The sequence below is a fragment of the Schistocerca serialis genome, chromosome 1 (assembly GCF_023864345.2).
Source record: "Schistocerca serialis cubense isolate TAMUIC-IGC-003099 chromosome 1, iqSchSeri2.2, whole genome shotgun sequence".
Classification (NCBI taxonomy): domain Eukaryota; kingdom Metazoa; phylum Arthropoda; class Insecta; order Orthoptera; family Acrididae; genus Schistocerca; species Schistocerca serialis.
The window spans coordinates 631,189,770-631,261,858 of NC_064638.1; positions in this window are offsets into that span (position 1 = coordinate 631,189,770).

The window sequence follows — 72,089 nt, forward strand, 5'->3', positions numbered from 1 at the left end:
GCAGCACTGTACCCATTGGTGTTAAACTCGTTTTCAACCAATGATTCCCACAGCTACAGGGATACTACTTGTGATACCTCTTAGACAAAATACTTAAGCAGTGTTATCAGACGAAAAGATCAACCTGACACAAACTGTGGGAAGTTAGTTTTACAACCTTCGTACCTGGATATTCAGCTTTTTCCTATTTGAGATATCTGTGAACGTTACTGCTTAAGACGATTTAAGCAGAAACTAAATTCCCTCAGCTTCGACAATGTTTAAAGAAATCGTCTTATTGGCACTAAATCGTGGTTTGTGAATTGTTTACCGGCCGTACTCTGCCGTATTTTGCCGGTTTGAAGGCAAAAGCTTACTGACAAATTTCACACAGAAATTACTGTTACGGTGTACTTATGGAGCCAAATGAGTGAATTGCGTATTTTCCGGTGAGAAAGAGCACTGGCAAACAGTCTTCGCTACATTAGGTTATTTAAACTGGTGTCACTCTGAGCTAGAATTTATGGTCAGCGACTAAGTGTAAGGGCAACGTTTCGGATGCGAGTTTTGCGACTGGGAAATACTTTCCTACATTATAGAAGCGAATATTAAATTTGAACTAATATTGCGAAAATTTTGTACTTGGACAGCTTAGAATGACAATACTTCTGTTTATTTCAAAGGGAAACAACAGATTTTCTAAAACACTGTCTGTCATACACAACTTGAAACAGGTCATGTCGACCAAATCATGTGGACGAACTAACAGCAACGTATATCGGAAGGCAGTAAGATCTCTTGCCTTTTGGTTTGTCAGTACTCGATAGCCATTTCTAGGCGAAAGTAAATGAAGAAAGGCAGTGCGTTTTTGTTACCAAGTAACGTCTTCGTCAATTACTTTAGTTTTAAAGTAATCTACGAGTAATTGCTGGTGTTTGATATTAACATGAAAAGGATTCCGTAGACAGGGAAAGAACCTGTTCTTGGGAAACTACATCTATAGTGACCAAAAGGCATTAAATGATGTTCAAGCACTTGTGTTCCAGCAGCGGTATGAATAAAATGATATTAATAATAACAGTAATAATCGAATTATCCGGCAACTTCACACTTCACAGTGGATTTTCTCGAACTAAGAAATTTGCTGAATTTGTGAAAAATCAAAATGGCTTCACATCCAGCCTATGATGCCTAGAAGAGTCTTTACATCCTGCTGACACGAGAATAGCATAATCTCTGCGTCAGAAGCTTGCTTCTACTAGACCATTTAATAGACTCGCATTTTTTCCACCGTGACTAATTTTGTAAGCTAAGCACATCATCCGTTACAGCACACTCTTGGGGCTGGGTAATGTGGCCACAATGGTATGGTGGAACGAGCTATCACAGGTGCAACGCGTGGGTTCAGGCATTTACTTTTAAGAGGCACAAACAGATTTATTTTACCTCTGGTAACCTCAAGAGAAAGACGTTATAATCCAGAATCCGCATTAAACATCACGTTCCTTCATTACCAACTGGGCAGAGCCGGTTTACGTTGGGAAATGACACAGCGGAAGTCATGGTAAACAGAAATACAGTCGCCAGTAAGCTTACTTACATTAGAAAATTTTATTTTATTTGATGAACCGATAGCCATTTAAAGGGACAGGGCTCTTATTTTACTTGTACTTGATTGAACTAGAGACGTTTAAAAATTTGGTGCTGGACTGTGATTCGAATTCGTATCTCCTCTTTCGAGGATCTGAATCTCTCGGAACAGTATAGTTCAGTCATTTCGTTCCTTTTCCCAAGACTGCAATCTTCTCTAGGTCTCCTCCAAAGGTAAGTACGTGGGTCTGAAACCTGATCCAGTACAAAAATATTCATAATTTCATTTCTAGCTTTATCAAGTGCACACCCACCTGCTAGTGAAAATTAACGCGCAATTTCAATGTCTGTTCATGTGTTTCCAACAATCGCAACAGGTGTCGTTATTTCTGGTCAAACACGCACACATCTTACTGCTCATGAGTAAGCAACTGATACTTAAGCTATATTCGTGGATGCACGGTAGGTGTGCAGTTCGATTGTCGCTTAGGCACAAAAGTTTTTATCCTTATTTTAGATTCAGCCACCTAGCGGCTCGTAAGAAAAACCGAAACGTAACATTTGATTTTTCTTAGTTAACAATCGGATTACGTGTTGGGTTCGTATCTCCGTCACAGAACTTCACATCATGCACTTCATCTTTAAATGCATGCACACTTCGTTACTTCATAATGGAGGTATATCAGACATCTTTCGTGGTTCGATAACAGGGACGAAAGGGTCTTGATAGGAGTCACGGTTTATTACAAAAATTGTCGTCTTTTATTTTCAAGTTTAGATTTGGTTACTGGTATTGGCCAAAATTTCGGTAATTCATGACTCTTCATGGTCAATCATCAATATGATGTGATTAGATTAGATTAGATTACATTAGATTAACTCTTGTTCCATAGATCATGAATACGACATTTCGTAATGATGTGGAACGTGTCATTTTAATGAAAGATTTCTTTAAATACCATGATTCAATTTCTTTACAACAATTTTTTACACTCTCTCTCATTGCTTTTTATTTATCTCTCTCTCTCACAAACACACACACACACACACACATTCTTTTTTATTTTTATTTGTATGTTGTGCTCGACTATCGGCGAGGCACTAAAACGCCTGTGAATGACTTTCTTAGTTTTGAGTACACTTACGAAAGAAATATAAAAACAACAATGAGAGTTACTGATTTGTGATGCTCAGTTTGCAGTCAGTTCTGAGTATTATTAGTAACTACGCTCCAGTCCCTAAACCTAGTTACAGAAAGCGAATCAGACGCATTACGTATTCCAGGCCGTAGCAGCCGTGACTTGGAGACACCAGCTATGGTCACTTCCCAGACCGCTGTAGGATCACATCGGTTCGTCTTCTTCCTGCTGGTACTGTAACTGAGATTTGGCAACAAGGCAACGTATGTTTGGCAACTCTGTGATCGACGAGTTACTTCCTGGTGTGCACGGAATTAAGCCTCAAAGTTCACTTGATTTTACCTGTCATTTCCATTGAATAATCTGAGTTATTATCGCTTGAAGGGTAACAAAAGATTGAAAATTTACGGTTTTCAGCCCAGGAAAGTCGTTGCAGGTGGAAACTGCAACTAATCTCGACCTTCAAATAGCGGTTTACGAGTTCTAGTTACTATTGCCCTCGTAATAGGAAGATAAGACCCGTACCTCCTCGCCAGCTCTGTGGTAACATGCTGACCTGTGAAAAAGCGTCCGTTACGGTTCGCAGTTCCAGTCTCACTGACTGTAACGTTTTTATCCCTTCTGTGAAAGAGCTACAAGCAGTCAGATCAAACATCAATAAGGAAATCGCAACAAAATGATTTCAGCTCATAGTGCAATGTGGAAAAACTTACAATGCTGCACAACAGGTAAGGCCTCTTTCCGCTGCTGACAAGCGAATTTTGGGTTTCTAGGAATACGTAACTATATTTATGAAATGCCACATTTGCATACCTCTTGAGTATGACACAGCATACCAATTAAACACAGACCCAATCAAAATCTAAGTGAGTAGTATTTTACTAATTCGTGTCGATAGAGGCATGCTTGTGTACAGATACTTTCGTCGTAAGGTTATCATGGTTAGTTTTATTTCATTTCTTATAATACAGTGCACAATTTTCGTAAGGTTTCCTTTAGTGTTGTTAAAACAATAGTAAACATGATAGAGAAATTAATCATCAACGATATATGCGAATTCTCAGATGTTACCTATGACAGTCTGACAATGCACATGCAGTTTATTGATTACATGCATGTAGAAAACTTGTTCTGAGTTAAAGCTGTCAAACAAGAAGAATAAAATATCACTACCACACGACGGCTAATGTAGAAAATACTTTTCTGACATATTATGGCACGATGCGCTCTCCCTGCACATCTTCGAGATGCATCTGCTGCCTGGTGTCTATTAAACCTGAATAGAACAAAATGTCACAGTAGTTAGCCCTTTTTCCACATGCGACTACTTTGGGTTGAGAAGTGAAGGGAATTATGTTCAAAGTTCCATTAGATTGATACCTTCAGCAGAGAGCAGAATTGCGTTTTAAAAAATGTAGCACTGAATGTATTCGAACTCACGACATCTTATCTATGCTAGAAGCTGACACGTAGCTACAGCAGCTCCAGAGCTCGGCAACTATTCCTCCAGAACTTTTGGATTCCACAGCACTGTGAGATTATGCATATGGCCAGGTCTTGACTTCTGAGAGACAAACAGTTACAGCTTTTCTTTTGGACTGAACGACGTTTTCTAGTAACAGATAGCGCAATAGAATAGCTCAAGTGGAAAGGAACACTTCCTATTTAAACTTCTGCATCCTACACTGTTGGCAGTTGTGTGTAGGTGGTAGTTACGTGATTTTATTTCTGTGATTACAAAATAGTCGAATGTATGCACTGGGTAGCCGAGGCAGCTAGTTCATGGTGATTCGCTCAACCAAGTAAATGAATTTACTGAACATGCTGCAAATTACTACAGGGAGCCTGTGTGTCAGAATTCTCATCCAGTGTGGCGCAACTGCGTTACGATAGAAAAATGACTCGCAGAGAAGAGGATTTCGTGGTCTGTTGGACGGATGGTAGGTTGTTATACCTATGGTCTGGGTTCGATTCCCACTTCCGTCGATGATTTTAGATAGGGAGAGACAGATTCCATTCTCTCCTGGCTACACCAAGTGAAGGAGGTATAATGGCTGCGTGGTCTGAAAATTCACATTAAAGATGATATTCCTTCTTTACCAAGTAGACGGTAGGTTGAACCACAATAAAGTCTGGAGTGGCGACATGTAGAAACTCTATCACCAGTAACCTTTCTTATACTAGTTATTTATTTCAAGTGACGACACAAACGCTATGTATGGTCACAGGACACTTATTCCATCTTTTATTTGAGCTTCTGTATGTCGATAAAATTGGTTCTAAACTGGGAATGCAACTCAGACCGCCCTTAACGCGGAATTTGATCCCTTCGTGGCAATACAGCTCGGCTAAAATTTGTTGTTTGTTCAAAACTGCAGATTCCTCAACACCTTCACATATTACGCGTGAATGGGATCGAATCCTGGCCCGGCACTAAAGATTTAATTATGTATTATCAAGCTCTATCATGAGAACACCTATCTGCTGGTGGATAATAATTTTGATTTTTAATGTATTTTCATTCGTTGTCAACACTAACGATATCTGACGTTTTTAACTCCCAGTGAGACACAGAACTATTTGCGAGATGACTGTAAGTTCAAGATGCTATTCTGAGCAGCTGATGGAGAAAAATTCGGTAGCTGACGTCTCTTTGTGTGTAGTCAACAACGATATGTGTGGGGCTCTATTCCCAGTGAGCGCTGAACTCTTCGTCATATTATTTCAGTTCGTCGTGTCATTTAATGTTCATACATATTCTCAACTAGCTGCTCGTGAATAACTTTAATTTTTAATGTCATTTTGTGTTAAATAGTTCAAATGGTTCAAATGGCTCTGAGCACTATGGGACTTAACTTCTAAGGTCATCAGTCCCCTTGAACTTAGAACTACTTAAACCTAACTAACCTAAGGACATCACTCACATCCATGCCCGAGGCAGGATTCGAACCTGCGACCGTAGCGGTCACGCGGTTCCAGACTGAAGCGCCTAGAACCGCACGGCCACACCGGCCGGCCCCCACCATCTGGTATCAATGCATTACCCTATCATCCATTATATATAATCATTTTCATAGTACACTTGATATTATAGATGAGTAGGACACAAGACAGGACATAGATAATGTCCGTTTGACGTCAACAGTGTGTAACATTTTACTTTTTTTGAATAGGACAATGTTCCTCTCCAATAATTTTTAGATTAGTTACAATAAGCTTACGCTGCAAGAGAATTCGCTTGTATTTTTCAATATGTGGTCTGTTGTCGGTTTGAAGGCCTTCCATAACATCGGCAACATAGTGCAACTCCACCGAGGGCTGTCTGGAGTAGGGTGGAGATAGCAATGTGAAAGTTGCGAGCTGTCGAAGACGATCTTCATATTCCTAATGCGATTAGGACATCGTATACTCTTGACGACGTTTAGCACCTGTGCAGTCAGTCACCCAATTTCAGAATTCATTTTGTGTAATCCTGCTAAATTCCCAAAATATTGTCTTTTTATATTGATGAGTAATATGGATAGTCGTCACGTTCATGTGCCGTCTACAACGCAAATTTCATGTTACTATCCTAGAAACTAACCTGCAATACGTTTTGTATTTCATAATCGGAACTATCTGCATTAACCGTCATCAGAGCAATGTCAGGGAACAGAATGCAGCAGTGCCTTGCTACCTACTTGAGGACGTGTTCTAAGGAAAGGGTAGTTGCTGGTTCACATTATATTACACTAGCGAGAAGTACCGACTTTTCCTTTTCTCTGCAAACATCCAGAACTAAATTCAGTAACTAAATGCTAAGAATATATTTGCATTGTCCCAACTCAAAGATCAATAGATATGGATACAGATATAGATACAGATTTTTATATTTAAAGCCATTCTCGTTCTGCGTTGGAATAAACATCATTCATTATTTGCTTGTTCTTGTTACGATTGTTATTGTCATTCTCTCACTCGCAAGAGTTTTCGCATTCCTATTTGGTATCGATGCACATGAAGAGTGGCTATGAAAGAAGGGAATACTGAATGTTACGTCATGCAGAATACACTCATTTACTTCGGTTCCTCGTGATCTACGCTACAGGAGAAGTGAGATACATAAAGTTGACAGTGTGAGGACAGACCTGGTAGCACAACTGTGCAACTACACAGTGTTACCAGATAAAATGGTGCTGCGGAATCGACAGTGTAGTACGGACTTTGCCACAGTAGCAGACAGCTGGTAATTTAGGACCATGACCGTGGATTACACTTTGGTCAGTGCTGGTTAGAGTGCTGCAACTGTAAATGGAAGGCTTTGTTTGATAGTCTTATGCTGATGCTGTCTGAATAAATTATGCCATTGGATACAAAGCGGTTTAGTTTTGAGACCTAACCCACGATGGGGGAAGGCACAGTGGTCTGCTTCAGGAATTCCAAGCAATAAAACACAAAAAACAACCCAGGAAGGGAGACATGCATTTGGAATCTGTTCATCGTTACGGGGTCAAACAAGAGGGTAACATTACTGAAACAATGATCGGGCTACTTAGTATATAATAGAGCATACAGATTTCAAGGAGGAAACGTATGAAGACGCAGACTTCCTCGTTATCAATATGTGCGGCATATCTTTCGTGTTAACGAAAGTAAATTCCCGCTTTACCTCTTCTTACGTGTCAAAAGAAATGAATGCCATGAGGAATAGAATATTTGTTGACTGCGTCTCTTCTTGCTTCCATCCTTACCAACATATTTCTTCATTCTCGTGGTAATCATGACATTCTATGTGTATGCTGCAAAAGATTGCAAGTGGACAAATTCGACATCGAGGTGCAAAGCGTTATATTCAATTTGAATAAGCTTCCGGTGTATTTTTACTTCGTTTGTATTTTTAGATGATTATGAACGTTACGGAAAATTATCTCACATGCTTTATGTTGAATGAGAAACATTGAATGATCCGTTTTGCTTTCCCTACGTTGAAATGATATAATGTCGGCGTCAACAGCCTTCTTCCACGCTGGAAGCTGAAACTTGTATCATTCTGGATTAATGATAATTGAATGTCTCATATGTATACATAGCCCACAAGGCGACGTCAGAAACCATCAGGGGAGAACGCCGCATAAAAAACAAACGTGCGCGCGCGTCTCCACTCTGAAGAACCGTATCGGAGAATCACGGCAAGCATTTCGCTGAAGAGCTGCCTCGTCAGAGAGCCTAGAAATGGCAGCGTCGTAGCAAGTATTTGTCAACACTCTGATAGTGCATTTACTTCCGGGTGTAGGTCGGCGTTACCTCGCTAAATTCACTTGACATTCGTTTTCCACATCGAAGACTCGTACGATATAATCCACTGCAAGATGACACAATTAGAAAGTATATTTAATTTCTGGACTCCAAGAACGGCGTTCTTCAAATAAGTAACACCTGTTTGTGCGTGCATTCGGGAGGACGACGGTGCAATCCCGCGCCCGGCCATCCTGACTTAGGTTTTCAATGATTTCCCTAAATCGCTTCAGGCAAATGCCGGGATGGTTCCTTAGGAAGGGCACGGCCGATTTCCTTCCCCATCCTTCCCTAATCCGAGCTTGTGCTCCGTCTCTAATGACATCGTTGTCGACGGGACGTTAAAACAGTAATCTCCACCTCCTCTGTTCGTGTGTTTAAGGTTGCGTTTTGAGGCTCAGGCAACATCGCAGTGACTATATTCCGCCTCTGGCCGCCAGTGTGTCGTTAGCTCAGAGGTTCCCTTGTGCGTTGCAGTGCTTGTACTATAAAACATAGCAGTTCGAATCACGGTAGAAGCCGCTGACTACAACCTTTTATTTTCCATTTTAATTAATGGAGTTGCAAACTGCTAGTAAAAATTTCTTATGCGAAATCTGAAGAATGCCTTTAAACATCAATCTTCGTCCGATTTCGACTTAGTAAATTAAGTTAATATCATGGATTTCTGCTTTGCAAATTCCAAGGTGCTTCACTGTAAAATAGACCCTGAAAAGATTCAAACCGACTGTCAACGACATAAATTTGAGCTTTGTTCGTCATATAGGTCTAACATGTCAGAAGGTTGTTTATGAAGTGCACATGTTCATTAATGTAGTTCCCTTGTTCTAAATTTTTGCAATAGCATTTAACTGTAGACGTTTTCTAACACCGGCGTTAGCAATTCCTTTCCGTTCTCTGAAACCTTCAAAACGACAAATCTTTCTGGTTTAAATCTGATGACCTTAACTATCACTTCCGATCAACAATAAATACTTCATGAACCCATACATGGAACTCCAAATGTGCAGTGTTCCTGCACTGCTACAGAGCATCATTGCAAGGTATTCACACAGTTTATCGCATAGACTTACCATAAGGAATGAAACAAGAACTGTAATACACTTTACACCACAGACGCTCACTCTGGCTTGACGAAAACATCCAAACATTGGCCAAAAGTTGCATAAATAATTGAGTTTGAAAGGAAAAGAAACGAGGTATGAAGCATTTATAAATTCATCGAATGTAGTGAGGTGGTTTAATTTCGTCCCAGTCTATAAAATTAATTTCGGGCCATACTCAGCTCTTGCCGATTAATGTAATATAATACCCGCCTACTACTCAGGGCGTCTGTCTCCGTTGCTTTTGAGCGTGAATGGAAATTGTAGAAATTTTCTGTGGAGCAACATTTAATAATAAAGCGTTTTAAATCATCAAAAGCGATGAGCGGTAGCAGGCGCTTTCGATAAAGAACGGGGGAGTGCAGCGCCGCTGCTGTCGCCACGGCCGCTGGCAGTAGCCAGCAAATGGATCCCGGAGCTTTGCCGCATACGGCGTCCAGAGGAGGATAGTCTGCAGGAAATCTGCCGCAAAATCGTTACTGGATAAAATTTTGATATCGGTGTGTCACAAAGCGAAATAGATTGAATCTGCGCTACCATTACATTCACGTCTTCAGCAATCAGACAGAAGAGGCTATAAAAATATTTTATGCCAGCTGCTCTCGATCCACTGACATTACGAACAGAAACAACGCACGCTACCGCTAGACCACAGGCGTAATCAGCCTAGAGTTTCTCTATCATGGGACAAGTTTTCCTCCAGGAAGTGCCGCAGTCTACAGTGTTGCCAGATTGTGCAGATAACCGGACTTAGAGAATTAGCGAGTTGGCCAGTTTTTTTGTCCCATGTCGCGATCGGCGCGGACTTAGCCTCTGAAGCGGCCGGCCGCCGGTCAAGTTTTATGTCAAAGAGTGTACATGCCAGCTATTGCTAACTCGGATCCATTTTTCTTCAATTCTGAGGACATGATCAGCTCGTTAACTCGTTGCCATTTCTTTGTGCTGCGCTTCAGTTTCTGGAGCACTGCGGTTGATAATCCTGTTTTTGTACTTTCACTTTTATTAACACTGCTATAAAAGTGAACATATGGACCAAATCTTTCATTTCCTGTCCACCCTGATAGGTGAGTGGTCAGCGCGGCGATCTGTCACGCCAATGGGCTCAGGTTCGATTCCCGGCGGGGTCGGAGATTTTCTCCACTCATGGACTGTGTGTTGAGTTGCAATCATTATCATTTCACCGTCATCAGTGGAAGGCAACGGGAAACCACCACTGCAATCACTTCCCTACACGCTCATGCAGTGGATCTCGCTGACGTGGCTTCCCCCATGACAAGACCTGCCGTAAGGCAGAACCCAGAACTTTTTTCATTACCTTTAGTTTTTGTTTCTATTGGAACACCAGTGTCTATTTCCATTCTTTCCAGTTCATCGAATACCTCTTTTATTTTGGGTGCAGACCTTGTGTGTTCCAAGACTTCCTTTTTGTCTGAGATCAATGTTGTCACACTAGCATTTTTGAATAAAACGACCAGTTTGCTGTTAACTGTCACCGTTTACTTATTTTTACAGTGCATTTCAGAGGTTTAAACGCTCATCACCAAGCCGGCCGAAGTGGCCGTGCGGTTAAAGGCGCTACAGTCTGGAACCGCAAGACCGCTACGGTCGCAGGTTCGAATCCTGCCTCGGGCATGGATGTTTGTGAAGTCCTTAGGTTAGTTAGGTTTAACTAGTTCTAAGTTCTAGGGGACTAATGACCTTAGCAGTTGAGTCCCATAGTGCTGAGAGCCATTTGAACCATTTTGAGCTCATCACCAAGTGGATCTATTTGGATTGACATGGCATGCGTACGGTGTGGTCATTCGCACATTTTGGCTGAGAGGAGCTAAACGAATGAGAATGGTGCTCTTTTACTCTTTCAGTATCACCAGTTAGAAAGAATGGTCTCCGGTGGCAAATCAAAGCGAACGTCTAGGATGATATTTCAACTGATGTCTCAGATACCTCCGCCAGCGCTGTACGAAATATTGGGTCACACAAGGATGACACACACTTCGCCAGATAGGCAAACTTTTGTCCACACTCGCCTCAACATCCAGGATTAGACCATTTGAGGGTCAGTAAAGTGGCATTAATTTTCTGGCAACGTTAACAGAAGAGAAAAAAAAGCATACCTAACGCTTTCACAATTCACTGCCCGGAGATGGAAAATAGCAGGTGTTTTTCAGACCATCTGGAAAATCTAAAATGAATGACTCACATGCAAAAACTAATTAGAGCCCGTGATCAAACTGGGCATCGTACCATCGTCGCTTACACCGAAAAAAACTGAGTTTGTAAGTTTTTTCTGAATGACATAATTTTATCATTTGCGCCGACGTCAGATGACTGCAGTATCTCAGTGCGGCGACACGCATCTCATTTTGTTACGATCTTTTATTTAAATATAAATTAGTCATGAAAGACCAATATTATACAATATAACATTTTAGTTTCAGTATTAAATACTAATTGTAATTTCCACGATATTTTATTAAGATGTATAGATGATTTACATGTGGTCGGAATTTCAAGAATTATATTTTATGAAATTTAAAAGCCACTATAACTACAAAGTAACGCTACTGATCCTATCTAAATTCGTTAAATACCTCATATACAAAAACTTGAACTGTTTCAAAATTTACACACCATAGTTACTTTCCAGCATCTTTCAAGTCTTATATCCAGCATTTGATGTAAATTAATGTTAACACAACCTATTTATATGTTAAGATTAATTTGTACATTAAAACTAATTATTGTTAATAATACTAAATAATTACGATTTAATTAATGTCATTAATTTCACATCACCAAAATTTATGTGTGATCAGCTTCGTATTAAGATTATCTGAATAAGAATACCATGGAAGCATATTAATGCTGTGTAAGTTATTTATTTAACTATTTAACAGACAACCAAATCTTCAAGAATGCATCCTTTTACGCCCATGCCATCTGCATATATGATGTACTAGTCGGTTTCTCGACTCTCACCGTGAGGAAGGCGTATTTGTCTGGTACTAGTTTTGTTCACTAACTCAGATACTCACTGGGCTCGGGGTAGAGTCTTTGATTAGTAATCAAAACGTCCTCAGTTCTGGGTTCAAAATCCACCACTATTTAAATTTCGGTTAATAATCAGCGTTGGTGGCCGAAGACTTCCGGCAAAAGAAGACATCTTCATTCTGCGAACGGCCTTGTCAAAGAGAGCGGAGGAGAACGCAGAGGCAATGTCGTTCTTGCGGTGGGAAATTGCCCCTGAAAGCGGAAGGATCAGCAATGATCAACAGCTTGAGGATGCAGAAGGCAATGAAAGCCACTGTATTAAAGTCACATGTGACCTGTAATTGGAAGTGTGTATTGATGATCTCTCCATTGGCAAAAGATTCTGCAATTGTCCGCCATTCGGATCTTAGGGAGTGGCCTGCCAAGGGGGAGGTGACCATGAGAAAAAGATTGCATAAGAAACGAAAGGATAACGTTCTACGAGCTGGGGCATGGAATGTCAGAAGCGTGAACGTAGTAAGGAAAGTAGAAAATCTGAAAAGGGAAATAAATCCACAAAGAGGGTGTACCACTACGACCCATTGTGAGCAATATTGGGGCAGCCACCTACCCAGCTGCAACATATCTCAAGAAAATGTTGGCACCATATGTGGGGAAGTGTGCACACCACATCCGCAACTCACGGGACTTTGTGGAACGTCTTAAAAACCTACGTTTCTCAGATGCAGACTTAATGGTCAGTTTTGACGTGGTGTTCCTGTTCACCAGAGTGCCCCTTAAGGACACGCTTGACGTTATCAGTGAGAAGTTTGATGGAGCTGTGCTGGATCTGTTTAAGCATATTCTAACATCGACTTACTTCCTATGTGGAGGTCAATTCTATGAACAGACTGAAGGGGTGGCGATGTGTAGCCCCTTGTCACCAGTAGGGGCCAATCTGTTCATGGAGAAGTTCGAGGACGAGGCTCTTACAACTGCCACTTACCAGCCAACATGCTTCCTGAGATACGTTGATGACACATTTGTCATTTGGCCCCACGGTCGTGAAAAACTGGAAGACATCCTGGACCACCTGAACTCAAGGCATCCGAATACAAATTCACCATGGAGCTAAAAAAGGATGGTCAGCTTCCGTTTCTGGATGTCCTGGTGAAGAAGAAGGCGGATGGCACCTTCAGCCACAGTGTGTACCGAAAGCCAACACACACAGACTTATACCTACAGGCCGACAGCTGCCACCACCCAGCACAAAAGACTGGGGTGCTTAGAACACTCGTACACCAAGCCAAGACACTGTCTGACTCTGACAGCCTGGCAGGGGAACTTGAACATCTCCAAAAAGTGTTTGCTAACAACGGATTCTCATCCAGGGACATCCGCAGAGCTCTACATCCCGCCAAACGTCAGGATACACCGGAGAACGAGCAAGAAGAAGAAATCAAGAAGCTGGCATTTTTACCGTATGCCTGGCCTGTTTCTGCCAAGATCAGCAGAATACTAATGAAACATAACATCAAGAGTGTCTTCTGCCCACCTAGCAAAATCAGGGCTTTACTTGGAACAGTCAAAGATAACCTGGGCTGAAGGAAGCCTGGCATTTACAATATTCCTTGTGAATGCGGTATGTCCTACATTGGCCAAACGACTAGAACGGTGGAAATCAGATGTAAGGAACACCAGGGACATACCAGGCTATGGCAGGCCACAAAATCAGCAATAGCAGAACACTGCCTAGAGTTGGAATATTCCACAGATTATGAGAAAACCAAGGTCATGGTCCAGACCCCCAGGTTCTGGGATAGCGTCATCGCTGAATCTACAGGGTGTTACAAAAAGGAAAGGCCAAACTTTCAGGAAACATTCTTCACACACAAAGAAAGAAAATATGTTATGTGGACATGTGTCCGGAAACACTTACTTTCCATGTTAGAGCTCATTTTATTACTTCTCTTCAAACCACATTAATCATGGATTGGAAACACACAGCAACAGAACGTACCAGCGTGACTTCAAACACTTTGTTACAGGAAATGTTTAACATGTCCTCCGTTAGCATGGAATCCCTGATGCGCTGATGCAGCCCTGGAGAATGGCGTATTGTATCACAGTCGTCCACAATACGAGCACGAAGAGTCTCTACATTCGGTACCGGGGTTACGTAGACAAGAGCTTTCAAATGCCCCCATAAATGAAAGTCAAGAGGGTTGAGGTCAGGAGGGCATGGAGGCCATGGAATTGGTCCGCCTCTACCAACCCATCAGTCACCGAATCTGTTGTTGAGAAGCGTACAAACACTTCGACTGAAATGTGCAGGAGCTCCATCGTGCATGAACCACATGTTGTGTCGTACTTGTAAAGGCACATGTTCTAGCAGCACAGGTAGAGTATCCCATATGAAATCATGATAACGTGCTCCATTAGGCGTAGGTGGAAGAACAAACTAAAAAGAGCTCTAACATGGAAATTAAGCGTTTTCGGACTCATATCACAATAACATCTTTTCTTTATTTGTGTGTGAGGAATGTTTCCTGAAAGTTTGGCCGTACCTTTTTGTAACACCCTATATAGAGATAAAGATGGCACAAAACCTGATTAACCGGGAAGCAGGATACCAGCTAAGCACTGCATGGAACCCGGCATTTGAACTGCTGAAGCAATACCAGAGAAAATATGTTTCCAACACCAACAACGAGCCTCAGACATCCGCACACTGCGGGCACGAACCAAAAAGGGAACACCAGGAAGCCTCAGCCGCAGTCGGAGGCGGCCAGAGCGGGCGCGGACGGAATAGGGAACGTCCAGAGTGGCAGGGGAGCGCCACTCGCGGGTGCGGACCGAGAAGGGAACACCAGGAGGCCACGACCGCAGTTGGAGGCGGCCAGAGCGGGCGCGAACGGAATAGGGAACGTCCAGAGCGGCAGGGGAGCGCCTCTCGCGGACGCGGTCCGAAAAAGGGAACACCAGGAGGCCACCACCGCAGATGGAGACGGCCAGAGCGGGCGCGGACGGAATAGGGAACGTTCAGAGTGGCAGGGGAGCGCCACTCACGGGCGCGGACCGAGAAGGCAACACCAGGAGGCCACGATCGCAGTTGGAGGCGGCCAGAGCGGGCGCGAACGGAATAGGGAACGTCCAGAGCGGCAGGGGAGCGCCTCTCGCGGACGCGGTCCGAAAAAGGGAACACCAGGAGGCCACCACCGCAGATGGAGACGGCCAGAGCGGGCGCGGACGGAATAGGGAACGTTCAGAGTGGCAGGGGAGCGCCACTCACGGGCGCGGACCGAGAAGGCAACACCAGGAGGCCACGACCGCAGTTGGAGGCGGCCAGAGTGGGCGCGGAGGGAATAGGGAACACCTAGAGCGGCAGGATAGCGCGACTCGCGGGTGCGGACCGACTAGGGAACGGCAAACAGAACACCAGGCACCAGGCAGGCATAATTATGCGACCCAGTCCAGCAAGCAGCCAGGCACCACGATTCGAGTGAGAGATGTCGAAGCGAGCGGAGCTACGTACTGCTAAGGGTGTGGCGGATCGCCGTCCGGCGGCGCTTCCTACGTCGGCTGCCCCATCCGGCCCCTCTCTTATGACGGACCACGCAACGAATGAGGACATGATGGATATCGCTCTGGAAGCGCTTGCAGTTCCACTTCCGGAGTCGGAAGAAGACAAGCCCTCTGCCATACCACCACCTCGTCGGCAGTCCGGCAAAAGCAGAAGAGTAGAAGATATGGCCCCTACCGGCGGGCGCAGCTCACTGACAGAGAAGCGATCGAAACAAACGCCTGCTGCTGATGCCGACGGATTCACTCGCCGGAAAAGACGCCACACAGTGCGAAGAAAGGTGCTGTCCACCTACGAGCCGGCATCCATCAACAACATTTTTGCTGCCCTTGAGAATGCCCCAGAGGAACCTCCGCGCCCTTCCACAGCGCCAAAGAGGGATCCACCACTACCGCCGATTGTTCTGCAATATGAAGGGACCTTCAAGCAGCTGCAACAGCTTCTCAATAGCTGGACGACGGCAGTCTACAATGTGAAGGTCGCCGGAAGAGACATGTACAAGGTTACACTGTGCTCAGCAGACGACTACCGACGTGTAACGCAGGAGGCGTCTGAAAGAGCAATCCCTTTCTTCACTCACGCCACCACACCGGACTACGTCCTGAACATAGTCATCCGACATCTGTCCTTCAACATGGAGCCGAATCACATTAGAGAAGAACTTGAAGAGCTGTACTTCAGTGTCAGAACAGTGGTCAAGATGAAGCAGCCCAAATCACGTGACTACATGCCCCTGTTCCTCGTCATCGCAACAGATACAATCGAGAACAGGAAGCTCTACCAGCTCACCCGACTCGCCAACGTCTCGGTGACCACAGAAGACTTGCGTGCCAAGAGATGCCCTGTCCAGTGCTACCGGTGCCAGGGCATCAACCATGTCGCACGGCACTGCTCCATGCCTGAAAATGAGTGAAATGCGCCGGTGCACACCCAGAAGAGAACTGCCCCACCCCCCGGAAGCAGCAGCCGACGTGCGCTCTCTGTGGAGGCGCTCACGTTGCCAGCTACCGCGGCTGCGATGTTTGGCGGCGCGCCATTGCTCGTCAGCGAGGCCAGCCAGTCGCCACGAGACAGAGGAAGTCTGCCAAGGTAGAACCTCCAGTATCCTCCGCAGCAGCTGTCGCCAGAGGACTGGCGCCCCACAGCCCCAATAGCGACGGCGCCGACCATGAAGACGCACAAGCACGTCGCCGCATTGAAGACTCACAAACCCAAGATCTTTTCGAATACGCAGAGGCACGACCTCCGCATCGAAACTGCGCCACTCCAACTGTTCAGAATTTGACGGATCCAGACCCGGGCCCCTCCCCTGTTGACCCACCCGCGGCGGCGCCCGAGAAGATGCGGCACCGGCCGCCTCCACCACGGACATTGCAAGTTTGATTGCTCAACTCACCGCGCTTGTGGCGAGCACAACAAAACTGCTTGATGTCCTCACGCAGCACCTGACAGCTGCACAGCAGATTGCCGCACCGGCAGCCACCAGACTCACCTCCACTCCCCATCATGGGAAGTGTTAGAGGGCTCATGGTAGTCGCGTGGAACACCCTATGTCTACGCACACAAGCTGGCGAATTTCGTCAATTCCTTCATGATGAAGCCGTGGACATCTGTCTGCTCAGCGAAACCCACCTTAAACCAGGCATTGCAGTCAAAGCGCCGAACTACTCCTGTTAACGTGCTGACAGGCCAACTGCCGGTGGGGGAATGGCCATCTACATACGGAACGGAATCCGTCACCACCAGATTAACCTGCCGCCGCTCGTGACGCTGGAGGCGATCGGAGTTGTAGCGCACACGTCAGCGGGAGCCATAACCTTCATTGCCATCTACAAACCGCCGTCCCATCCATGGGTCGATGCGGACTTGGAATCTCTTCTCTCCATCGGAGGCAAGCTGTTCGTCGCTGGAGACTATAACTCCAAGCACGTCGCTTGGCATTCAAGACTAACCAACACAGACGGACGCCGCGTCCTACGAATCGTGGATCGCAATGACGCCGTGGTAGTGGGTCCCTACGATCCCACCATCTTCCCCGTTAATGGACAACCGGACATCGTCGACTTCGCGGTCGTGAAAGGCATCCCGCACCGGATCCTTGCATTGACACGGAATATCCTCTCCTCTGACCATGTGCCAGTTGTTTTTGACGTCGACCTCGACCCACTGCAGTTACCCAGGCGTGGGGTGTCACTCTCTGGAGTCAACTGGGATCTCTTCTGCACCACCCTGACCGAGTCCCTAGCTGCGATGCCACCTGTGGACGACATAGATGCTGAGGATTCACTCCTCCACTTCACAGACGCCACCCTCGACGCAGTCAAAGAAGCGGCTCCTCCCAGACGCGAGCGCCAGGACCAATCTCGACAGCTGCCCCCCGATTTCCTTGCACAAATTGCGGAGAAGAACAGAGTGTACCGAGAATGGCAGCGTACACGGAACCCCGCCACTAAACGGCTACTCAACCGTCTGCGGCGCGACATCACGATGGCTGTGGACAATCACCGCAACCAGGAGTGGGCTAACCGTGTGGCGACTCTTTAGCTTGACGACGGGTCTGCCTGGAGGACCACGAAACACTTCCTACAGCGAATGCAGCGCATGCCGCCTCTCCGAACCGCACACGACATTATCTGTGAACCAAACGCGAAGGCTGACGTCCTCGCTGATGTTTTTGAAGAGAATTTCAAGCCTGTAGGGGATCCACTGGACGCAGAACAGAGGCCACAACCCCTGAAGAAGTCTCGACGGCTCTCAAGGCCCTCAATCCAAAGAAAACTGCAGGCCCCGACGACGTCTCCCCTGCCATGCTGAAACAACTGCCTGAGGAGGCCTCCACTCACCTTGCTGCAATCTTCAACAAGATCTTTCGCACAGGTCACTTTCCCCTGCAGTGGAAGCACACCGAGATTGTGGCTATTCCTACGATGGGAAAAGATCTCCGGCAGCCAAAGAGCTATCGCCCCATTAGTCTGCTGCCTGCCATCTCGAAAGTCTTCGAGCGCGTCTACCTGACGAGGCTACAGCAACACGTCACCGCCGAAGCTCTGCTCCCAGATGCCCAGTTCGGCTTCCGTAAGAGCCACTCGATGGAGCACCAACTTCTCCGACTAGTGGAAGAAGCCTATGATTCCCTGGAGAGGCGAGAATACTTCAGCGCAGTTTTCCTCGATGTCTCGCGCGCTTTTGATATCGTCTGGCACGATGGGCTGCTCTTCAAACTTCTTGAATTGGGGATCCTTGGATCACACATCCGTCTGCTGAAGTCCTACCTCGATGGACGGACTTTTCACGTCCGTGCAGAAACTGGCTTCTCAACAGTCCATCCCATCAGAGCAGGCGTGCCACAGGGGTCGGTTCTGGGGCCGATCCTGTACACGATCTATACGGCTGATACGCCAACTGTTCCTCGTGTGCACCTTGCACTTTACGCCGACGACACTGCGGTCTAATCACGCAGTATGAGCGCGGACATACTTCGCCAGAGGTCGCAGCACGCCGTCGACACCCTCGCCAATTGGGCCATCAAGTGGAAATTACAGTTCAATGGAGCCAAGACGCAATTCTTCATTGCTACCCGTCGTGCCATCCCAGCCGCTCTGCCGCCAATCATCGTCGGAGGCAGTCCTATCAACTGGCGACCGACAGCGCAGTATCTTGGGGTCACCATAGATCGCCGCCTCACCTGGGGCCCACACGTGAAGAGCGTCGTAAACAAAGCAAGGGGTCGACTTCTCCAGCTCTACCCCCTGCTCAACCCGACGTCGACCCTCCCTCCGCGACTAGGCATAACGCTGTACAGGGCGCTAATCCGCCCTGTCTTCGATTATGCGGCTGTCGTCTGGGGGAACGCAGCAGACCAACATCTGAAGAAACTCCAATCACTGCAGAACAGGGCTCTGCGCCTCGCGCTGCACTTACAGAGGGACTTCCCATCTGGACCACTGCACGACCTCGCTGAGGTCCGCAACGTAAAGGACCATATCCACACGGTTGCCCGCCGCTTCTATGAAACGGCGCGGCAGTCCGAGAACCGACACATACGTTCACTGGGGCAGAAGATCCAGCGTAATGCCAACACACGCTGGCCTCAGCTCCTTGCAGCATAGGCTGTAATTGAAGGAGTCAAACAAGTGGAATAAACATGAAGCCAATCACCACCAGAAGTCACACAGCCGAAATTGATTGGGAGGCAAAACATGCATATGTTGAGAACTCCACCACACTCGAAGACCGAAGAATCTTCGTGAAGAAGCCACGCAACGCAAGCAGCCAGCCTCAGGGAACACCTGATGAAGACGTGAAGTAATGACGTCGAAATATCGTGTTTGGAAGACGCTGATATCCGCAGAAAACCCGATTTCCACGAGATGTCAATAAACAGGTAGCCAAGATCGCAGGAATTATTTTTATTCCATGATTACCGGTCTCGGCAAAACCGCCACATACACCACAGAACAGGGTCTTTTACGACTACATAAGTATATAGTCGACATAGGTGGCATAACTTTTTGATATTGGATTTGTTAGATGACTGTGGTTCATTTACATGAGGGTGCCACATAGTTGTACTTCTTATATTAAGTGGTTCTGTTAAGACCAAAACCTATAGGCTCATACGTAATGTGTATTTTACTGGTATGTTTTTTAATATAAGACCAGACGGATATTCAGTTGTGTCACCCTGCAGTGTTTTTAAATTTATATGTGACTTTCAGTAGGTTTTATACACGACCAGACAGATGTGTACTTGTGTAACTCGGCAGTATCAGAATTATGTACAAGCCCTAATCACGTAGTGTTTCCACATAAGCAGAGTCTGTTATGACGTAAGCTGTGACAGTCAATGACGCCTCTTCTGCTAGTGCCATCGCGCGACGCTGCCTGCAGTGTAAGAACAGAGGCGGAGTTGCGGTAGTACCTAGCTTGCGCTTGTGTGTGATGGAGACACTTAACGTTTATAATGTCATCTCTCTTGGACGCCTATGTGCTACGTACTCGTATAACAATTTTGTAAAGCCTGCGTGTTATGGGCAACTATTAATATCACCATTGTCTGCCATGATGTTTAACCTGCATGTGTCCTAAGGTACATACCTAAATTTATATGTATACATGTAATGTAAGTGGAATCCAAGCCCACTTTTATAGTGTTTTCTGTCCTCCCTAGATCCGATGATGGCGGCTTTAGTTTCACAGAAACCGGTAATCATGGAATAAAATGAATTCCTGCGATCTTGGCTACCAGTTTATTGTTTTAAAACTTTTTTGATGTGTGTATTTTTAGAACTTTTAGTATGACAAAAGAGGTGATTAATGCGTATGAGTAGTGAAGGTAGTGCAACGCCAAGATACACAGCACACACCGCAGAACACCGACTCCAGCACATCACCAGACGGCACACCTACGTCCCAGGGTGCCAAAATGAGGCCCAACGTACCCATCACCAACAGCGCCATTGGAAAAATCACAACCTCTGTCCCAGAGATACTCCCTCCCTGCACCAGCCCGTTAGCATTTATCACCACAAACACAGTGCCCATCGCTGCCAACAACATCTTTACTAATAGTGACCACAACGTGATTACTTTCAGACTAAGGAGACAAAACAACACAACCAACTCAGTATACACCCGACACTTACTATTCCTTAAAGCTTACTGGGAGAGATTAAGGGGAATAGTTCAAGGCGGAAACCTAGAAATCATCGACGGAAGCATTGACTCCAAGACATACAGGCTTACCGATTTCATCACAAAAGCACAAAATACGTCCATACCTAAAACACAGAACACAAAATGGACACAAATACCATGGACAAACAAAATGACTAGAGGAAAACAGGAAACGCGAAGAGCGAGACGACTGTAAAAATGGTCAATAGCAGACAGAGATAGACAAAGAAGACTGGAAGCATAAAGGCTCGTGTAAGGCCAATGCAAAAACGAATTGTTCAAAACACGTCAACAACATCGGGACAAACATCTTGAGCCGTGAGTGGCTCATGCTCCTACCATAAGCTACTTAACATCCTGTTCTTAACGTACTTGCACCTCACTACGTTAATTTAAATTACTACTGTCACTGAATGCTGCTTTGCCTAACCGTGAGCGGCGTTAGCAGCGCGTATCGATATATCCACTCTCGTAGTATCTTTGCTCATCTGCTATTACTTCCCGGTCGCTGTCTGTCGGAGAGGAGTTCGTGTCACAAGTCCGGGCCTGCCAGTCAGTTGGAACGTGTCTGGAGCGCAGTCCGGACCTGGCAGTCGGAAGTGCAATGCGGCGCTAGTGCAGTCGGGCTGGAGCACCAGTGAGGCCTGCATCGACATGGCTCTCCCGACCATTGCCGCCAAGCATTACTTGAACCAGGCCACGGTCTTGGTGGATCTTCGGTCGGTAGTCCAAGCGGACGATGCGTTTTGGCTCTCTGATCGTTCATGAGTCGGCTGTATGTGTGTGCATCGACTCCCGATTTGTCTTCGGGTGTACTTAGTTACTGTTGCGTATCGTTCAGGTCTTCGTGTAAGTGTTTGTCAGATTGTGTGTATAGTTGGCGTTAGTTTTACTGACGACTATTTTTGATGTTGTCGGCATTCTGCGGGCAGTCTGTCGGTTGTTGTGGACGAGGGAAGTTATCTCCGCGTGGTGCAGTCGGCTGGGTCACTGGCAGCCGCTGCGCAGTGTCGGAGCATGTGTGGAGCTGTCAGATCGCTACTGACCGAGGACGTCAAAGTTGAGTAGTGGTTTCAACTACCCAAGCAACGTCCATTCATGTTGTGGTGGTTCGTTTCGGTGGTTGGGAAGGTTTTCCCGTGTGCAACACCGAGTGTTTCTACTGCTCAAATTTAGCCGCCATGCGGTGAAATTAACCATTTTGGTTGACTACAATTTGAGTGCACCAGTGGAATTTTATGCCTTGTGGCCGTTTGTGTTCTGGCTACCTGCCCTGGCCACTGACATAAATTCAGGAAGTGTTCCTTTTGGGTGAAGTTAACTATATTATCGTATTTAAAATTCAAGTGTACCAGCGGAATTTTCTGCCTTTTGGCCGTTAGCGTTCCGGTTACCTGCCCTGGCCAGTAACGTAATTTCAGGCAGCGTCCTTTCCTCACATGTTGTCTCTGTCTACCATGGGGTGTAATTTTGACAGCTAATACATACTCTATTGGGGATTATCACGTTTGTAACCTTTTCTGTTTGAGTTCTCATGTACTGATTGATGAGAAGCAAGTCGTTGTGTCGGTCGGTCTGTGGCTGTCCCCTGGTTGGGTTCCGATGGATCAAGTGTACTTGGCCTCACCACCTGTCTCGCCTAAGTGAACGAGGGCAGACTGACCTCCCTGGAGGCTTCTGAGTGCCACCAGTGTTTAATTATCTGTTTTCAGCTACTTAAAGTTTAAGGCTTATGTTTATTTCTCTTTTTTCTTAAAAATTTTTGCAAAATTAATTCTTAAATTTATTTTTCAAACTTAAACATTGCGGCCTTCTGCCTTTGAAAGATTATGGTACTATATTTTAAAATTTTGAAACTTAATTGTGGCCTTCAGCCATTGGTATTGCACCTTGCATATGTTTCATTTATCTGATTTGCCTTAACCGTGATATGTTTTTTTTATTTATTTTATTTGCCTCTTTAATTGTATTTTTATCTTGTTGATTCTTAAGATTTCTTGTTCTTAAACGTTCTAGCCTTCTGTCTTTAAAAGTCTATAGTAATATATTCTAAAATTTTGAAAATTAATTGTGGCCTTCAACCTTTGGTGATGTACCTTGCGTATTTTTGTTCTATCTACCTTACTGTGATGTTTTTTTAATTATTTTATTGCTATCATAATTGGATTTTTATCTTGTTGATTTGTTAAGATTTCTTGTTTGGAGGCCTTCAGCTGTGAAACAGTTGCATTCGGTAAAGGTTCGGCTATGTGCCGCTTTGGCTGTAAAAGTGTTATTAAATTACAATAAATTACAATTAGAATGCGAAACTGACCCCGTCTTTATTTGACCATTTCCACAATCCTAATTACCTTTTCTGCCCAGCGGGTTTAGCGGGAGTTTCACATCTGGCATCGCAAATACAGACGGACATATGGGGTGAAACATACAAAATAATTACTGAAAAAATAAAGAGCCCGCTAGATCTGGGAACGTTAAGACAGGATGACGGCGCGATGACAAAGGGATGGATACAAACAGCATAATTCTTGTTGCACAAGCTCCTATCTGATGACATCGTCGACATTGACACACACTAACTAGCAACATTGCGAGAGGAACTGAACGCACCGTACAATAGTCCAACAGTCACCTGTCCTTTTGCGCAAAAAATGGCTATAGTGATCTTAGGGCTGAAAAACAAGAAAGCACTGGACCAGACGGAATTCATTCAGAAGTATTAAAACAAATAATACCACAGATCACTCCATTCCTTACAACCCTGTTAAACGACGCTCTATGGCTGGACCGTGTGCCTACAGTTTGGAAGGTCTCCAAGGCAGTCGTAATAAAGAAGGCAGCTGACAAGGATTCATCAGATCCCAAGTCACGTCAGCCTATATGTTCTATAAACACACTTGCCAAGGTCCAGGAAAAGCTCTTGTGCAGGCATTTACAGGCGCACAGAGCTCTCCATGGCCTAATCCAACATCAATTCGGTTTCAGAGAGGGAAAGTCGAATGACGGTACCATCAACCCAGCGTTACAATTTGCCAACAGCACCAGGGATAAGTATGCAATGTCAGTTATGACCGACATTGAGGATGCCTTTGATAATCTGTGGTGGTCTGCAATGTCCAAGAGGCTCAGACAATTGGAGATACCTGAAACACTATACAACAGTCTACTAGACTACTGTAGGAACAGAGTGGTCGAATGGTAGATTGGACTGCCGAAAAGTAATGAAACTAATTACAAAAGGCTGCCCCCAAGGGTCAATCTGTAATCCCATCTTCTGGGACATTACTATTGAACCGCTCCTGCAACTTCTGGAGGGAACAATAATGACAGATGGAGTTGTCGCATAAACAGACCACCTTTTGGTCGTAGTGCAATAGGTCCCAGCCAGAAGAAAGAGCAAATGGAACACTCATAACACAACGGTGTTACAACAACAAACTCAAGATAGCCGTTACCAAAAAAACATACACTTTACTGAAAGGGTCTGTCCAGAGAAACCGTAGTGTTAAAATAGGGTGCAAAAAAACATTAAACGAACAGTCACCACACGCTATCTTGAGGTACAAATAGACCAAAAACAACGTTTCCATGAACACGTACGCATTGTCGCAAACAAAACAAAACAAAAAAAATAGTACACAACTGACAAGACTAAATTGATAACAATTTAAACTCCACTTGGCAGTTATACGGACATACCGTTGTGCTCTCTTCGAGTCGGTACTTAGCTTCGCCGCCAGCACATGGGCTTACAGTCTGAGCCTATCAACAAACGGGACCCTGGTCAGACGAGGACAAAGGAGCGGCTTACTAAGACTATCGGGAGCTTTCGGCGCCAGCTCGGTGGAATCACTCCGTGTGGTGCTCGGAATATATCGAATAGAATTTACGATAAGATATAGAGTGGCTATGTACTGGCTTAAGGTGGAATACACGAACAGGTGTAACAATTGACACGAAACCCCAATTAAAAAATTGGAGTACCTGACAAAGTGAGTGGGACACAAGTCATAAAGGCCGCAGGCCACACCAGTTCTTTTCCTATGTGAGGGAGAGACTGAAATTCAAACATATCGGTCCCAGCCAAGGTATGGTCCACTTCTTAATAGGACACTGGCCTTACCCCACGCACTTCCACCGCGTGAGTCTGAGGGAGACACCAAGATGTACATGCGGGGAAGAAGGCTCTCCAGAACACATCGTCCTCAACAGTATTCAAGACACAACATGCAATGCAATGCTCAGAGACGACGACGTATAGACCATGTTAAACACACTCGCTGACGATATATCCAAAGTGACCTGTAGTGCCAGACAACGAACCTATATGCAAAGACAGGAAGGCAATCACAGGGTGGAAAACAGCAGTGATTCCGACATGGAATCAGTTGATGACATTGATCCCGACACGACCGGAAATGAAAATGAATAAATACCCTAAATAAACAATACAATGGCCTTTAAAAAAGTTAGAGGTTAAGATTTAGTTATTAGGAAATCTAGAGTACATGTTAGATTTAGATGAAGAGCTGTGATTGACGGTCGGTGACTTGATGGACAGTTTCAAGACATTCACCATCATACAAACTCGGTGAAGGGACATTCTTCCACTATAATCTTTCCTATCTTCTATTTTTATTCTTCCTAAAAATATGGTTACAGTTTATAATTCGAGTTTAGAAAATATTGTTAATTTCAGTAATGTTTATTAGCTTTCATCTGTCCATCTAAAATTCAAGAATCTTGCTTATTTTAGAAATTTTTTTCCGAATTTATAGTATGTCTTAAAGTTATAATATGTCATAACCTCTTCTCTGCCTTCATAAATTCTTATCTTTCATTCATAAATCGCTAATTTTAAGATTTTCGTTTCTTAATTATTTTTAAGTTTTTAGGTAGTTAAAGTTGCCATGTTATTAATTCTTATCAAAAATAAGAAACAACAAATAAGTTTCACAATCTGTACGTGTACAATTTCGTATTGTGAAAGTATACTCTGTCTTATTAACAAGGTGCCAGGTCTTTTGTAAATGGCAGCAAATAAATAAATAATAAAATTCACTCCACGCATGTCATTAATGTCTGTGCGCCTTCTGGTACTGGACGTTGGCGTGAAAGAGCACGATTTTATGCGTTCATTGGTCCACTGTTCTTAGGTTGGAGATCAATACCAGAACTTTACGCCGTGCCAGGAACTGCATCTCAATGTTCGTGCTTTAGCACTATGGAAATCCTGGGAGGTAAGGCGAGTCGATGACTCGGGATTCACGTTTCACACGAGCCATTCGGCTAGTCGGCTAGACCGCATTTACGTCTCCCGTAGACTGGTTGATGCGGTGCTCGATGTAGACTGCTGGTCTTCGGTGTTCTCTTACCACTGCACGTACATTGCTCCTTCCCCTCCAGGAGGTTTGGAGGAGTCGAGCACCATGGCAACTCAACACTCAGCATCTGAAGAATCCTGATTGTCGCCAACGTATCACTTAGACGTGGACAAGATGCGAACGGCGCCTCTGATCCTAATCATCCGTCGTGCACTGGTATACGAAACCGATTCTCCGGCTCACATTCCTCACTTACAGGTGGTCGCTTGACACAGGCTCACTACAGACTTCTACTTCAGCGCCCTCAGCGACGTTTATGGCCAGCCACCTTCGCCGGAAGTACAAATTGAACGCAGCATGATTAAAGCGAAGCTACTAGCGGCTACTCACCGGAAACTACAGTGGGTTTTGGTGCGTGCCCGTAGACCTGACGTGGTGTGGCAGGAGAATCCCTCCATTGTGCGTAATGGCAGACACCGTAGACGAAACTTGGTCACCGAACTCGTCGATCATTGTGCGCAGCAGGTCACCTGCCAATCGAATATAGTCGGTAGCTTTGTCGAACATTATCGCCGAGTCTACGGTGCCGTCCTGGACTATGATCCTAGCGCCGTGGACGATCCGCGCTTCCTCACCCTTGAGGAGGGTGTTACGCTAATGGAACTTTTCGCCTCCGAGGAGCTCGCTACCGCTATATTCAGGGGTGCCCTGTGCAAGTCACCAGGCATCGAAGGACTCCCTAATTAATTTTATAGTACGTTTTCTGGTCTCATGTCTACACTATGAATGCAGATGTATAACCCACTGATCACATCTGCAGCTGCGATCCAGCCAGCCTTTGTCGAGGGCATTTTTGTTCCCATTCATAAACCGCCGCTTGGAATTACTACGGGCCACTACTGCCCTATCACCTTACTAAATAGTGATTACAAGATTTTTGCGTTGTTATTAGTGGCGCACTTCAGACTCCTCTTACCATGTATCTCTCCACCGCGCAGACTACGCCAGGTGGCGTAGAGAGCAGCTGAAGACTGTCGTGACGTGATTGCACTGACAGAGGCGTCCAGACTTCATGCGGAGATTTTTGCCGTAGATTCTGACAGCGCGTTTGACAGGATGCGCCATGTCTTCCTATATTCTGTCTTCGGATGGATGTGCTTCCCCACCCTGTTGTTCAGCGTCTTTCGGCGGCTCTCTAGCGACGAGAGTGCATTGGTGCAGGTCAGTGGGCTTGTGGCGGGTCCGATACCTATTCAACGGTCGGTCCGACAAAGCTGCCCCCTCCCTGTCCATGTACCTTTATGCAGTGGCGCACGAGCCACTCATAAGCCTGTTGAGGACGCAGTTGTCGGGATTCTGCTTAATCGGTTACACCTTCCGATGACGTGCATACGCAGATGAGCTCCTCCTAGTGGTTCGCTCTCGGGAGGTGGTCGCACGGATCCTCGACACCACGAGGGCTCATGGGAGAGCGGCTGGAAGAGTGATGGATGTGCGCAACTCCACGGCGCTGTCCACCCCCAGAAGATCTGGCGTCCCTGCCCTGTGGCCAACAACTCCGCTATCTTGGGATCGTCTTTACGTTACAGCGGTGGTCAACTTTCGTCAGATTAGGAGAATTACCCAAACGATGATCAGTCACAGCTCCCTGCGCCACCTGGATTCTTTGCAACGTGTTGCCTACCTGAATGCCTACGTAGCATCCAGAATGGTTCGTATTGCGCAGATTCTACCGCTGCCGATTACGATAGGACGTTGTATTCAAGCGGCATTCACATATTTTCTGACGGCTAGGCCCATCTTCAAAGTACACTGTGACACAAACACTCGCCTCTCGCCTGTAGGAGGGCTTGGTCTTAACGAACGTCCGCTATCGTGTAGCAACATTTTACGTGGCTACAATGCATAAACAATGGCACAGTATCAAGGCCCCCCACTACGCCGTCCTTGTGCCAGTCTCCCTCTCTCCGCCGGTCCCAGTCAGTAGCATAAGGCCCGCATTTGCACACATCGGGACCTTCATTATGGAACTCAGTTATGGTCGCGCTGAACTCCCACAAAAGCGCCTGGCACAGGTTAAGGATTTCTACGTTCTTTTCGTGCGTACCCTCGCCTGTAACGTCGTAGAACGCAAGTCCCCATTGTTGCGATGGACTGTGATTCGGTGCCACATTCATCACAGCTTCTTTACGACGTATACCAGATCGACTTGGTATTATGTATCCAACTAATCAGCGGATCCATGCAATAGGGCTGGTGGACTCTCCCCTCTACGCCGTCAGTCGTAGAGTAGACGTTGATCATCACCGATTCAGCTGTTTATCCGTTGCGGATGTCTGGTTGGTGGGGCGACAAATGGTCGCGTGTTTCATCCGAGTGCCACCTCGTGATATTGACTCCGGTGGAATAATTTCCTGTAAGAGAGTCTCGGACGTTTGTCTGGATATAGGGCTGGACTTTCGCATACCTATATCCGACCGCTCATCACTCGCGCCTGTATTTTTGACAATACATGCAAACTGCACATGCAGAGGTCGCGCGCAGTTCCCGTTATCGCGAGTATCTTGCGAATTAACAGCGTTTTTACCAGACCTCCAAAAAGTTGTGTTCCCGGCGTAGCATGTGGCCACCCTATTCGGAATGAAACACGACGGGCCTACGTCTTGGATTCGACCCACTTTCCATCCTTTATCACCTTGGGGATTTCCAGGATTCCGGATTGGCTGACTAGTTTTAATTTGTTTTTCCTCCTTATATATGTGCACAATAAATAAATAAATAAAACAAATAAGTAAAATTAATATGAGCTATTTAAGGATGCAGCACGGCGGCGGGAGGGAGGAGCCATTCAACCACTGCCCACCTTGTTTCCTCCAACCTGTAGCTGACTGTGACCCTAACAAACTGAAAATACAGACATAAATAAATAAATTAATTAATTAAAAATAAGAAAAATTAGTTAAAAAGAAAAAAAATGTTTTCCTTGTTTGAAGCACAGAGAAAAAAAGTGGTCAGGAGACGCGGGTTCGAATCCTGGCCTTGCTAATTAAAAAAAGCTAAGTAAAAATAGAAAACCAAAAAATGATAAAAAACAAATAAAAAACTGAGCAAAAAAGAAAAGAAAAAGGCAAAAATGAGGTTGCGTCTTTGATTAGTAATCAAAACGTCTTCAGTTCCGGGTCCGAAAGCCACCCAATCACTGAAATTTTGATTAATAATCAGCACTGGTGGCCGAAGACTTCCGGCATAAAAATTCACCTCAGTCTGCAACGGCCTTGTCAGAGAAGGAAGAGGAGTACACAGAGGCACTCTCTTGTTCTTGGGATGGGAAACTGCCCCTAAAGGCGGAAGAATCAGCAATGATCATCGTCATGAGGATGCAGAAGGCAACGCAACCCACTGCATTAAAGACACATAACATGTATCCACATGACATGTGGCCTATAACTGGAGAAGTTTCATGATGATCTCTCCATTGCCAAAGGATTTCGGAATAGTCCCCCATCTGGATCTGCGAGAGGGGACTGCTAAGTGGGAGGTGATCATGAGAAAAAGACTCAATAAGAAACAAAAGGATAATGTTCTACGAGCCGGTGCGTGGACTGCCAGAAGCTTGAACGTGTTAGGGATACTAGAAAATCTGAAAACGGAAAAGCTAAGGCTCAATCTTATACACGGCTCAGTGAAATGAAATGGAAAGAAGACGAGGATTCAAAATGAAATTTCATTCTGAAAACATCCCCCGGCTGTGGCAATGCAGTGTCTCCGTCATATTCTTTCTTCCAGGAGTGCTAGTTCTGCAAGTTTCGCAGAAGAGCGTTAGTGAAGTTTGGAAGGTAGGAGACGAGGTACTGGCGGAAGTAAAGCTGTGAGGACGGGTGGTGAGTCGTGCTTGGGTGGCTCAGTTGGTAAAGCACTTGCCCGCGAAAGGCGAAGGTGTCGAGTTCGAATCTCGGTCCGGTACACAGTTGTAATCTGCCAGGAAGTTTCAAGACAAGGATTTCTGGCCAGTTGAGTATAAGGTAATGTCAAGAGCAGCAGAAAATGGTATAACGGGAGGTAGATTCGTTATGAATAGGAAGAGAGGACAGAGAGTGTGTTACTGTGAACAGCTCTTGATAGGGCTGTTCTTATCAAAATCGACAGCAAACCAACACTGACCACGATACTTCAGGTATACGTGCCGACGCCATAAACTGAAGGAAAAGAGACAGAGAAAGTAAATGAAGATATTGAGAAGGTAATACAGGACGTAAATGAGGATGAAAATCCAGTAGTCATGAGGGACTGGAATGCAGTTGTTGGGGAGGGAGTAGATGAAAACGTTACAAGAGAATATGGGCTTGGGACAACGAATGAGGGAGGAGAAAGGCTAACTGAGTCATGTAATAAATATAAACCAGTAATATGGAATATTCCGTTCAAGAATCACAAGAGTAGGCATACTTGGAAACGGCCGGGCGATACGGGGAGATTTCAATTAGTATACATCATGGTCACGCAGAGATTCTGAAATCAGATACTGAATTTTAAGGTCAGCCAGGAGCTGATATAGACTCACAGTGTAATAGTAATGAAGCGTAGGCTGAAGTTTAAGAGATTAGTCAGGAAGAATCAACAGGCAAAGATGTAGAATACGGAAGTGCTAAGCAATGACGAGATACGCTTGAAGTTCTCTAAGGATATAGATACAGCAATAAGAAATTGTTCAGTAGGCAGTACAGTTGCAAAGGAACGGACATCACTGAAAAGGGCAATAACAGAATTTGTAATGGAAAACATAGGTGAAAAGAAGGTAACTGCGAAGTAACTGTAGGCAACAGAAGAAATACTTCAACTGATTGATGACAGGAGGGAGTATAAAAATGATCAGGGAAATTCAGGAATATTCACTGAGGAATGAAATAAACAGGAAGTGTAGGGTAGCTAAGACGAAATGATAGCATGAAAAATGTGAAGAAATCGAAAAAGAAATGATTCTCGTAAGGACTGACTCAGCTCATGAGAAAGTCAAAACGACTTCTGGCGAAATTAAAAGCAAGGATGGTGACATTAGAAGTGCTACTGGAATTTCACTGTTAAATGAAGAGGAGAGAGAAGAATGCCTCTATGAGGGGGAAGATTTGTCTGATGTGAGAGAAGAAACAGAAGTCGATTTAGAAGAGATATGACATCTAGTATTAGAATCAGAATTTAAGAGAGCTATGGAGGACTTAAAATCAAATAAGGTGCTGTGGCCTTCTCCACCAGACATCACGGCGCCTAGAGTATAAGCAACCAAACTGACATCCTGCAGCCGTGGGTTGCCCACTTCGCAGGCACACCGAAGCACTACACAACCGACAGGCAATATTGATGAATGGCCACAACAACAACAACAACAACAACACAGCAAAGGCGCCAGCGGCCACCAGGGGCCACTACCGGCCAACATAAACATAAGGAAGAGGTTGGTCGCTGCAGATCCCGGAACTATTTTCACACGTCAAACCACGTGATGGAAAATAGTTCCGAGGTACTCATCTGCCGAAGCGCTATAAACGCCGGCGCTCGGCCACACATCGGCAGTTCATCGACCGCCAGCAGATGTGGATAGCTGCCGCCCCGGCAGCCCAGCTTGGATCTTCTCGCTGATCTCTGGATTAGGCTTGGTATATCGGAGAAGTCTCTGGCGGAGACTAGTAGGAAATTATTTCAGTTGTTTTCTACATTTTTCTTGTATGTAGTTGTGATTCGAAGGTGGATCAGTGTTTTGTGTTGGTGTTATACTTGGAGAATTTGTTTTGGTTAGTTGAGCAGTCCAATAAATTGTTTTCGGAATTTGATCGTTAGTTTCTTCTGCTTATGCAGACATATCATAAGGCATAAGGGATCGATAACATCCCATCAGAAATTGTGACGACGGCTCGTGAGTCGTGCTTGGGTAGCTCAGCTGCCGGCATGGTAGCTCAGCGTGTTCGGTCAGAGAGCTGCTTGGCCTCTGTAATAAAAAAACTGAGTGGAAGGATCAACAAACGAACGCGAACGGATGTCATATGACGTCCCCAACGACCAAACACGACGATCAACAACGAAAATAATGAGAAAAATAAAAAAGCGTCATAGTTATTAGCGAAATGGAAAAAAAAAATTGGTAGAGCACTTGCCCGCGAAAGGCGAAGGTCCCGAGTTCGAGTCTCGGTCCGGCACACAATTTTAACCTCGAAAGCAGATTAGCACTGGCAAAAAAGTGCATTTCTGGCAAAGAGAAGCCTTCTAGTATCAAACATAGGCCTTAATTTGAGGAAGACATTTCTCGGAATGTACATTTGGAGCACAGTATTCCATGGATGTGAAACCAAGACTGTGGGAAAACCGAAACAGAAAAGAATCGAAACATTTGAGATGTGGTGCTACAGACGAATGTTGAAAATTAGGTGGACTGATGAGGTAAGGAATGAAGAGGTTCTGCGCAGAATCGGAGACGAAAAGAATATGTTGAAAACACTGACAAGAAGAAGTATAGGATGATAGGTCATCTGTTAAGACATCTGGCAATAACTTCCAATGGTACTAGAGGGAGCTACAGAGGGCTAAAACTGTAGAGGAAGAAAGAAATTGGAATTGAGGACGTAGGTTGCAAGGCCTACTCTGGGATGAAGAGGTTGGCACAGGAGAGAAATTCGATGCAGGTCGCATCAAACCAGTCACAAGACTGATGACTCAAAAAAATAAATAACCACAATGTGTGAGATTGTTATATTCTTCGCCTTGTACTTACTGCCCTACAAAGCTATCAGCGATCCGAAGCCACAGCATCCATCACTGACGTCAGCACAGCAGCCGGCGCTGATGGGTAGTCCGAGGGTCTACCAACACAACTCCGGTCCAGGGCAGAAGCTGCCCTAACTCCAGCGTGGAGTGTAGTAAACGACGACTGTCTGTGAGCCCGTAGTTTTTTTTTCTATCGTTCGATTCGCGGGGAAATTTTAAAAACTCAGCACTTATCCAGCTCTAGGGAATAAATTATATTGCCCGAAGACAGAAGCACGAGGCGTTGCAGAAACAATTGTGTATCCTCAAGAATGCCCTTGAGGCGAAACGTCTCTAAACGCAGAACAGAATTCTCTTCTTACAAAGTGCTATCGGTAAATGAGGCTGTTGCATTAAATATGCTGGAACGAACGTACTCCACAAAAGAGCTGCGAAACTTGTTCTTTTAATCAAGAAAAATCTGTCGCTGAGGGAGAATAACGGCGGCGGGCTCGGCGCGGAGCGGCGGGCAGCAGATGGTCCCGGCCGGTCGCGTCCTCCAAGTTTGCCGGCCGTAATTCGTGCGGCAGCGGCGCCGCTCGCGGGTAATATTCCCTCGTTCGCTGCTGTGACTCACCTATTCTGCTCTCGCCCCAGCTCGGCCCGCCGGGCCCCCGTTTGGCAGAGCGCCATCGGAAGCAGATTAAACGTAAATAGTTGATGATACGAGCAGCTGCGTAGAGTGCTCCCCGCCGATATGTCTTGATGGCTAGGCCGGCAGCACCCGCAGTTTGGTAAGGTTCGTGCGGCCACCGCTGCTCTGTATGCCTCAGAGTATTATTCTCCAGGCCCCACTCCAAAACTGCTATCTTTGCCCTTGCGGTTGCTTCTGAATCCTTATCCTGTCAAGCAAACTGCCTGACATTGACATTCACTAATGCTTAAAGCCTTTAGTTCGTTACTTGGAAAGGAGAGCAGCAGGTGTTCCATTTTCTTTTTTAGAATATATCATTAGAGTCGCCGCTAATAAATAAATATTCAAGAGGTTTCCCGTTTTTTTGTATTGTGCAGTATTTCATCTTTGGAATTCCTTCGTCACTATTTTTTTGTTTTTGGCAAGAACTCACTTGTTATTTTCAGGAGGGTATGACTTACAGTTTTTAGAAATTTTTGGAAAATCATGGTTTACATACAGTAGCTACAAATATCCTAAGGCCAAAATCGCGTGAATATTTCTTTGAAATTACAATTTCATTCTAACGAGCTGCGTGGTCACCAATGCTGTGCGGATGCACAAACAGTGCCCGAACTCTTAAGGGAATGGGCAAAAAGCCACGAATAATGAGTATAACGGGTAGGGGCACTATGAATATAGTGCGGGACAATAAGTTGGGAATGTGGGTCTCACGGGAAGAGTGCCAGAGATGAAGCCCTGCAGTAGCACTATCCTCTGTGTCCTCCGTGGCTCAGATGGATAGAGCGTCTGCCGTGTAAGCAAGAAACCCCGGGTTCGAGTCCCTATCCGGGCACACATTCTCAACTGTCCCCGTGGACTTATATCAACGCCTGTATGCAGCTAAGGGTATTATTTCATTGTAATTTCTTCTAACGAGCTGCATGGTCACAGATGGTTGGGTTGGGTTGTTTGGGGGAAGAGATCAAACTACGAGGTCATGTGTCTCATCGCATTGGGGAAGGATGTCGGCCGTGCCCTTTCAAAGGAACCGTTCCGGCATTTGCCTGGAGCGATTTAGGGAAATCACGGAAAAACTAATTCAGTATGGCCGGACGCGGGATTGAACCGTCGTCCTCCCGAATGCGAGTCCAGTGTGCTAACCACTGCGCCACCTCGCTCGGTGTGGTCACAGATGGTATCTGTTCTTTCAGACGTGTCTAAATACTTCTTTACTCAGAACAACCGTTTCGTACAAACTTAAGCGTCATCTTCAGATCTTGAAAACTCCTTTTGTTATGAAACACGTTCATTTTAAGTTGTACCTTACGCTAATTTCTTGTGTGGATAAAAAACAGCACATTATACATGGGTTGTGATAACTAAAATATTTAAAAACATTAAGGACCTTTTGCAGATGGTGATGTCCATATACATACCGCTCACAGACCATTGTGTTGTCACGAAAACACAATACACAGTATCAAATCTCTTTACATGTTTTTAGAAAGTAAAGCAGATCGCTCCTTCCGCCTTCTCAAAATGAGAAAATTCAATTATACACACTTGAGTTATCAAATTATTAAACATCCAGTTTCGGTCTGAGTATAATCTGTTTCTGATTGAAACTGGGTATTGGATAGACGGATAGACATTACAGCTGTAAACAAAAAAAAAAAAAAAACCCTTGATCAATTAACATAAGTGAGGGCGAGACGAAACCATTAGACAAGATGCTACGTCAGTATGACGATGATGAGGAATGCAATTCGGCAACCGTTCGCTCTCGTCGGAGCCAACGCACATGGGTAAGCCCCATCGTGATGCTGTACAAGGAATCGGGCTCGTCAGAAAAGACGAAGACTTCCACTCCTGTGTCCATTGTTGCCGCACGGCGCGTCGCTGTTGCCGCCCCTGCCTGCAACAAAAGTCGCCGTCCTGACAGTCGAGGGTGCTGCAGAGTTTGTCGCACTGCTTATAGATACATAAAAACCCGTCATCAATCCGAAGATTATTTTGAAAATCACAGTTATTTCCTAGGCAGCGTGCTGTAGGAGGTAGTATGCCGTTGTCTTCCTCCGACCTTTAACATACTTATCATCCACTTGTCGGGAGACCTACAGCTTAACGTGAGATCATGCACGGCGCTGCCATCATTCTGAACACATCGATTCTGTATTCGCATGGAAGTCGTGGGATCCCAACAAACACGAGCAGCCATATGGCTTAACGATAATCCACAGCATCCTGCTGCTATCGAATTGTGACATTTGCCCGTAGACGCTTCTCCTTTTTAAATGAGGTATAACTCGATCTTCTCACGGGCATAATTCAAATGCGACTGCTGAGTGAGAAAACTGATGCATATTTTTTTTCGTATACGGTAAATATACGGCGTTACTCGTTCCTGCTGTGTGCCTTTTTGTTGAAATCCTATCATTTGCCAATTCAAACATGTGTTACACTTCATCCCAACTGCATTTTGCCACCTTCATCGTGTTGTAAATTTAGTAGGCAGCAATGATGTCCGCGTGGCACGGCGTTAATAGTATCTGCAAGCACTCCCTTCCGCAAAAAAACGATGAGCAGGTAGATATTTGCGTATCGCTCTGCGTACCTATGTGTACACTGCTAGACGATGTCACACTTCCGTGGCTGCGGCAACGCACCATAGCAGATCGGATGGCGATGCTAGCCGGCCGTTGTGGCCGAGCGGTTCTAGGCGCTTCTGTCCGGAACCGCGCTGCTGCTACGGTCGCAGGTTCGAATCCTGCCTCGGGCATGGATGTGTGTGCTGTCCTTAGGTTAGTTAGGTTTAAGTAGTTCAAAGTCTAGGGGACTGGTGACCTCAGATGTTGTCCCATAGTGCTCAGAGCCATTTGAACCATGGCGATCCTACCTTTCCGGTTCGCAATTAGTCGATCCCTGGCGCAAGTTGTAGCACTTGACAGTTTTAATCCTTGACAGCCTCGTTTACATGCGATGAAAAGGGCGCCCAGAAACTGTTCTCATTACTAGTCGCCACGAAAGGCAAAGGATCCTACTATCCGTCCAAGTTGTTTGTGCCCCGGCAGCATGAAACAGCAATCTGCAGCTACATTAAGCAAGAAGGAAGTGATAATTTCATTATGATGCTGCAAGAGAGCGGAGTTACAAGTTATCGAAGCACTACATGGTTTTGTGTCGGGAACCTAGAACTGACTTCGATCGAAACTGCAGTAGTTAGTAAACCGTTTATCAGAATTCAAAACGAATTCAGTGTGTGTTTTTCTAATGCGTATTTATCTGTTTTTCTATTGGAGTTATCTCTTACGATATTTTTTTGTTACTCTGATTATTAATGAGCTGATATGTTGACGCTCATTGACTGGAGTATGACTGTTTTTAGTAATAAGTTCTGTTTCGAACGTCCAACAGAGATGTCTCTGGAGACATTTCAGACGGCGATGGGACAGCGATGTGACTGTCACCCGCCATACGGCCCAACAACCATGACTGATGGTCTGGGATGATATTTCAGTTCTTAGTAGGACCTCTCTGGTTCTCATCTGTGACCCTTACAGCACAGCGATACATCGGCGATATTATACGGCCCGTTTTGTTGCAGTTCATGGGAAGCTAGCTTGGGCTTACATTTCAGCAAGATAATTCCCGACCGCACACGACGAGAGTCTCTGATGCTTGTCTCCGTGCTTGCCAAACTGAGATTTGTAATTCGCCAGTTGGACAGAATTAGTTGCGATGTCTTTGAGGAAGGTATCCAGCAATTCTGTCAATGGACGCCAAACCGAATGACTGCTTGATTAAGGGGCAGGTCGGACCAACGCACAATTGACTTGCTCAATTTGTGAAGATCTCTCTCCCGAACAAGTCATCCAGTTTTTGTAAAATTTTAATCATTTGTTTCTCTGCACATGTACGTCACATCTACCGGTTGCCGTCTCAGTTGGATAATTCCTTCGTGGTGCGTCGTTTTCTTTTTTCCTCTTAGAGCTTAATTTAGTCCATAACATGACTCAACATTATCTGGATAAACTGCACTGATTCATTGCAAAGATTTGATTTTAACATAAACTTACGGAGAGAATTATAACCTGAAACTGGAGTTTTTCCATATTAGGCCTGCTATTACGTTCCATAGAGGCAGTACTTGCTCTGTCTCGCATCTCGTAGACTCGTACTCGTGCTCGACAAGAAAACTCATGCATCTGCCTGCATGTACACTGCACACAGCTAAGTTTCTTACAAAAAGCGACTTTTTGACGATGGGGAAGGCATTTGAAGCATTGGGCTTGGCTCAGAGAAACCGCCAAACGATCTGGTGTATCAATGGGGTTCGAACAATGGACAATGTATATATGTGGCCAAATACTAAACGGATACGAGGTGAGACCCCGTGTCTTTAAAACTGCAAACCTCGCGAAATCATATAATAATTAAATTAAGCACTGACTAATAATTAACACAAATAATAAGGATGATACAAAAGGATAATGTCTAAAGTTAAGATCTTCTGGACTGTTAGGCCGCCTCATAATTCCTCTAAAATAATAGGCGTTTCGACGCCTCTGTTGGAATCTTCTTCAGAATTTTCCGGTGTCCACTATTGCTAGAACACTGTGACTCCCGAAGATCTTGAAGAAGATCCCAGCAGAGGGGTCGAAACGTCCATTATTTTAAAGGTAATATGACGCGACCTAACAACCCAGAAGAGTTTAGTGACAACGGCCACGAAAGCCTGCCTGCAGACTCCCATAAAAAGACAGCGTGCCCGCGAGATATGTAGTATTTCCGCAACATAATATCGCGTGCTTGCCATAAACTTATTCACGACGAGTCTGTAGTGATAATTAGATCCTAAAAAACTCGGCTGTCACTCAGTCCTATCACATTAGTTAGAGGCATGCGCAAGGATAACTGTTTTCGTTAGCAATTCCACCGCTCGCAGGTGGCCGCTCCGAGCGGCCATAACCGGTAATCTCCGTCACACGTTCAAAAGAAGGTTGCGCTCACACAAAGCGTTATACCTGTTTATCCGGCAACGCAATTTGACGCCACATTTCCTGAACAACTTCACCCACGAAAACAATGAGACGCTCTTCTGTCCCTGGCGCAGAGACAGCCCTATGTCTGGTGTAGTGACAGGAAATCTTTACTTCATCAAATATGTTGTCTGCTGAAGGCTAACGTAGTACTAGCAGCGTGATGAACGTACAGTCGGACACTAAAGTCTACATACACCCTAAAAATAACACTTGAACTCAAAATCAATCAAGAAAATATTATGTATTCACTTTCTGTGACATAAACCGACATCTTAGGAACTGAAAAACGCCGGCCACTGTGGCCGAGCGGTTCTAGGCGCTTCAGTCCGACGCCGCGCGGCTGCTACAGTCGAGGTTCGAATGCTGCCTCCGTCCTGTATGTGGGTGCTGTCCTTAGGTTACTTAGGTTTAAGTAGTTCTAAGTCTAGGGGACTGATGACCTCAGATGTTAAGCCTCAGAGTGCTCAGAGCCATTTGAACCATTTGAACTGAAAAAAAATATACACTGCATAATTAATAATAATTTATACACTGTGACCTTCTTCACTTTCAGGCCCAATTTAATGTTTTGTACTGCCACCTTCTGCTTCGATCACAGCTTCCAAATGTCGAGAGCCGCGCGGAGTAGCCGTGCGGTCTTAGGCGTCATGCTACGGTTCGCGCGGCTCCCACCCGTCGGAGGTTCGAGTGTGGCATGGGTGTGTGTGTTGTTCTTAGCGTAAGTTAGTTTAAGATAGATTAAGTAGTGTGTCGGCCTAGGGACCGATGGCCTCAGCAGTTTGGCCCCATAGAACTTACTACAAATTTCCAAAAACGTCGAGACATACATTCCACCAATCCTTTTCGTGTACGCAGGTGTAAAGTTATTCCACTCTTTCACTAAGGCTGCTTTTAGACAATCTTTGCTTTTGATGTTGTATTTTTTTATCGGATGCTTTAGTTCTCCCCAAAGATGTTCAGTTGGGTTAATATCTGGTGACTGGGGAGGTGAATGCAACTGTTTTGGTTCATTGTAAAGTAGCCATTCTTTTACGACAATGTTCTTATGCTAGGGGTCATTGTCTTGCTGTAACACCCAGTCTGTTCTTAGTCCCAATTTCTCCGCAGATTGCTTCAGATTCTTCTTTAAGATGGTGAGATACTGCCATTTACCCATAATACCTTCAATAAATACTAAATTCCCAACTCCATCTCCGTTAACTTGTTATAGCTGGAATTCAAAGACATAAAAAATTTTTTGAAGGGCATCATCTTTACGCCAGTGACTGTTATAAGTTTTTATTACACTACTACAATTTCGGCCTTAGGCCAGCTTACATTACGTTGACATGGCGTAAAGCCATAATATCACTTGATAATGACCTAAGGCCGAAATTGCAGTAGTGTAATAAAAACTTATAATAGTCACTGGCGTAAAGATGAGGTCCTTCCAGCTCCATACATACAACCCCACAGAAGAATATTTCCACCACTGATGGGACAAAATTTCTCTTCTTCCAACCTTCATTCCATTTTCGCCCCACCGTTTGCTGTCCATCACACTGGAAGATGTTAAACTAGCTCTCGTCCGTGAAATGTACTGTATTCCAAAATGTGGAATCTTTATTTCGGTGCAGAGTTGCAAATTATAGGCGCTTCTGTTGATTTACCCCGCTTATGAACAGTTTCTTCCTTAGTGTTCTACTGTCAAATCAATGACTATGCAGCAGTCTTCGTACTGTTATGGGATGAACATTACTTCCACTAGTATTCGCGACATCTAATGCCATCTCCGTAGATGTAATTCTGGGATCCGCATGCACTTTTCTAATGATATGTCGGCGCTCCCTGTTAGATAATTTTGGTGGTCTTTCACATCTAGCTTTGTTTTCTACACTTCCTCGATCCCTGTCATTGATTATTAGGTTTGAACACTTGCATAGCTCGTTCTAACAATTTCCACAATTTTCCGTAGTTAAATGCCCTTTTTACTAAGCTCAGTAATATTTTTCCTCACCTCCACTGCTATTTCGGTTCTTTTTGAATCCATGTTACGCTATCGAATAATGTATTGCAATACACGTCTATTACACACACCAAAAAAAGTTTTGCATCACCCCAGTTCCCAGAACTCCTGAAGATTGACGTTGACTGTGGATATTGTACCACAGACACAGTCCCTTTAGCTTTTCAAAGATGTCACTAAACCCGCCCAAAGATGTAAACAACCATGCATGTTGATCAAATGTGTGTAAATTCCTATGGGACCAAACTGCTTAGGTCATTGGTCCCTAGACTTACACACCTATGCTAAGAAGAACACACACACCCATACCCGAGGGAGAACTCGAGCCTCCTGCGGGAGGGGCCGCGCGGTCCGTGTCATGGCGCCTTAAACCGCGCGGCCACTCCGAGCGACAAACCATGCATGGGCAGCGCCCATTAGACGGAGGGGGTCCGACAGCCGACCAGTTCCAGTCATTACACCAAGAAGGAGGTACACGTCTCGTGTTGTCCGTAGTTCAACTATTCCTAGAAGGTAAATACCGCGGTTCTACGGCGTCCGCATTGTTACTTTGTGACAGGAAGGGCTTTCAACAAGGGAAGTGTCCAGGCGTCTCGGAGCGTACCAAAGCGATGTTGTTCGGACATGGAGGAGATACATAGAGATAGGAACTGTCGATGACATGCCTCGCTCAGGCTGCCCAAAGGTTACTACTGCAACGGATGAGTGCTACCTACGGATTATGGCTAGGAGGATCCCTGATAGCAACGCCACCATGATGAATAATGCTTTTTGTGCAGCCACAGGACGTCAAGTTACGACTCCAACTGTGTGCAATAGGCTGCATGATGCGCAACTTCACTCGCGACGTCTATGGCGAGGTCCATCTTTGCAACCACGACATCATACACCGCGGTGCAGATGGGCCCCAACATCATGCTGAATGGACCGCTCAGGATTGACATCACGATCTATTCACCGATGAGTATCGCATGTGCCTGCAACCAGATAACGGTCGGAGACTTGTTTGTAGGCAACCTTGTCAGGCTGAATGCCTTAAGAAACATTGTCCAGCGAGTGCAGCAAGGTGGAGGTTCCCTGCTGTTTTGGGATGGCACTGTGTTGGACCGACGTCGTCATGGAAGGCGCCGTAACGGCTACACGATACGTGAATGTCATCCTCCGACCGATAGTGTAACCATATCGGCAGCATATTGGTGAGGCATTCGCCCCCATTGTGCATGTCTCGTGAATGACTTCCTCCAGGGTCCGCAGCTCGTGGTCGTGCGGTAGCGTTCTCGCTTCCCGCGCCCGGGTTCCCGGGTTCGATTCCCGGCGGGGTCAGGGATTTTCTCTGCATCGTGATGACTGGGTGTTGTGTGATGTCCTTAGGTTAGTTAGGTTTACGTAGTTCTAAGTTCTAGGGGACTGAAGATCATAGATGTTAAGTCCCATAGTGCTCAGAGCCATTCGAACCATTCGAACTTCCTCCAGGATATCGACATCGCTCGACTAGAGTGGTCAGCATGTTCTCCATACATGAAACCTATCGAACATGCCTGGGATAGATTGGAAAGGGCTGTTTATGGTCGACGTTACCCACCAAGCTCTCTGAGGGATCTACGCCGAATCGCCGTTGAGGAGTGGGACATACTAGACCAACAGTACCTTGATGACATTCTAGATAGTGTGCCACGACGAATACAGGCTTGCATCGATGCAAGAGGACGTGCTACTGGGTATTAGAGGTACAAGTGTGTACAGAAATCTGGACCACCACCTCTGATGGTCTCGTTGTGTGGTGGTACAACATGCAATCTGTGGTTTTCATGAGCAATAAAAGGGTCGGAAATGATGTTTATGTTGATCTGTATTTCAGTTTTCCGTTCAGGTTCCGGAACTCTCGGAACCGAGGTGATGCAAACCTTTTTTTGATGTGTGTATATCATCAAACCACACCACTTGCACCGTGTTCACTGCAACATTTCTCTTGCAACTAACGACAGACTCGAAGTGTACGTTGACTTCTGTAGCGCAGTAAACAAACACTGTTGGGTCTGTCACCCTTGCAGTGCACGATACCAGTCTGAAGACCTTGGTTTATGTTATTGTGGACGTGGACGTAGGCACAGAGTTGCACGTGCATCCAGGCAGTACGCAACATGCTACAAAATGGGGGTGTATGTAGACTTCTGTGTCCGACTGTGTATGACCTATACGTGGGTGACTCACCCAGCTAACGACACAAACACGTTTGTACCCGACTGAAGGACTAACAGACGAATCTTGAATGAGAATAAAGTAACAACAGACATCACAGTGCTATGCCTCCTCTTTTCAGTGTTTGTGTTTGTGTGTGTGTGTGGAGGTGAGTGTGTGTGCGCGCGCTCGCCCGTTGGATGGCTTATTCTTTCTCGTTAGCAGAGTGAAAGCGTGCGGCGGATGGCGGGGGGCCGGCTCTCGCGACGCGGCCTTGAGGGCGGCCGTACACACGGCTGAATGCTGAGAGCGGCGCCCCGCCCCGGGATGCCGGCCTATGTAAACGCTGTTGCGTCGTCGTCGGCGGCCGCTACTCCGCTGTGTCAACAGCCGGCAGCCGGCAGCGCGCAACAACAAATCCCGGGTCGGCGCTTTCTTGTGGCCGTCTGCGAGCCGCCCAAAACCACGGCTTTGTGAGCGCGCGCCGCGGCGGGCCGGCCGGGGCTGAGTCGCACAGTCCGCGCAGATCCGTAGCGCGTCCCAGGTAATTACTCCAGTTCAGCGCGTGCGTTACCTCACACGGGGTAAGGACTTACGTGGTGTATAATATCTAAAGCTATGAGCGTTTCAACTCTGAAAATGTTAAAGGGATTTCGTCGCAAAGCCCTAAAGTAGCCAGAAACCTTTCCTTATATACGCCGGCCGGAGTGGCCAAGCGGTTCTAGGCGCTACAGTCTGGAACCGCACGACCGCTACGGACGCAGGTTCGAATCCTGCCTCGGGCATGGATGTGTGTGATGTCTTTAGGTTAGTTAGGTTTAAGCAGTTGTAAGTTCTAGGGGACTGATGACCTCAGAAGTTAAGTCTCATAGTGCTCAGATCGCCGGCCGCGGTGGTCTAGCGGTTCTAGGCGCGCAGTCCGGAACCGCGCGACTGCTACGGTCGCAGGTTCGAATCCTGCCTCGGGCATGGATGTGTGTGATGTCCTTAGGTTAGTTAAGTTTAAGTAGTCCTAAGTTCTAGGGGACTGATGACCACAGATGTTAAGTCCCATAGTGCTCAGAGCCATTGTGCTCAGATCCATTTTACTTTTATACAAAGTCGTTACCAAGATGTCCTCGACCTTTGTGTAATACCATATTCGAGGGCAAAAGAAAAACAAATCGGAAATTATGGTTTTATTGGTATCGATGGTAACAACAAGTGTATTGTTACCGGTCTCCATTTATTTTATTTCCCCTACGCGTTTCGAGATATAAACCTACATCATATGGTTGATTTACGTGAATTAATACAACGTGTATGAGTTCTCCAGGACGAATTTTCAAAAACTGCGCGTCGCAGCGGGTGTAACGGCCCCATGTGAGCCGCTACATGGCTTGTTACAAGAGTCACATGCTCAAAACACACCTGGGTGCCCTTCTGACACTCAGGGAATTTTAATCCGGAATTACATTATCACTCTTAGTATAGTCTGAAAATGTGAATGTTGTGCCTCCTGACGTATGCGTGGGCTGTCTGCTGTGGGTTCTGTGAATGTGGAGATGCAGTTTAGCCAACCATTGTATCAAGTAGAGTGCGACTGCACTGGACCAGAGAGACATAAGTTCCCCGCACGTTAGCAGGTCCTGTTTGGTTGGCAAATAGCCGCTGTGCAGACTGTCTGAGCCCTTCGGGCCACCGTGTGTGGACCCAGGACGAGGGGAGACGGTAAGGATTCCCTGCTGAGACTCTGGTGAGTATAGGCGCTCTGCGTGAGGGCTCCTATAGTCATCTTAGTTAGGGCATATAGTCAGGTTGCATAAAATTGCTATTTTTTTGGTATCACTGATGACGGGCCAGCATTTCATATAACCGTACCATTAAGTAAAGTGAGTTATCAAGAACTTATTTTCATGACTTTTTTAAATAAAATGTTGTTGTTATATAAAATTCTTTGTCTCACAGCAACGTCTTCTTTCCGTTACCACTCCAATTAAGTTATTCAAACTGTCAGCTTAAAGCTAACCAATAATCAGAAATTTTGTAGTGATATTTGCCCATGCGAACGGTCGTAGAAGTCTTTAACAAAAGATACAGGTGCCATTTTCAAGTTGAGGATCCTGCCAAGGTTTTGCGGAAAGCAAGTGTCATGCACGGGGACTCATTACTTGGACCTCTGCCTTTAATGGAAAGTGCTCTGTGAGAAGACAAAGGTCCCAGGTTCGATGCCCGGTCTGGCACACAGTTGTAATGTGCAAGGAAGTTTCAGCATTTACAAAGTGCATCTAATGTTGTATGTGATGTAGCACGCCACATACTGTATGGAATTCGGCATATTTTTCAGATGATCCTAATGGAATAGGGAAACGCAATCATTACTCGCGGATTGGGCCTCTGGGCGACTGCTACCTGCAAGGCAAAGCGAAGATCGTATGTCGTCAATGTCAGTATACATGAAGCTTATTCCTTTGCGAATATTGAAAGTAAGCTACTGTATTGCACTTCTAAACACAAATACAGCAATATTACATCTATCCGCCGACACCGGGCAAGTGAGTTTCAATTAAAATGTCTCCCTCTACGGGAATATACATGACGGCTGTAGGACTGTAGGTTGTAGCCACAGGTTTGACGACATATGGAAGTTTGGGTCCGGCCGAGAAGTGTGCACAGATAACTTAATGTAAGGCGACCGTTCGCGATTAACGGGAATTCCAGGTTCGATACCCAGTCAGGCTCAGATTTTTGTTGTTGTCATTCCATTATACAGATGATGGTTATCGATATTAGTAACTGCGAATACGGTCCATATATTTCATAACGGCATGCATGTCCGAATGACCATTACAACGTACTTCTGAGCAACACAGGCCTGCATTATCGTGTCGTCGTTATTATCAGTAGATGAACCCTGGAGATGCCACTGCCTCTTTATTCAAGCAGCTCGTGAGGTTGACTGGACACCACTCCAGACCTCGCCACCTCCAGACCCTACCAAAGGCGGAGAGGTTAAGCATTCGACTACGGAGGCGGCAAAATGGAATAGGAAGGAGTAAAATGATTCCGACAGATTCTATAATCCACCACGTATAATACATTGCCGTGCAGAATAGTAAAGTTGCTAAGAGACTGCAGACTTGACATATTGTCTAACTATAACGGGGATTAAATACATTGAATATGGCTTTTGAAATGAGGAGAGAAAGGAAGGGAATATGGTAGCAAATTGCATACTGCTATGCCTCCCATTACACGAATTTGTGTATGTGTGCACACCGGTGCGAGTGTAGTTTAGGTATACTTGTGCAACACGAGGAGAAAGATATTCGGCCCCTGTGAAATATGTGATATGTAGTGTACACTGTCTTCTTGGAAATGTGGCAACATCAGCCATGCATCATACATCCGCTCGCTATGAGCTATTTCTTAAACATTTGGATTAACCTTTGCGTATGGAATTTTGTTTTAGATAGGAAAATCGATGTTGCACTTGTAATACATTGCACGAACCATGCCATCTTTAAAGAAATCAGTAGAAACTTCACTACTTAAGTGTTAAAATGTGGTAATATTGCCGTTCTTTTCTTTTTTCTTTTGTTTGTTATGCATCCAGTTTCGACATTCCAGTCACGTCATCTTCAGGTGAGTCGCTTGAATGACGCCAAGTACCATTCGTATTTAGTTCCATGGATATCCGAACTTCATGTGCACGTTTGCTCTTCACACATGCTCCTGAAGTTCCGGTATGTACGGAACCACATTATTGATGTTTTTTCTTACAAACGCACGAGTGGTACTTGCGGTACGACAGGCCTCGTAAAACAACTTCAAAATAACGGCTGCCGCTACGGTATTACTACGTTTCATCGACTAGCTGCTGTCTCACGCTGCTGAACGCAAGATGGAGTCACATTTACTTAACATATCTTATAAGCCAGACATCGCTATTATTCACTGATATTTTGACTTGTGTTCCTCATCAGCTCATCACCTCGAATTCCTCAATTTATTTTTTCATTCTCACACGAAAGGAAAGATTTCTGTCGTCAGATGTTGTAGAAGTTATTACTTAAATTTCATACGACATATTTAGACAAACTGATTTTGATATACGGACTTATGGTACTAATAATCCTGTGTAGCAGCCGATGGTAGTTGTTGAGAAAAGTTTTCTCGAATAAGCATGGCTGTATGTTTTGCGTTCTTGACTAATCCGTGCGTGTTTGTGGATTTCAATACGTAATACGAATATTTCGATCTGCTACGAAGTTTGTGCTATTTTGAAACTTCTTAGCTGATTAAAGCTATGACCAGACTGTAACTTGAACCCTGAACATTTTCTCTTAAGGGCATTGGTGGTACCGTCTAAGCTATCCAGATGCGCACATGCAACTCTGGTAGAGAATAGTCTTGGAAGTGACCAGCAAACTACAGACAGTACTTCTCTGAAAGGCTATCGAAATACGGCGATCAGCTGTAACATCCGACTTTAAGCTGTGGAAGACAGCTAAGGAGAGGCAAGTCCAAGCTGAATCTGAGTCTGATTTTCTATGTTGTGTATAACGTGTTCATTACGTAGCTGCAGGTGATTACGATTTTGTCGGTCGAATGTACAGAGGTTAAGCACTATGTTTATATGCGAAAATGTAATGGGTGAATTTAGAAGACAAATCGGGCATTGTTGTAGGAAAACAGTTGGGAGAGAGGACCTATCTCCCATGAGGGAAAAATGTTCATTAGGAGACCAGTTATAGAAAAAGTTCCGTATCAAGTCCACAGAAAACAATGATTTTTGGCAGTGAAAAGTTTCAGCCCATTGACGTCACATAAACTACAGATTATAGTCGAACTGTTGTTTTAATGATCAAGTAAAATGATCCATTGTGCCATAAGTAAGGACCTGTCACCAGGAGAAGGGTGCAGCAGGACTGATAATTAAGAGGGATGCAGTGATGATGCTTGTTAAGCTTAGCACACAGACCATTATTCTGTTCCGCGTTTCCACTGGTCTATTTGCCTCTACCAGTGTTGCCATCAGCGTTGTATTTTCTGTGTCAATTCGTTCTGTGGAGTGCTTTTTTGTTTTTGGGCACGTTTTTGTATGCAGCTCTGGTCAGGGAGGTTAATAAATACGTAAATAGTCAGGCCAATTGAGGAGAGCTCAGGGGACAGTGAGGAAACTCCAGGTACATCTGTCGGATGTACGCAAAATCCGAATTCACAGGAAACTCTCAAGCCATTGAGAAATGTACACGTACATGGTGAGCAAGGAAACACAGGGTCCTTATGTAGGAGCTACGCAAGGTCTGAATCCATTGGAAATTGGAAATTTGTGGTAAGGACTAAGGGACCAAATTGCTGAGGTCACAGGTCCCTAGGCTTACACACTACTTGATCTAACTTAAACTAACTTACGCTAAGGACAACACACACACCCATGCCGGAGGGAATACTCGAACCTCCGACGGAAGGGGCCGCGCAGACCGTGACAACATGCCTTAGATCGCACGGCTACCGGGCGTGGCAGTCCATTGGATTTAATTATCATGATATTATACTAGTCGCAATGAATGAGGGGAATAAAACACGATCTGAAATACTGGAAGCCGAGCTAAGTCTTTGTAATCCAAAGATTGACGGGCAGTTCACTGAAGTTAGGCGCGAATTAGGGACAGCAACGAAAACGATACAGACTAAGGTCACCAAAAGAGATGAGAAAATAGTGTGAAACGAAAGCTAACTACCTAGGAACGCGGGTAAACACGAAAATGAATGACATCTCCACGCGCGTAGATGAGTAAAGCAAATAGCCAGCGTGTCAGTCCTCGAGCAAGAAGCGTCCGCAATATTAGGTAATGTCTTTTGTATTTCAATATACTGTCATCAAGCAGTGTCACTGAATGGATTTAAAATGTTTATTTGACAATACAAACGGTGGTCAAATCATAATCACTAAAACAATGAAATTTTTAAACGCTGCATAACTAGTTTCGACGCCCTGAATCGTCACACTGCGTTAAGATGTGGGATGACTGATCAACCAAAATTTGTCATGACCTATTGTGAGCCGTTTCTGCTGCCTTCGCTTTAATATACTGGTTTTTGGGTATTTTTTGCAATATTTGAAAGAAGTGTGGTTGCAATTATTAACGCCATTTTCCATGTTTGTGATTATATTCGAAAATGACGACTCAGTACTACGAAACTAGTTATGTAATCTTTAAAAATTTCATTGTTTTAGTAGCTGTGACTTGACGACCGTTTGTGGTGTCAAATAAACATTTTAAATACGAGTTAATGTTCCCGTAATGCTGGTTACTCCAACAAATTTTCAGGCCACATTCCCGATGCACGGTGTGACCGTACCACTGCCTAAGTTCGGTCGAGCTCGCAGTACCCACCCGAAGGCATACCTAAAACATTTGGACGAGTACCTGTGCGCCAAAGGAGTGGCGAAATGTACAGCTTTACGTTTTGCACGGCAGACGCTCGAACAGGAGGAGACTGCCTGATTTGACGTAACAATTTGCTAGAACATTAGTTACAAGGACTTCCGGTCAAAGTTTCTGGCTGCACAGTTAACTACAAAGATGAGCGTACATCGGGCTCAGTATGCGCCACAGTCATACCAATCCCTAGCAACATACATACTCTGCTCACTTTGTCGCTCTTGTGGGATACTTGGATGACAGAATGACAGATGAGGAATTGCGCAGCGCTTTGCGCTCACATTTCCTCTTTACGTACAACATGGACTAGTCGGGAAACTGCCAAGAGAACAGTTCCCCGATATTTTAATGTCTTTCGACGACAGTGAAGAGCAAGAATAACAAGAGACGTCACACGATTGCGCAATGAAGACAAAAATACGAGGCCACATGGGCACAGTAACGGCCAAATGGGAGAAGAACGGAATAGGCGAGAGCAGGACAGACGCCGTGGTCTACACCAAGAAGGAAAACGCAGGACCCACGCGTGTGCTAACCTCTTCATCTCTCTTCTAGCACTTGCAACCTACGTCCTAGATTATTTGCTGGATGTACTCCAATCTCTGCCCTCCACAGCTCCCTCTAGTACCATGGGAGTCATTCCCTCATGTCTTAACAGATGTCCTATTATCCTGTCCCTTCTCCTTATCAGTGTTTTGCACATATTCCTTTCCTCTCCGATTCTGTGCAGAACCTCCTCTTTGCTTACCTTATCAGTCCACCAAATTGTCAAAAAATGGTTCAAATGGCTCTGAGCACTATGGGACTTAACATCTGAGGTCATCAGTCCCCTAGACTTAGAACTACTTAAACCTAACTAACCTACGGACATCACACACATCCATGCCCGAGGCAGGATTCGAACCTGCGACCGTAGCAGCAGCGCGGTTCCGGACTGACGCGCCTAGAACCGCTCGGCCACCGCGGCCGGCCCAAATTTTCAACATCCGTCTGTACCACCACATCTCAAATGATTCGATTCCCTTCTGTTCCGTTTTTCCCACAGTCCATGTTTCCCTACCAGACAACGCTGTACTCTAGATGTACGTTCTCAGAAATTTCTTCCTCAAATTAAGGCCGATATTTGATATTAGTAGACTTCTCTCGGCCAGGAACGCCCTTTTTGCCATTACTAGTCTGCTTTCGATGTCCTTCTTGCTCCATTCGTCATTATTTTACTGACTATGTAGCAGAATTCCTTAACTTCCTTTAATTTGTGACCATCAGTCCCGATGTTAAGTTTCTCGTTGATATCGTCTCTACTACTTCTCACTACCTTCTATACTCTGTACTCATTAGACTGTTCATTCCGTTCAGCAGATACAGTAATTATTCTTCACTTTCTCTCAAGATAGCAATGTCATCAGTGAATCGTATCATTGATATCCTTTCACCTTGAATTTTAATTCCACTAATGAATCTTTCTTTTATATCGATCATTCCTTCCTCGCTGTACAGATTGAACAGTAGGGGCGAAAGGCTACATCCTTGTCTTACACTCTTTTTAATACGAGCAACTCGTTCTTGGTCATCCACTCTTATTATTCCTTTGCTGTTGTACATATTGTATATGACCCGTCTCACCCTGTAGCTTATCCCTACTTTTCTCAAAATTTTGAACCTCTTGCACCATTTTACATTGTCGAACGCTTTTTCCTGGTCGGTAAATCCTATGAACATGTCTTGATTTTTCTTTAGTCTTGCTTCCATTCCAAGATGCTACTCCACGCGGGTGTAAAATGAATGTGCGCAACGAAAAATACTGAACGCGAAAATGAAGATTTGGCCCTGTCTGAATACCCTAGAAGCAGATCTTAGGATCTCTTAATGGCGATATTATCTCCTACTTCTTGCTCTTTAAGATATAAATTATAACATAAACATAAGTGAATGATTAAGGGAACTAGTAACTACAAATGGTAAATGCTGCTCCTGCTTATACATTTATTGTAGATTAAAACCACTTTTTATTACAAATGTTGATATATCAATGTCCAATGGACATAAAGAGATACAAAGGGATTTCCTAACTAATATGCTCTCTGTGTTCTACAGATGGGAAAGGCGAACTCCCAGCCTCAAGGACGGAGTTCAGAAAATGACTCAGTGTAAGTATAGGCAGAAGAAGTGCTCTCAACGGCTGAACGCTGCGTACTCAGCGACGACTCTCTACCCGGAGGTGAAATCAAGAATCGTATAAGTTCGCAACGTAACAGTACAGTGCCTAACCGTTCTAACTATAAAAATCTCCTGAGAGCAAAGACAGGAAATCCGTCTGTAGCAACAACGTTGATACTGAGCGACCGTCAAACACGGGCGCTCTAAACAGAAGACCCCCTTCTCTCCACCGCTGGCTTCCCAGCAAAGCTCTGTTCCCCTCCTTCATAACTGCAGAAGGCTAATCACATTCTCAAAACCACTGAATATTCTCCCTCTCTACAGATTCTTCTGAACGCCGACCAACAATATTTTAGTCTGTTGTCGTCCAGCACGGAAAGTTTGTGAGGAAATAACTATCCCCATTAATTAGGAATTTATACGGTGGCACGCTTTTCAGAGTAAAAATCCTCGGAAATAAACCAGCCTGCGTGATTTCCGAAGCAACGCTTCCTTGTTCCTCTCTGCTGCGTCCAAGATTTTCAGAGTTTCCAATTATCCTTCCAGCCTAGCTACAATACCGGCCAGCTGCCACTCTATTGTGCTCCAGCGCCCAGGTGCCCCAACCATCCGGCAAGGGCTACTTCCTCTGTTAAGCAGGACCAACACACCTGTGCGGGCTTTCCCACCCAAGGCCTGAGTTGCGCCTTCCATTTCATTTCCACTGGCGTTCCAACCTCTACTAGTATAGGCAATCATTCATTATACTGTTTTGATAATAAAGACACTCCATCACCTTTCATGCAATAAGCATTAACAACTATTTACAAGGTGTACGTGACAATGTCAGCGTTCTTTAAATATGCATATTTTTCGATTTAAACCCTATCAAACGACACCTAGATCTGGTTGTAAATCACGGCAAAGTATGTAGATGAGTGCTTGTAAGGTGCGAAATTATACCCACCTTACACCATCATTAACCGTAACGTCAGAATTGCCTCTCTCGTTCCTTTACCTTTCCTAAAGCCAAACTGATCGTCATCTAGCACATCCTTAATTATCTTTTCCATTCTTCTGTATATTATTCTTGTAAGCAGCTTCGATGCATGAGCTGTTAAGCTGATTGTGCGATAATTCTCGCACTTGTCAGCTCTTGCAGTGTTCGTAATTGTGTGGATGATGCTTTTCCGAAAGTCTGATGGTATGTCGCCAGACTCATATATTCTACACACCAACGTGGATAATCGGTTTGTTGCCACTTTCCCCAATGATTTTAGAAATTATGATGCAGTGTTCTCTATCCCTTCTGCCTTATTTGACATTACGTCCTCCAAATCTCTTTTCAATTTTGATTCTAATACTGGATCCCCTATTCTTCTAAATCGATTCCTGTTTCTACTTCTATGAGACCAGACAAATCTTCCTCCACATAGAGGCTTTCAATGTATTCTTTCCACCGATACGCTCTCTCCTCTGCATTTGATAGTGGAATCCCCATTGCACTCTTAATGTCATCACCCCTCATTTTAATGTCACCGAAGGTTCTTGTACACTGAGTCTGTCCTTCCAACAATCATTTCTTTTTCGATGCCTTCACATTTTTCCTATAGCCATTTCGTCTCATCTTAAAAAAATGTTTCAAATGGCTCTGAGCACTATGAGGTCATCAGTCCCCTAGAACTTAGAACTACTTAAACCTAACTAACCTAAGGACATCACACACATCCATGCCCGAGGCAGGATTCGGACCCGCGACCGTAGCGGTCGCGCGGCTCCAGACTGTAGCGCCTAGAACCGCTCAGCTACTCCAGCCGGCTTCTCATCTTCCCTGCACTTCCTATTTATTTCATTCCTGAGTGACTTGTATATCTGAGTTTCCCGGAACCTTTTTGTACTTCGTCCTTTCATCGGTCAATTCTGTTACCCATGGTTTCTTCGCGGTTACCTTCTTTGTACCTATGTTTTCCTACCCAATTTCTGTGATGGCCCTTTTTAGAGATGGTCATTCCTCTTCAACTGTACTGCGTACTGAGCTATTCCTTATTGCTGTATCTATAGCCTTAGAGAACTTTAACCGTATATCGTCATTTCTTAGTACTTCCGTATCCCACTTCTTTTTGTATAGATTCTTCCTGACGAATGTCTTAAGCTTCAGCCTACTCTTCATCACTATCATATTGTGATCTGAGTATATCTTCTCCTGGGTACACCTTACAATCCAGTATCTGATTTCGCAAACTCTGTCTGACCATGTGTAATGTAACTGAAATCTTCCCGTATCACCGGGCCTTTTCCAAGTATACCTCCTCCTCTTGTGATTCTTGAACAGAGTATTCGCTATTACTAGCTGAAACTTGTTACAGAACCCAATTAGTCTTTCTCCTCTCTCATTCCTTGTCCCAAGCCCATATTCTCCTGTAACCTTTTCTTCTACTCCTTCCCCTACAACTGTATTCCAGTCCCGCATGACTATTAGAGTTTCATCCCCCTTTAATATTGTATTACCCTTTCAATATCCTCATACACTTTCTCTGTCTCTTCATCTTCAGATTGCAACGTCGACATGTACACCTGAAGTATCGTTGGCAGTGTTGGTTTGCTGTTGATTCTGAGAAGAACATCCCTACCACTGAACTGTTAACGGTTACACACTCTCTCCCCTACCTTCCTATTCATAACGAATCCTACTCCCGCCATACCATTTTCTTCTGCTGTTGATATTACCCTATACCCACCCGACCAGAAATCCTTGTCTTCTTTCCATTTCACTTCATATATATCTAGACTGATCCTTTGCATTTCTCTTTTCAGATTTTGTAGTTTCCCTACCACGTTCAAACTTCTGACATTCCACGCCCCGACTCGTAGAACGTTATACTTTTTTTGATTATTCCAACTTCTTCTCATGGTAACCTCCTCCTTGGCAGTCCTCTCCTGGAGATCCGAATGAGGGACTATTCCGAAATCTTTTGCCAATAGAGAGATCATCATGCACTTCATCAATTACAGGCCACATGTCCTGTCGATACACGTTGTGTCTTTAATGCAGTGGTTTCCATTGCCTTCTGCGTCCTCATGCCGCTGATCATTGATGATTCTTTCGCCTTTAGGGGCAGTTTGCCACCCCTATGACAAGAGAGTGCCCTGAACCTCTGTCCGCTCCTCCGCCATTTTGACAAGGCCGTTGACAGAATGAGGATGACTTCTTATGTCGGAATTCTTCGGTCGCCAATGTTGATTGTTATTCAGACTTGAAGCAGTGGCGGGATTCTAACCCGGGGTCGAAGACGTTTTTATTATGAATCAAAGACGCTACCCCTAGACTTAGACCTAAACATGTACCAACACTTAATGAGATTTCTGTTGCAGCATACAGAGACGCACCAAAGGTACCTAATGATCGGTGGAGAAGACATTTTATTTTTGCAAATTAATGCAGTAATCGTTGATTGATGGGTGTTAGGTTATTTTACATGTTAGAATATAAGGGTAGGTTAAAATCACTCCAATGTACAAAGTTAGGTATACGCTTAATATTTTTAATATTGCTGACATGTTGACATTCGAGTTCATTAGCACGGCTCGCACAGCTGCCGCTATTGATCTTTATGACAAAGATTATTATGCATGTTAGAAAATTAAGAGTGTACGAAGTTATCTAGTAAACAAGAAGGAGGTCTCCCAAAGATCCGTGATGCGTACATTACACATAATTATTATAGTTTCTGTGGTAGAAGGCACCAGCCTTATAATTGTATATTTTTTAAGGTAGGAAACAAACTCTTTGGAAGGAACATATTACACTGCTAGTAAAAACGTTAAGATGCTATCCATCAAGTACTTTCTGGCTTGGCCCATGGTATTCTAATAATGTATGTCTTCGAAAGAATTATTGTTTTCTCTGACCAAATGTTTGAAGTGACACCCATTTTGTATCTATTTTATAGAGCTCGTTGGTAAACATTACTACTTTGTAAGGTCAACTCTTCTGTCACATGTCTTAATTCTAAGTGTCTTCTGTGTTTCTTATGCTGGCATTTGTGACATATAACACATAATTCTTTAAGAATGTTATTATGGTGCAGGGTTTATATTTGTTTCAAATGTTTTAACTCTGTCTTCTATGTGTATAATAGTTTTATTTCTGATTATTTTGGCAAGTGTGTTCTTCATGTATTATTTTATTTATTTATTTGATCTTTGTTTATTTGTGAAAGAGTTGTATCTGTTTATCAAGGGCAACCATTTGTCCATTTGTGCAGATAGTCGACTGAGATTGAAACACCGTGGCGCAACAGAAGATGTATGATTCCCACAAAACGCCACTTTAGTGAGTCAAGTGTTTATGTTGCTATTAGCGAGTGAAGATACCTGTTTTCTTTTTGAAGTCTGTATGAGTATGTGTGTGTGTGTGTGTGTGTGTGTGTGTGTGAAGGCCAAGTGAAAATAAGTGGATAACTTTGGCATAACTCTCAGTCTCCCGTATCAGAAGCTTAATAGTCGCGACAAGGAGCTGTATCATACCAACCCTGGAATCACAGCGCGCGGTTATGGTCGCCATGTCACGGATTGCTCGTCCCCTCCCGATAGAGGTTCGAGTTCTCCTTCGCGCGTGGGTGTGTGTGTTGTTCTTAGCATAATTTAGTTTAAGTAGTGAGTAAGTGTAGGGATCAATGACCTACCTTACAGGTAGGTGGGAGGCTGTCCTCGCCTCGCTTGCGAACTGACACCTTGAGAAGAGCCTAGCGGTCAAAGGGAAGCGAACCGAAAGCTGATGGACCCCTGCAGCCACTGGGACGGAGCGTAAGAATGCACACTTGAAGGTGTGTGAACTCTTCTGGCTTAGACTAGTCGTTATTACCTGCCTTAAACAGCAAGAACGTGTCGAGGATTCAAGCATCCCACAGGCTCTGAGACGAAGCATACACACAAAGTGCCAAGAAGTCACACACGGAAGGGCGCGAGAATAAATAACTACGTAAGAAGTGAACTTCCTTATAAAGGATGTTTTCTCGACAGGAAGGACATTGCCTGTAAATCACCAACACCAGTAGGCTCTTAGACGAAGCGCAAACATGAGACAGTCCAGGCCTCACGCAGATATGGAAGCTTGCAAAGAAGTGTTGTATGGCTGTTTTCACAACTCAGAAATGCACGAAAAACTTCGAAAAAATGTGCAACTCATGTTGCGAACACCCTTGACAGTGAAACCGTGAAAAAGACGCTAATTCCCGAGTCACACATCATCCCACACAAGTAAGAAAATTTCCAGCCTCCACTGGGAGGTGTGGTCATGCAACGGCGACCAGTGATTGCGCGACACTGCAAATTTAGTCCGCCAATGACAATGTCGAGAGTAGGAAAATTTTGAGATGTTGAGCTTAGAGATGGATGAGGAATGAAGAAAGACAGTCGGTGAGACAGCGTGGAGGCAAGACGACATTGGGGTTCTTCCATCGATCGCAAACACCCGCCTACAGCAACACTCGACGACCTGTCAACGTGGAGACCACTCCAGGCTCTTACTCTACAGACGCGGCACACCTGGGAGAGATGCCGAGTCGCACCGCACCTCTGCGAGTCGACACAGCACCCCGATACAGCGCCTGCCACCGTCGTCACCATACACAAATGACTATGAAAAAAAGGTGAGATGATTAATTCTCGCCTCAGTTCCCTTAATAACTGAATCGTGTCCACGCCCAGTCAAATCGGCTGAGTTTAAAAGTTACTGAAACAAAAACGGTCATTTCATGTTTTATTCGTCTAATCAAACTGATCCATTCGCTTATCAATACTTTTATCTCACAACCTTCTGTTTTTTAGATTTCATTTAATCAGTAATGTCACTTAATTATTGGCTCCCTGCATGGGGCGATCTCATTAGTAATTTGCATACTACGTCATATCACAGGGGTTTGAAGGATTAATTACATTTTTGTGCCAGATATGCAATTAGTAATATGGATATTATTTTGAGCAATAATCAAAGAATTCTCGATTCATAGAATTTCATTCTCACGCTTTTCCTTGCGTGGGGACTTCTAAATTTTCAGACACTAAGGAAGAATTAAAGTCCTATTCCTTTATTAGAATATGCTAACTTCTTTTTGTGTGATGTCAGGCGCCTATTGTGTGTTTGTGTGTGCTGAAAGCTTTTGCAAATGTGCAGGAGATACTAGACGTAGTGGTAGCTAATGATGTTAGCTTCGGTTCCCACAGCCTTCTCCGTATTTTTTGATGCAGTTTTAGTACGTGTAGTGTATTGTTCTGATTATTCTATTCCATGTTTCCATTGGTCTGTTTGCTGCTACCAGCGTTGCCATTGTCTGTGGAGTATTATTTTGTTTGTACAAATGAGTCGTGGAGATTGATAAATACGAGGAAAGTTCGGTGAAGAGAGAGTAAACCTCAGGTACATCTGTAGGGAGTATGAAAGGACAGGACAGATTGGTCAGCCGCTGTCACACAGTGGGTATGGCCACTCGAAATACTGGATCTTTCATTATATAATTTCCCTCTGTAATGTTTCATAATTGACGATGATTAAATCATTTTACTTTCAACGAAAATTTTAGATCTTAGAAGCGCATCAACTTGAAAAGAGAAGGAAAAGTGGTTTGGATTTAACGTCCGGTAGACTATGAGTTCTTGGGAGACGGAGCATAAATTCAGAATAGAAAAAATATGGAAAAAATCTACGGTTCTTTCCTAAAAGGAACCATCCGAGAGTAGGCCTAAAGTGATTTACAGGAATCACAGAAAATGTACATCTTATGATTGGTCGTGGATTCGAGACTCTTCTTCCTGAAACTAAGTCATATGCGGTAAGTTCGATGACACCTCTCTTTGTCGCGTAGACACAGTGTTTCAAATCTTAACCATCTACATCTAATTTACATTTAAAAGTGCGGTTCGCAGGCTACTTTACGATGCGTGGCAGACTGTACGAGACTCATGTCGCTGTCCTCCTTTCCCATTCAGAGATGACACGAGGGAAGAAGAATTCCGTGTATCTTTGTAAGCCCTGATGTCATTGCTTGAAAGCAAGCAATGTGTTTCTTGAATTGTGTTAAGAAATAGACTCTCAGGAATTTGAAAGTCTATACCCCTTGACGTGTGATGCCTTAATTGTATCGCCGCTTCAAATTTGAGATTGTTGAGCACTTCTCTGGTGCTAGACTTTACTGATGAAATCAGTACAGTTCACGCATCTCTTTGACCTTTTTTTGTTTATTTGGACTGGTGGCCCCTGCTGACGAACAATAACCGCACTAGACCGGGAGAGAATATGCAGATCGCCTCCGCTGCGAATGAATTACATTCTTTATGATTCTTCTAATAAATTTTTGATTTCTGCAGCCGATCTAACTTACCTCGCGTCGAACAGATATCATTGATGCTTGACGGTCATGTTGTTACAGGTTTTTGTTCACTGATAGTATTAACAAACAATATCTACTGTTTTCGATTACTCGATTATTTCGCTCATTAAATTTATTTATTTTGAGCGAGATATTTCTATCTTTACCCTATATGTTCAGCATCTGTAAGGCTTTTTGTGTTTCGTAAGCATTTTCTAGCGATAACATCTCTCAAATGGTTCAAAAGGCTCTGAGCACTATGGGACCTAACATCTGTGGTCATCAGTCCCCTAGAACTTAGAACTACTTAAACCTAACTAACCTAAGGACATCACACACATCCACGCCCGAGGCAGGATTCGAACCTGCGACCGTAGCGGTCACGTGGTTCCAGACTGAAGCGCCTAGAACCGCTCGGCCACATCGGTCGGCTAACATCTCTCAACCGCGTTAGAGAGCTAATATCGTTATCTGCCAAATTGCTCCTGTATGTATATCGAATAGCTTTTTCTAAGCACGTGTTTCATTTACTATACAACATCAAGAAACTGTATCTAAGTCTTCACGTAGGTCGAGCGATAAAGCATGTAACCGTGTTCCAGTAGCTACGGCTTTCTGGGCCTCGTGGACTACACAGGAAACAAGCTTCATGTAATCGGTGTTTCCGGAATCAGGGTTGATTCCTATAGAGCATTTTTACAGCCCTCTGGTAAGGTATCGTACAAAAGCATATGCTCAAAAACTTTACAAAATTTTGGCGTTAGTGAGGTACGTCTAGCGCTTTGCGAGTCTTTCCGAGTCTAGATTGTATCGACGGAGGTAAATGTCTTTTTTCCTCAAGAAAGCAAGGCACTCCATTGTCCACAACGTAGCTACCTCCATGAGTGGTCAAATAATCTGTCCTATCTCGTCACCGATAGATTGTACTGACGCCGCCGTTCAATAATTGCAGCGGAAAGTCCACACAGGGAGCACCGAATTCTGAGCTTACGCTAATTTCGTCGTCACAACATTCGCACTATTTAGTTTTCTTGTCTGTTGCAGGAAAGGCGTTCATGGCCTCTAATAAGACTTTGTGTGTAAACGGCTACTGGTAGATTTGTGGGTTGTACGGCAGTCGTTTTAAAACTGGTTATTTGCTGGAGGCAGTCAACAGGTCAACAGTACTGCCCCTTGAACTTCCTTCAGATATCTTATCCTTTCAACTATATTGTTTGTGATCCAACATTTCCGCTTGAGTGACCAATTTCATGTTAAATCAGTGATGTGGCAATCACATACAAACGCTCACTGCATTACAAATACACTCCTGGAAATTGAAATAAGAACACCGTGAATTCATTGTCCCAGGAAGGGGAAACTTTATTGACACATTCCTGGGGTCAGATACATCACATGATCACACTGACAGAACCACAGGCACATAGACACAGGCAACAGAGCATGCACAATGTCGGCACTAGTACAGTGTATATCCACCTTTCACAGCAATGCAGGCTGCTATTCTCCCATGGAGAGGATCGTAGAGATGCTGGATGTAGTCCTGTGGAACGGCTTGCCATGCCATTTCCACCTGGCGCCTCAGTTGGACCAGCGTTCGTGCTGGACGTGCAGACCGCGTGAGACGACGCTTCATCCAGTCCCAAACATGCTCAATGGGGGACAGATCCGGAGATCTTGCTGGCCAGGGTAGTTGACTTACCCCTTCTAGAGCACGTTGGGTGGCACGGGATACATGCGGACGTGCATTGTCCTGTTGGAACAGCAAGTTCCCTTGCCGGTCTAGGAATGGTAGAACGATGGGTTCGATGACGGTTTGGATGTACCGTGCACTATTCAGTGTCCCCTCGACGATCACCAGTGGTGTACGGCCAGTGTAGGAGATCGCTCCCCACACCATGATGCCGGGTGTTGGCCCTGTGTGCCTCGGTCGTATGCAGTCCTGATTGTGGCGCTAACCTGCACGGCGCCAAACACGCATACGACCATCATTGGCACCAAGGCAGAAGCGACTCTCATCCCTGAAGACGACACGTCTCCATTCGTCCCTCCATTCACGCCTGTCGCGACACCACTGGAGGCGGGCTGCACGATGTTGGGGCGTGAGCGGAAGACGGCCTACCGGTGTGCGGGACCGTAGCCCAGCTTCATGGAGACGGTTGCGAATGGTCCTCGCCGATACCTCAGGAGCAACAGTGTCCCTAATTTGCTGGGAAGTGGCGGTGCGGTCCCCTACGGCACTGCGTAGGATCCTACGGTCTTGGCGTGCATCCGTGCGTCGCTGCGGTCCGGTCCCAGGTCGACGGGCACGTGCACCTTCCGCCGACCACTGGCGACAACATCGATGTACTGTGGAGACCTCACGCCCCACGTGTTGAGCAATTCGGCGGTGCGTCCACCCGGCCTCCCGCATGCCCACTATACGCCCTCGCTCAAAGTCCATCAACTGCACATACGGTTCACGTCCACGCTGTCGCGGCATGCTACCAGTGTTAAAGACTGCGATGGAGCTCCGTATGCCACGGCAAACTGGCTGACACTGACGGCGGCGGTGCACAAATGCTGCGCAGCTAGCGCCATTCGACGGCCAACACCGCGGTTCCTGGTGTGTCCGCTGTGCCGTGCGTGTGATCATTGCTTGTACAGCCCTCTCGCAGTGTCCGGAGCAAGTATGGTGGGTCTGACACACAGGTGTCAATGTGTTCTTTTTTCCATTTCCAGGAGTGTATATGTTACTTAAACATGAATATCAGAAATGATACCCCGCATAATCTGTAGAAGAACTTAGAAGCTACTGATTCTGCAACATGCTAAATTTGAGTACAGCATTTTCGTAAGCCTTTATATCTGCAATCCTTTACCGTCACGTCAGTGGCTGTTTTATAAATATCAGTTTCAATGTAACTCAAGATCTATTCATACGGTGAACGTATGCATAAGTTTATCATTCGGTCCTTGATGGTTGCCGCTGCCTAATGTAGGTCTCTGTTATTTAACTTTGCTACCTAAACAACAATCATCTGCCGCCGCACTTTTAGGTACGTCAGAAACTAACCTCAAGATCCCGGGTATCTCTGTTACAGGGCCAAGATGACACGTCATATGTCGCATATGCTGGTTAATCTGTCAGAGCGGTCGCTCGGTGTAGGTTAACTGCCGCCATGATCCCGTACAGTAATGAGAAGTTTTCAGAAGGCAGATCTAACTTTACTTGAAACAAAGTCAACAAAATCTTATGAAATATCTACCACAATGGATGGGAACATTCACAACATTTTCTAGAATGAACATCATGGATACTGGCAATAGCGAGAAAAGAATTTCTGGAAAGGAAAGAAAAAATGTTATCTCTGATTATAAATTTAAATGTTAGGAAGAGTTTTCTCGAGGAATTTGAAGTGAAGACTCGAGCAGCGCTGAAACGAGGACGATGAGCCGTTCAAAAAAGAAGAAGAGCATAGCAGCTTTTCAAATGTGGTGCCATAAAGGAATGTTAAGATCAGATGGGTAGAATGCATAAACTACTGAATCTAATTGGTGAAATTCACGAAAAAATAAATTCATTACAAAACCTGACTAAAAGAAGTAATTGGTTGACGGATACTTCCTGAGGTGTCATAGATCACGGATTTGGTAATGGATGAAGTGTGGGGGTACAAATTACAGGGCAAACCAAGGCTTTGTTGAAATGGATGCAGCTTACAGTAGTTACGTAAAGATGAAGAGACTTACTCGGCATACGCTAGCTCTGAATGACAGTGCTATACCAGTCTTCGGATTGAAGATCACAGCAATAACAGCGTCTAAAGTAAGAACCCTATTTTCATGTTTTCAGTGCAGTAACGTCGCAAGGAGTTCATATTGAAGGCAACGAAAGTTTTATGCAGAAACTGTGAATACACATAACAAAAATAGTCTTAGCCTACCTCAGCTCCGGTGAAAATATTAGGTATATACAGTGAGAAAATGAAGGATTATGACCACTTGCTTAACATATGGGTGGCAGCAGATGTCTACACACAGATCACGCAGTGCCTGTAAATTACGGGCAGTGATTGCTGGGCGCGAGCCTGGCACTCGCTAGCGTCCCTAATGGGTTCCACTGCGTTCAGGTGAGGTGAATTTGGTGGTCAAGAGATAAACGCGAGTTCACGGCCATCCTTCACAGACAGGTGTAGCACGATTTTGGCCTTGTAGCATAGACAGTTATCGCAGTCGGGAATGGTATCAAACACGATGTGATGCAGGTGTCATGCAGTTATGATATTTGCCTTCGGTTAATGCCGCAGATCCCATGGAGCCCACGTGGCACTCCCCTGTTGCATAATACTACCGTCACTGGCCTGTGACTGTGGAGCGGTGTTGGAATCGAGTAGTAGTACGGCTGGATGACGGTACATCCGGACATGACCGTCAACCTGGCACAACAAAAAATCTGATCCGTACGTTCCAGTCACGACTGTCCTGTTTCCACTTCAGTCGTAATTGACGACGTCGCTGGGTTAGCACGGGAACACGTGGAGGTCATCTGCTGCGGAGCCCCGTGTACAGCGATGTGCGTTGAACGGCGAGCTGCGGGAAACTTGTGCTAGTAGCAGCATTGGCTCCTGTAGTCAGATGTGCGACAGGTCGCTGCCTGCGCTGCTTCACAGAACAGCCAAGCTTCAGAGCTCCACGCTGAGTGGTGATGTATGGCCGTCCGACACCTTGTCGCCTACTCGCGGTTTCACAGTCCTTCAGCCACCTCTCACTGAGGCGCGCGACAGCAGCCGACGAGATTTGCCGTTTACGTGATGCTCATTCTCAGGAACCGAGTTATAACAATCTGCCCTTTTACAAAGTCACTTAAGACAGCGAAGTTTTCTGTTTGTGCCTCATATCGGACTTCTGCACTTATATACTATCCTCACCGCGCCACGTTCCAGCAACTGTGCTAGGCGGCGATCAATCTCCTGGTGGGCAATGATGATAATGTTTTGATTAATATTAGCATTATGCTGTGCGAGACAAGTATTTCTTATTTACGGATTTATGTTTATTACTGCAGCGCAGCCTCGGAAATGTCCCACCCCTGCACCGCTTGTGAAGCGAACAGCGCGCTCATACGCCGCTCGCCGCGGAGTGGTCCCGCAGGTGGCCGTACGCTGCTGCGAGCCTTTCGGCGCGCGACCGCCTGACGGATCGTCACATCGCTCTCGCCGGCCTGTGCCGGACGCGCGCATCAGCCGCACGCGCCCCCTAATGGCCGTCATATTTAACACAGCGGCGCGGCCTTTCTTCCCCGTTACCCGCGACGTCCGTGAGGGATGACCACTGCCGGACAGACGGTAGCCCCAAGCGGCCTGGTCTGCACAGCGCGCTTGGTCGGCCCTTGGCGGCGTCTTGCACTGCTACCGCCAGGTCCCTCGACCCTCAAGACGACATGTGGCACGTTCTTATTGACCAATAATTTTACCGAGAACTAATAACACTTCTAAACACTTATAAGAAGGCATGGTGTCTGTTCTTTCGGACATGTTCGAAACAACAGGCAGCACGCACTGGATGCATCTCCTTCTGCCATGATTTCACAAATACGTCCAGCTTCACATGGGAACCCCACAGAGCGAAAGGAGGAACTGTACAGGGGCTGCGGATAGATGGCGCTCTATGGGACCTTAGATCGACCATGACGCGTGCCGAGATAGTCCGTGCAGTTGCGATAATGTTGTGTACAGGATATCGCAATGGTTAACGCCCCTGCCTAGTTAGCGGAAGATCCCGGGTTCGAATCCCGATCCGGTGCACGTTTTCACTCGTCGCTGCTGATTCCGCGTAATGTCCCAGTGCAGCTGACAGCAGTGATCCCCTAACCTTCCCTTTGTCCCCCTCTCCACCTTCAATTTACATATAAGTTCTAAACAGTTCAGTAAACATAAGCACAGTAGGCACAAATACATACAAATCAGCTCATGTGATCTATAAATCACCAATTCATAATACAAGGGAGGATCAAAACTTTTCCATTTGAGGGCGTCGCTGCAGCGTATACGCAACGTAGCGGGACTCCTTTGCGAGTAAATAAGCACCGACGTGGTGGCAAGGGATTAGGCCAGCATTCCTGTCATTAGTGTAGCATGTTGTAAGTTTATTTGTCCGTCGCTGACATAGAAGACTGCAAACCTTCTTTTCTTCCCGTCTGGGCAAGCTGTGCAGTGACAAAAGTACTTGTAAAGCTCACTGGGACAAGGTAAATGCTAGCTACAATGAAGTCAATAATTCGATTGTAATATTGGCAATTTAATTTGATATTCCCCACAACTGACAAACTTTACAAAAAAAAAAAAAAAAAGTGAATCTCTTTGTCCACCCACACACTCCTGAGAATGGCACATTAACAATTTGCAATTACGCACCCCTGTTACCGGCAGCAGCGTTGGTAAATACTCGGCACCTCGGAAAGATAACTACTAGATTAAGAATATTAGGTAAGTTGTTGGAAGTGGTTAAGTATTGGTGAAAATCTCGCTACTGAGCACACGAAGAGCTCTAATCGCAGAACTCTCCACGGAACACGCGTTGGTGCAGTGCTGCGATACAGACAGTGCTGTGCGAGACAAGTATTTCTTATTTACGGATTTATGTTTATTACTGCAGCGCAGCCTCGGAAGACGATGGCCAAGACGCCGTCTCCAAGTCCGTACCGCTCAATGGCTGAAGACGAAGTCCTCTCCTCAACAATTCCCTCGTCTCCCACGCGTACGAAAACGCGGCGGAAGAATACTCCGTTTCGACCAATGACGAACGCTCTATCATCGCCGAAATCCCGCAAACAGCATTTCTGCGATCTACCCAATGATCTAGTAAGTCATAAGGCCTCTAGGCAAACGAAATTCCCGTCTTCGCCACGTGTTGCCCAGCACGGGTGGCTCTGGACTCCGGGCTATCGCCAAAAGCTCCGTATTGTCCGGCGTTTCCGGTGACCGCTACCTGCCGCCCACGGCGGCCCGGCGAGCTACGGCCAGCTGCAGACTCAAATACCACAATTCTCAACTTCCCATGCTTTTCACCAACGCTTTAAGTTAGTGACTTAATCATGCAGACATGCAGGGATTACTGCTCGAGAGTGCCTCATATTTATCATAATTCAATAGAATCATGATCTGATGCACTTGCCAGTCCCTTCATTATTAATCCTAATGTTGGTAAGCTAACTTGTAAGTGCCCATGTCCTGGCACCTTACAGTGTTGTAAATGTGGAAACGTTAGCCATGGCGACGTTATTACTGAACAGTAACAGGGTGCGTGTTATTCTTTTCCTAGCTGCCGAAGGACAAACATAGGCAACCATCCACGGGAGAATGAAGTATGTGAATGGGACAGCATGTCTGTCGAAAACCACCGTTGAGGAATGACGCGCGGCAGGTGATGCTGCTGCTTCGTGATAACGCACGTCGCCCTATCGCAAACGTTGTAATGCCGAAGTTACGCCAACTCAGGTGGGAGATACTCGAGTACCTGCTCATGGTCCTGATCTCTCCTCATGCCATTATCACTCCTTTGGTCCCTTAAAAACAGGCCTAAAGGTCAACAATTCCTCTCGAGCGAAAATGTGTGGCAGGCAGCTAAAGATTTCTTCACGTAGCAGGACACGGTGTTTTATCAAACGGGTATCTTCAGCTTGGTGCGCCAGTTTGATCATTACCTCAATACTCACGACGAATTTTTCTGATTGGCATATCGATTCTGGACTGTACAACCTTCGAACGGAAACTTTTTGATCGCCTCTTATAGAAGCACAAGTTTTCGTTCGAAATCGCTAATGCATTCAGAGCTGCCGAACCCTGTCCAGATACTGCAACAGTAACTGCATAATCTATCCGCCATTTCAAATCGCGTCATCCCAGTCTTAGATCAATGCTACATGAACCTTCTTATTATTGGTTTGAAGTGAGTTATGCATGTTATCTAAACTGAGATTGAATTCATAAATGATGGGAGTCGCTAATGATAAAGAATATCACCTTATTTACTGTTAGAACATGAGATTGTCATGAATATTCACGAAGGATACAGGATACATCCTTAACGTACGAACACACGACTAACGAAGGATGATAACCCTGCGTTCAATAAATGATCCTAATAGATCACAATGATGGTCTTGAAGGAGTTGTTACATACGTGGTGAGCGGCAAACTGGGAGAGAGGACAAAAGGAATACTTCAGTTTTCAGAAACAGATGTGTTAGGATGCTGCAGGTGCTAAACTTCTTTGAATTACAATCAGACCCATCGGAGTAAGAGTAGGGACAACACAGGCATGTTACCAGTAGTTACTGAAATGCTTGAAATCTGTTAAATGCTCTAAATGTAAAATGAGAAAGGAATCTTTAAGCATGTTGGTACCCATTCTACTTGTAATTTCAGTTGTTACAAAGTGCAATACAGCGTAAGTTGATGCACACAAGACAAACGGTACATGGCATATACTGCACACCACGAGAATATTCGGCATTGAAAGGTAGCATCTTAATTCCCATAAAATGTATAAAAGAAAAGGAGCAAAAAATAACAAATTTAGGTCGCTGAACGCACTACCGTTTGCACTTAAATTAGAATTGGTGGAGTGACAGTCGAAGGACCAACGTCCAAACTACTGTTTAACATACTAAAACTATCATGAGTTTTGAAGGAAAAATCTCCGAAAGCTTCCCCACGAGTTACGTGTTTAAATGATGAATGAAGCACCTTATAAGAGACTAGCACTGAACTATGGACACACGTGCTTAGATCTCGTCATGGAGAAGGCCATCACACTAAACCGCTCTCTACACACAAAATCTGAATTAAAGCAACCAAAAACTATAGTCGCGAAATACTTGTTGAATTACAGTTCTGACCGAAACTGACTGAAATCTGCTACACGTTGAAATGAATCAAACTGATATTTATCTCCAAAATATACGTGTAAGCTCTGAAGAAGAATCTCTGTCCGTTCGCAGTTTTGGCCAGTCGCGTCTTCCCGGAAGATGGAAGTGAGGACAAAACCGTGAGCTAGTACCAACCACAATTCAGAAGCGCTATACCTGCCTACAAGAATATTGTTAGACTTGTAAAGTTCAGCCGGCCGCGGTGGCCGTGCGGTTCTAGGCGCTTCAGTCCGGAACCGCGCGAATGCTACGGTCGCAGGTTCGAATCCTGCGTCGGGCATGGTTGTGTGTGATGTCCTTATGTTAGTTAAGTTTAAGCAGTTCTAAGTTCTAGGGGACTGATGACCTCAGATGTTAAGTTCCATAGTGCTCAGAGCCATATGAACCATTTTTGTAAAGTTCAGACATATAGGCGTTCCGTATTGAACTCGTTCACTCATCCAGTCACTCGTAAGGGTACATAGAAACAGATATGACTCAAACAGCACTCACTCGGAAATTATAAAAGACAACTCTTGTGAAGCGGTACTGATATTACGTCCAAGAAGTAAAAGAATAAGTATTATGGATTACTTCGTAAACAATTAATTGCACGAATGGGTAAGGGAGCTCCCAATGTCGCTTGAAGTGGCTCGGAAGTTGGCAGTTCCTCGAGTATCTTGTCATGGGTGACGAATACTGCTGCTGCTGTTCCTACGGCGGCAGCTACCGAACTGCTCATTCCTCGAGCTCCGCGAATGAATGCCTCACCAGTAAATACTGTACTTGTAGTCGGCCTTGTTGTTTACTCCTGGCGTATGACCGTTTAGCTCCGAAGACCGGTAATAGCTGCTTACCCTGGCTTGGTTGCCAGGCGTCTCACGGTTGCAGACAGGTCCAGCATCCACTGCTTATCGTAGTATGCCCCAAAATTAATTTTTCTTGTCTACTTTAAATAGCTTTCCCTTACATTCCTCACGTTGGACCTGGGTTTTGGCCACAATCGTCACAGTTGGCTTTCATTATGTCTGCCTGTCAATCCCCTCCATTCTATCAAGGGAGCCTCTGTCTCCTTTCTCATTTGCTTTATCAATTTTTCTTCTAATATTCGTCACCAACGTGCCTTGGAATCATTTTAAATTCTGTGCAGCCACAAACAGCTTTTCTTCCCAGAATCTCCAGTAGTCAGCATAACGAATTATGAAGGGCCAGTTAGTTGCTTTCTGCATGTCGCAGAAAGCTGTTGACGTGGAACTGCATACGAATATGTTAAAACATGGCCGGTCGAAGCTCAGCTTCCATCCCCAAAAATACTTCTATGTGCGCGTGACCTGGGTATGTATCGAGTCACGTCACTTCTTTAGAATTCGCCCTGCCCCGCGGAACCCGACGACGTTAGCGAAAGCTAATACTAGCCATACGCAGTACGCCGGTTTCTTGTCGATAAATTTCAGTGCGACTGTTTTCAATTGTTGGATCGTAAACCTTTTTATATGCACAACAATGAAAACGTAAGAGAACTGAGTCCAGAACTACAACATACCGCTGGATGGTAACAGGTCTCGTAAGGCTAACTGGTACGCTCACCTTGTGAACTCAGGCTGTCCAGCACGATGTACTTGACTTAATACACTACTGGCCATTAGAGTTGCTACACCACGAAGATGACGTGCTACAGATGCGAAATTTAACCAACAGGAAGAAGATGCTGTGATATGCAAGTGATTAGCTTTTCAGAGCATTCACACAAGATTGGCGCCGGTGGCGACACCTACAACGTGCTGAGATGAAAGTTTCCAACCGATTTCTCATACACAAACAGCAGTTGACCGGCGTTGCCTGGTGAAACGTTGTTGTGATGCCTCGTGTAAGGAGGAGAAATGCATACCATCACGTTTCCGATTTGATAAACGTCGGACTGTAGCCTGTCGCGATTGCAGTTTATCGAATCGCTACGTTGCTGCTCGCGTTGGTCGAGATCCAATGACTGTTAGCAGAATATGGAATCGGTGGGTTCAGGAGGGTAATACGGAACGCCTTGCTGGATCCCAACGGCCTCGTATCACTAGCAGTCGAGGTGACAGGCATCTTATCCGCCTGGCTGTAACGGATCGTGCAGCCACGTCTCGATCCCGGAGTCAACAGTTGGGGACGTCTGCAAGACAACAACCATCTGCACGAACAGTTCGACGACGTTTGCAGCAACATGGACAATCAGCTCAGAGACATTGGCTACGGTTACCCTTGACGCTGCACCACAGACAGGAGAGCCTGCGATGGTGTACTCAGCGACGAACCTGGGTGCACGAATGGCAAAACGTCATTTTTTCGGATGAATCCAGGTTCTGTTTACAGCATCATGATGGTCGCGCATCCCTGTTTAGCGACATCGCGTTGAAAGCACATTGGAAGCGTGTATTCGTAATCGCAATATGGGGTATCACCCGGCGTGATGGTGTGGGGTGCCATTGGTTACACGTCTCGGTCACCTCATTGACGGCACTTTGAACAGTGGACGTTACGTTTCAGATGTGTTATGACCCGCGGCTCTACCCTTCATTCGATCCCTGCGAAACTATACATTTCAGCAGGATAATGCACGATTGCATGTTGCAGGTCCTGTACGGGCCTTTCTGGGTACAGAAAATGTTCGACTGCTGCCCTGGCCAGCGCATTCTCCAGATCTCTCACCAACTGAAAACGTCGGGTCAATGGTGGCCAAGCAACTGGCTCGTCACAATACACCAGTCACTACTCTTGATGAACTGTGGTATCGTGTTGAAGCTGCATGGGCAGCTGTACTTGTACACGCCATCCAAGCTGTGTTTGACTCAATGCCCAGGCGTATCAAGGCCGTTATTACGGCCAGAGGTGGTTGTTCTGGGTACTGATTTCACAGGATCTATGCACCCAAATTGCGTGAAAATGTAATCAGATGTCAATTCTAGTATAATGTATTTGTCCAATGAATACCAGTTTATCATCTGCATTTCTTCTTGGTGTAACAATTTTAATGGCCAGGAGTGTACATCAGTGAGAGAACAAATCGACGAAGAGTGAGCCCCGCAGTTTGAGCAAGCTCTAATCTATATTTTGATAGGACATCTTAAAAGTGTAAAGCCATATTTTGAGCAGCCTGTAACAAAAGTGAAGGCTCTTAGCGACAGTAGGTTTAAGGCTAGTGTCCTAGGAATCTCCTTTTATTCCAAGAAGTATATTATAGGTTCACTTAATCGTGTTATGCTAATGTTATTTACTAAAACCAATGGAATGGTAAAATGTACTATTCTGTGTTTGAGTACACTAGACACTCTTCCTTGCGTTTTGATAATTGTCTGTTCCCCAAATTTATTGAAACGTTTGAAAAGGTTTTCATATGAAAATTATCTGCTTTACATACCTGTTCTAGTCGTCCTAACGTTCATTGTAATTGTTTTTCCAAATAATTCCAGGATGGTTCCAACTAGGAGAGGTAATCACAAAATTTTAATTGTAATCTCGAAGGAACAAAGTTACTTGATTAATGACTTGTTTATTTGGAGGCACATGTAGCAGTCCTCCTCCTAGAGGAGGCAAAAAAAGAAGATGAAGAATGAGGTGACATGCTAGTGCTTAATGAAGACCCGGTTACTATTAGAGTAATGGAGGTTACGGTGCTCGAAGGCGTAACACAACCGAGTAGATATTGGAAAAAGTGAATATTAGTCATGAATCTGTTTTTAACATATCACGCGATATTCCGAGCATGACGAAGGTCGCCGCCCGCTGTATTTTGCGATTGGTAAGACCAATTAGAAAAGCCCATGGCACTGAGGAGGCAGCGGTAAACTGGTAGCTGTATCAGGATATCCTAATCATCATGGGTGTGTGCTGAGCGCATCACAATGCCACAGAGAGAAAGGAGCAGAGCGAGCAGCAGAGAAAAGTGTGTTTTTACCTACTGAAAAATACAATCATCCCACAAGTGAAACTCTTTTACGAGACTGTCACGCTG